We start from the raw sequence: 69,512 nt of genomic DNA, 5'->3' as shown, positions 1-69,512 counted from the left end.
CGTGGGCGTGCCTTCCCCTTCTGAGAAGACCCTGAGGCTCAGGAAGGGAGGAACAGCGATCCTGGCTCCCTGTGGCGAGGAAGGGAGAGAAGGTGGGGAACCTGGGCCCATAGGCCACTGCCCTTCCTCGTAAAGTGTCAGAAAGACCGATACATTCCGTAGGTCGGGAAGATGCTCTGGAGGAGGAAAGGGAGTCCCATGGACAGAGGAGCCAGGTGGGCTACAATCCACGGGGTCGCGCAGAGTCCACGGGGACACATCGGTCTGTCCTCGGATCGGAGGCTTGGCTGCTTCACATGAGGGGTCCCTTTCCTGGAAATAATCATCCAGGAGGTGGGTCCTCGAAGCTTGGAAACGCCAGTGCTTCCCGGTCCCCGGGGCTCAGCCACAGGGGGCTGTCTCCTCTGCCTTTTAAAGACCCCAGGTAGGCAGGTGCCCTTTGGAAAACCCACCTCCCCTCCCCAGGCTCTGCCCTCTGGCAGCCTCGGGGACATCTGGGCCGATTTCTCTCCCCATTTAGAGCTCAACCATTTACATCCCGAAAGGAGACCAGGCTCCAGGGCAGCTCATCCCCCTGATTTATAAAGTCAGCGATTCGAGGAGCTCGCCGGCCAGTGTTTATGTCGCCCTTTTATATGCGCAATCCATTTTATGACTGAAGGAGCAACAGGAACATTGGCAAGCCCAGCATCTCAGTCGATACAGTCCGATTCCGCTGACTTTGAGACCAGGCTGAAAGGTCATCTCGGGGTGTGCGCTCTGGCCGCGGGGAGCCGGGCGGGGCCGCCTGGAGCCGCGATGCTGATGTTGTGGGAAAACGGTCTGGCCCTGTACTCAAGCGGATGGTCCCAGGGTGCGGCCGTGCCTCTCGGAGGAGGCCCAGTGCCAGGGAACCAGCGCCACCCAGACGGGTGCTGCAGCCTGCAGGTTCCCCCTTAACAAACCGAGCGGTGAGGCTGCCAGAGACTCAGATTTACACCCTCGGGGGCTGGGAGGGAGGCAGAGGCCATTGCCTTTGCGCGTCTCCCTGACACCCGGCCTCTGCTTGCATGCTGCCAGCGCCGGGGAGCTCAGCACTGGGAAAACTCCTCTGACACCAGGTGACACCCACCCCCCAACCCCTCGCTGAGCCGCCCCCGGTGGCTCCACCTCTGAAGGCTGAAGCCTTCCACACTCAGAAGGGAGGAGGGTCCTGAGGCCGGAGGCGGCCAGCCCGGCCCCTGCCCGAGTCCCTGGGCCTGTCCGCTGTGTTTCTCAGCTGCCTCCTTCAGGTCCACACCCCTCTCTCCTCTCCCTGTCCTAGCTCTGGGCCTCGGACCCCTTCCGCACACCTGATGCGACCCTTTCCCCCACCGGAACCCTCCCTGGTCTCCACGATCCTGCAGTGAAGGCTTGAACCAGGGCTGGCCGGCTGCATCCCTGGGGAGAGCTGGTGCCCGAGGATGGAGCCCTGGAAGGGCTTGCCATCTTGGAGCTCAGAAAGGGAGTGAGGCTGACAGAGCCACGGCCTGGCCTGGGCCCAGCGACCCTGCTCGGGCTGGGGTGACCTGACCGTCAGCTCTGGGTCCCGGGCACAGCCGTGCCTCCACTGCCCAGGGCTTCAGTGCCCGCCCCACAGCTCTGCTGTCGGTTCCCACAGGCGATGCCCCGTCTTGGGGCAAACAGGGGCCCTAGCAGCTGAGCTGGAACGAGCCGTGGGTTGGGGTGGCTGTGCAGTGACGGGGGTCACGTGTTCCAAGGCCCCCGTCCCGCTGCCGGGGCGATTTGTCCAGAGGCATGTGGGTGAGGTCAGGACTGGGCTGCATGGGGGTGAGGGGAGGGGTCGGAGACACAGTCTGGGGTCAGGGTGGGTACGTGTCTGGGGGGCTCAGGAGAGCAAACTGGAAATCCAACTGGATCTATTCCACGCTGATCTCCTGGGCACCTGTGACGTGCCGGCCCTGAAGCCAGCCTCAGAGACGGGGTGGTGGGAGTGTCCGAAGGGCCTTTGTCCTCCTGGAGGTCAAATGGGGGCCTGGGAGGTGGGCGCCAGCCTGCAGAGCAGCGCAGGCTGAACCTGAGGAAACAGCTTATGAGACTTGTTTTCCAGACAACCGGTTGCTTCTGATCAAATAGTGTTCCCCCAGCTCACCGCTGAGCCTTCCCTGGTGGCTCAGCAGTAGAGAATCTGCCTGCAATGCAGGAGACGTGGGTTCGACCCCTGGGTCGGGAAGATCCCCTGGAGAAGGGAATGGCGACCCCCTCCAGTATTCTCGCCTGGAGAATCCCACGGACAGAGGAATCCGGCCGACTACAAACCATGGGGTGAAAAGAGAGTCGGGCACGACTGAGCGACTAAACGCCCAGTTACCGTCAACTTGGTCTCAGGATCAACCTTCAGAGTCTTTCCAAATCAGGATCTATTTTCTGCTTCTCTATCTGTACACGTTGCCTCGGTTGGTTCTTTGTTTCATTCTGCGGCTCCGAATAATTCACACCCTCCAAACTGCTTCTGGCTCTTACTGCTGGGCAGCTGCAGTGGGTGGGGGGTGAGGGGAGGTGGAGAGTGGGATGGAGCCCCCGCCTCCTCTCGAGGTCCCTGGGGCTCTGAGCGTTTACTGACCGAGCAGGACTGGAGGGGACGTGACATGCCTCCGCAGCCCCTGGAGGAACTCAGGGCATCCTGGGTCCGTCTCTTCCTTCCTGTGTCGTGGGGGCGTCCTGGGTCCGTCTGTATCTCTCCGTGTTGGAGCCCAGCTTGGAGATCTGAGAAGCAGAAAGAGGATGTGCAGAGACCCCTATCTGAGAGTCTCGAAGAATCATCGCTGGATGAACGTCCCCTGGTCCACGATCCCCTGTTCAACTGGATGGGCGTGCCCCGAGGGGCGTGCACCCCTCTCCTCATTCCCAGGGGTTCAGCACTCAGGGCACACCCCCTGGAGGTCTGGAAGGATTGGCTCTGTTGGAGTGGAGGAATGACTCCGCCCAGACCTTGGCTTGCGTTTGGGAAGCCCGTTGCCGAGGTGAGCAGCACGGTCCTGTCCCAGATCCTCACGTGTGCTCGGAGCACACAGATCAATCACTCAGCACCTACTGTGTGCAGGCCCAGCGCTCGGCCCTGAGGACGCGTGCAGGGGGACATCCCCACGCTCTCATCTGTGGAGGCAGGAGAGACAGACGGACACCACAGCCGGCGTCTGACACATACACCCCAGCAGTGGGCTGACCGGCGGGTGGAGAAGCCCTTGGCCAGGTGAACATCGGGGCCAGTGTCCAGGTGGAGGGAACAGTCAGCGGGAGGGCGTGAGGCTTCAGGTGCGTGCCCGGGAGACGGCCGCCTGCAGACCGCCACGGGCAGTGTCCGCTGGAACCTGTGCTCGGCCCACCGTCTGCGGTCTGGATGGCTGCGCCATGAGCACAGCGGGGGTCTACACGTAACGCCGCCTGCGGGAGCTGCCCTGGCTGCTCCCACCTGAGCCACCCGGCCTGGGCCACGGGGACTGCGGTGATGCCCAGCTCAGGTCACGAACTCAAGGGCCGGCCCGGAGCCCTGCACCTTGGGCTCTGAGGAGAGGTGGCCGGGCCAGCTGCCCCAGCGCCCTGCCCCCTTGTCCCCCCACTGCATGGTCCCAGCCCCGGCCCCAGCCTCCGTGTTCGGGGCCCTGCCTGCATGCATAGGCCTGGCGGCTCAGAGGTCCCTCAGGATGACCCAAGGGTGGGTCCTGTGGGGCCAGGGGTGTGGCTGCCCCTGCGCTGGAGCAGGGATTTGACTGGACCGCACGACCTCCAGCATCTACCGCCTGTTCACTGTCCCCGGCTTCTCCCTTGGTGGGGGTTCCATGATTGTTTGGTTCTTTTGTGCAGATGGCTCCTGCGAGAGCCTGTGCCGGCGGGAGAGCGGGGGCGCTGGGGCCTGGGAGCAGGACGCTTCTCACCCAGCAAGCCGCCTTCAGGCGACTCCAGCCGTGCACTTGTAGAGCCACCAAGGCCTGGAGAGTCTGCTTGAGTCTGCCACGGGTGGGCCCAGTGTCCAAGACTCGGAGCCTCCCGACGCCTTCCGCAGCTGTCTCCGTCTCCCCTCTGCTGGACCCAGAATGCCTTGAGTCCTGGGCGTCCGCATGGAGCTCCAGCAGCAACTGAATTAAGGGGTCATCACCCAGGGCGCTCATGCCAGCCTTCCGGGACTAGCTGGTGCCGATGGACGGCGGCCTCCTGGGAGCTAGCACCCGAGGAGCTTCTCCGCTGGGCATCACATCTGAAGCTCCTTGATTCACAGGCCTGGCCTGGAGCCACTGAGCTGCAGGAAGGCTTGAAAGGAGCGTCTCCTTTCTCGGCTCTTCCTGAGGCCGTCAGCTCCTCTGAGTGTCCCAACGTCTTCTCTCTCAGGACCTGCCGCTGCCAACATAGTGGCAACCCCGGCGCCCATGTAGGTGAGATGAGCCCCGAGAGGAGACCCCGTCCGGCTGTTTGCAGGAGGCAGTGGTGGGACCCTGGAGCTGGACTGCGCGGTGACGCAGCGGGAGGGTGGGCACCTTCCCGGTCCCTGGTCCTGGGGCAGCCTGGTGGCGGGCTGGGGCTGCTGCTGGCAAAGGCCTTGCTGTTCAGGAGGTCCTCGAGGGCCGCTGATGGGAGAAGGTGCTGGGGATGGGGGAGGCTGTGGGGGAGGGCAGGGAGGTCCTTCAGGAATAGCCTGAGGCTCAGTAAGCAAAAATGAAACAGAGAAAAACGCGCCCAGCAACATCATCCCGGCAACGTTATTTTCCAGCCCATACCGGGAAGGGAAAGACACGTAAGGAAATCGCTGTTTTTTCCGGAGTCGCTGCTGGAGCCGCCTCTGCTGTCACGGCCCTCTCTCCCCGGGGCCGGACTGAGGAAATAAGAACCAGCTCGGGGTAAGGGGGCAGCTTGCGTCCCCCAGCAATCCTGGGGACTCGGGCCCATTAGCAGAGAATGCGTGTGATCCCACTGACCTCGCGAGACACGGCTCTCCATTCGGCAGGAACCCGGGCCCCGATGCCCTCGCAGGTCAGCCACTGAGCTGTGCCCAGCTGTCCAGGCGTTCACTGGTCTGCATGAGCTCGATGCCTTCCAGGAGGGGCAAAGGGCTGAGCGGCCATCTGATGAGGACGCTGGCTTCCTGCAGAGGGGGGTGGGGTTAAGAGGGCTGCAGGCTCTTTGCCTCAAGGCTGGAGCCCCTGGTCTTCCCACGTGAAGCCTGGTGCTCCCGCCGGCCTTAGTGGAGCGTCACAGCCAGGGCCGCCGGCTTGGGAGCTGGGAGGTGCTTCCTCCACAACCCCCCATCCCGCCCCAGACTGCAGCCCAGGTCCTGTGACGTCACTGCCCAGCTGTGCCCTCCCTCCGAGCTGGAAGGCCTGGACCAGGGCAGGTGGGTTGCTGTCTCCGGTGGAAGCAGTAACGTGAAAGTGTTAGTCACTCAGTCGTGTCTGAGTCTTTGCGACCCCGTGGACTGTAGCCCTCCAGGCTCCTCTGTCCAGGGGATTCTCCAGGCAAGAATACTGGAGTGGGTTGCCATGCCCTTCTCTAGGGGGTTTTCCCAACCCAGGTATCGAACTCAGGTCTCCTGTGTCGCAGGCAGATTCTTTACCATCTGAGTCACCAAAGTGGAGACAGAACCTTGAAGGAGCCACCAAGGGGGCTCACAGGCTGGCCTGCTGACCTGCAGCTGCTCTGAGACCACTTGGAAGTAGCCGGTGCATGTAGGTGCGTGCAGATGTGCAGGTGCGTGCCAGTATGTGTAGGTGCGTGCAGGTGTGTGCAGGTGTGTGCATGTGTGTGTAAGTGCGTGCAGATGTGCAGGCGTGTGTAGGTGCGTGCAGATGTGCAGGTATGTGCCAGTGTGTGCAGGTGTGTGAAGGTGCGTGCAGGTGTGTGAAGGTGCGTGCAGGTGTGTGTAGGTGCGTGCAGGTGTGTGAAGGTGCGTGTAGGTGTGTGAAGGTACATGCATGCGTGTGTGAGTGCGTGCAGATGTGCAGGCATGTGTAGGTGCGTTCAGGTGTGTGTAGGTGTGTGCAGGTGCGTGCAGGTGTGTGCAGGTGGGAGGCAGTGGGATGCAGGGCACACCGAGGAAAGGCCCGGCACCCCGCCCCAGCCTCCCCTAGCGAGGAGGAGCAGAGATGATGCCAACCTCCACCTTCCTTGTCCAGGGCCCCGCCTCCCTCCGCTGCCTTGCTGGGTGCCTGCTGCACTGACTTACCAGCCCCGAGGGCTGGGCTGCGGGGCGAGCCCGGATCCTTGAGGGCGCACCGTTCTGGCACCTTTCGCTGCCTGCTGTGTGATGAATAAGCGTCTAGTGACTCACCAGCTGGAGGACAGGCTGTGTGTGCCAACGGCCAGCGAGGGCAGGGAGAGAAGCGGGCGGGACGCAGCGCCCTAGTTCCACCTCGGGTCAGCCCCTGGGGTGGGCAGCCAGACGGCTGAGCAGAGGCGCCACGTGGGGCGAGGGTTTCCCAGGGACCCTTCGGAGGGCTGGACCTCACCTTGTGCCCACGTCCTGGCAGCGTCTCCAGATAGAGAAGAAGAGCTTCACAGAGACGCAGCCTCCCCGAACCGCTTTAATCTTTGCTGATCTGACAAGATCAGTAAAGGCAGAAAGTCCCGCTCCGACTGGACAGTGGTCCCTGGGGCAAGCCTTCGCAAACATGGAGATTAGACGTCCTTGTACACAAACCTTCGGAAAAGCACTTTAAAAGGCAAGGGAATAAGCGTCCACGTCATAGAGCCCATGAATATTCACCTATAGGCAAATTTATGGAAATTTATGTAAATGGTCGAATTATCAGTGACAGGATCAAACACAGAAAGAGAAAAGCCAAGAAATGGGGTCTAAGTACACGGGGCCCTCAGCCTAGGGTTCAGCTGGGGGTTGGGGGAGAAGTTGGGCTATTTAATAACTTGTGTTGGGACAGCTGGGAAGGCTTTTGGAAAATGGTAAAAGTACGGGTGTGAGAGTTGGATCATAAAGAAAGCAGAGTGCTGAAGAATTGGTGCTTTTGAATGTGGTGCTGGGGAAGACTCTTGAGAGTTGCTTTGACTGCAAGGAAATCAAAGCAATCCATTCTAAAGGAAATAAACCCTGAATATTCATTGGAAGGACTGATGCTGAAGCTCCAATACTTGGGCCACCTGATGCAAAGAGCCCACTCATCGGAAAAGACCATGATGCTGGGAAAGATTGAAAGCGGGAGGAGAAGGGGAGGCAAAGGATGAGGTGGTTGGATGGCATCACTGATTCAGTGGACATGAATTTGAGCAAAGTGACATGGTGGAGGACAGAGGAGCCTGGCATGCTGCTGTCTATGGGGTGGACCCGGGGGGCTTCCCTGGAGGCTCAGATGGTAACGACTCCACCTGCAATGCAAGAGACCCAGATTAGATCCCTGGGTCGGGAAGAACTCCTGGAGAAGAGAATGGCTGCCCACTCCAGTATTCTTGCCTGGAGAATCCCATGGACAGAGAAGTCTGGTGGGTTACGGTCTGTGGGGTTGCAAAGAGTCAGACACAAGAGTGACTGAACATTTCGACTTCATTTTTTCAAAACTGGACCTGCCTTCACGCAAGCCCCGAAGGTACCCGCAGCAGAGGAAAGTGAGTCCATTTGTTACGATAGCCTTACTGTGACTCAGAGACACAGGCTTAAGAAGGGAAAGTGACAATTCCAACTACATTTACAAAAAGCCCACCGTAACCCAAATCAAGGCTGACAGACCATGTGATATTTGCAGCCCCCTGAAACACAAAGGCTGACTTCCCGCACAGATAAGGAGCTCCCAACATTCGTGTAGGAGAAAATTCTCAGCAGCTGAGTAGAAAAACAGTGGGCAAAAGATATGAACTGAGAGTTCCCAGACAAATTAAGAAAATATATTTATTTATCCGGCTGTGCCGGGTCTTAGTTGCGGCACATGGGATCCAGCTCCCCAACAGGGACGTAACCCGGGCCCCCTGCACTGAGCGCGTGGGGTCTCGGCCCCTGGACCCCCAGGTAAATGTTGCCAGTGGCCTTGAGACAAGTGAGAGATGCCACCCTGATTCTTCATAAGAGAAGCGAAAATTCAAAGCGCTCGGAGACACCACGTCTTACCTCCCAGGCTGAAAGTCTCCGAAAGGTTTCCCAAGCACCCCAGGAGGAAGCCTGCACTCTCGTGCTTTGCTAGGAGGAAGGCAAAGTGGCGCGGCCTCCGGGGAAGGGAAGTCACCAACATCGGGCAGAATAACAGAAGCGTTTGCCCTCAGATCCTTTATTCCAAAGACGCAGCACATACAATATGCGATGTGATTTTACACAAGGTCATTTGAAGCGAATGGTTCTTAAGAACAGACTCTAAGAAACAACCCACATACCCACCACGGGGTGCCAAGACACACACCTCGCGGCATCTGCATGACGGGATACACACGTCGGTGAAGACGAAGAGTCCACATCCCTAACGTCACCTCCAGGGGGACGTATGTGACAACAGCGAGAGGCAGAGTCTCACACCAGCGGGGCTTGCGCACCAACACTCGCCTCCCCTGGCTGTTGGGCTCGAAGGACTCGACCTCATTCTTACAGCCTGTGAACATAATCTCTAACAGTAGATTTATTAATGCCAAACCCTGCTTACAGGAGACCCTTTCAGAGACAGTACACCCCCAGGAAATGAAACGGCGACGGTTCCCATGAGAGCCGCTCCTCAGTACCGCAGACCCGGGCCACCGAGGAGGGGGCAGCTTACCTGCCGGTGAGCAGACCGCCTCCTTCACACCTGGAGGGTGCTGCTCGGCCTGGGCCTGCTGACACAGGGCCTCAGAGGGATCAAGCCGATTCAAGCTCCTGAGCCGGGGACGTCGCCTCGCTTCTCCCGGGCCGGCAGCTCCCAGATCACGCTTCTCTCAGGGAAAGGCCACACCAGCACAGGTGTTTGGATGAGGACTGGACCCCAGCCCCCTCTGTCCCATTCCAGCCTCTCGGGCCTGCTGCGGAGTAGCGGGGGGCGGTTCCTTTCCCTTGAGCCTGGAGAAACCACTCGCTGCCCACGGGCCGGGCCCAGCGGTGACCCAACCACTGCCCACCTTCTCCAGGGACCCCCAGGTCTTCTGACGTGTCCCGTGTTGGCCTGGACTGTACTGTGGCTGTGGGTGCCCTTCGTGGGTCAGAAGCTCAGTCCTGAGTGACTTTGTATCCGAGGATGGGGAACCTGGCGTCTCTCCTACACCTGGCATGAGGTGTCAGCCGCCAACTGGCACTGCCAGGAGCGTTGTCAGCGACTGGCCGACGGGGCGTCTGGCGTTTGCCTGGGCTGCTGCAGCTGCTGACCTTCGACACCTCCCTGAAGGGGGTTCAGGGCGGCAGGGGCGCTCTGTGCCCCAGGGACACTGGTGGAACAGGTCTGTAGACAGCTGGATATTTTCAGGAACTGATTTCATGACACCAGTCCTCACATCTCCTCATATCTGCTGCTGCTGCTAAGTCGCTTCAGTTGTGTCCGACTCTGTGTGACCCCATAGACGGCAGCCCACCAGGCTCCCCCGTCCCTGGGATGCTCCAGGCCAGAACACTGGAGTGGGTTGCCATTTCCTTCTCCACTGCACGAAAGTGAAAAGTGAAAGGGAAGTCGCTCAGTCGTGTCCGACTCTTAGTGACCCCACGGACTGCAGCCCACCAGGCTCCTCCGTCCATGGGATTCTCCAGGCAAGAGCACTGGAGTGGGGTGCCATCGCCTTCTCCTCATATCTAGAGAAGCGCTAAACCCCTTCCTGGTGACAACAGCTCCTCCTGACGAACAGAAAAGTTTTTGTAAAATAAGCGCTCGGCTGTGTGGAACTCCCTTCGTCACCCAAACCTTATCTGTTGGCCCCCCCACGGCCTCTGCGGAGCAGTCTCTCAGCGCTTGCCGAGCTCCGGCCCCCTGGGCTGCAGCCCCCACGTTGCCCCCATTGAGCCTGAGCTTCCACTCCCACGCTGCGCGTCTTCTTTAGTGGACAGAGGCCAAGAGGTGTGGGGAGCCAGTGTCAACATCGGCTTCTGAGTGGCATCGGGGCCCAGTCTTTACCACTTAATCTGGAAACAGGATTAGGTTAGATGTTCCAATTAAAAACAGTCACTACCCCCTAGCCCCGGCATGTTCAGCTACCTGAAGCAGCTTCACCTTCTTTCCCCTTCTCCCGGGTGGAGCTTGGCCTCGGTCTGGAGACCCCGAGCTTCCCCTCAAAAACCACGAGATGCCTTCTTCCTGGTCTCTTGTGAGAGCTTGGCCACCCTCATCTCTCGCCCCCTGGAAACTGCACGGGCATCAGAACTCCGGGAGCCAGAGGTGAATTCCATGGGCAGCTGTGTGGGGTTAGCCACCACAGGCCTCCTGCAGGAAGAACTCTGCAGAAACAGGGATATTCCAGGCCCCTCCAGCTGCACCCAGGCCTGGGCATCTCACGCTCTGGCCTCCGGTCCCTCCTGAGGAACTGCTGGGTTTTGATTCTGGGCCAAACTTTTAATAAAGAGAATTCATCTACAGGTGTTCTGCCACCAGCCAATATGCTCAGTCGTTGGAAGCCGGGAGATTTAGCGGCAAGCCGGTTGTTTTATTTGCTCTCTGGATGAAACCATTTTTCTTGCGTATTTAATATCCTGGAGGAATATTTTCCCCGGCAAACGCTCAGAGGGAGACAGCAGATCCATTCTGAAGACACAGGGTCGTTATTCTGCCTCCTGGTGACTCGGAGCAGGCATTTGAGCGTTTGCTGTCTCCTGCGTCATTAAGGAGAAATTAGGATGAGATCGGCCTGTAATTGCAGCTGTAATCACCTAACAATCCTGGCCTGATTGTCCCCGCGCAGACTCCCGCCGAGGAATACAGTCGGTGGCTGCTTAGACTGTCTCACTGAAGCTGGGGCTTTTCTATGACGAGCCAGCCCCAGGCTCTCTTGCAGAGGACTCTGCGTGGCTCCCCCAGAGGTAACTTGCAAGCATGAATGGAGAAGGGCCTCCCACTTCTGAACGTTCTAATTGCAGCTCGTCCTGCGGTGGTGGAGGACTTCCAGCCGATGAGACTCTAATTAAGCTCAGGCATCTCCTACCCTCCCCACCTCGTCAGGGGTCAGGGCATCTGGTGAAGGAAACCCAGTCACATCAACGAGAGAGCAAGAAAGGATTTTGGGGATTATTTTGTCTTGGGCTTGATGAATAAAAATGCCCAAATCTCACAAACGTCAGATTTCATTTTCTTGGGCTCCAAAATCAAAGCAGACAGACTGCAGCCTCAAAATTAAAAGACGCTTGCTCCTTGGAAGGAAAAATATGGCAAAACTAGACAGCAGATTAAAAAAGCAGAGACTTCACTTTGCCAGCAAAGGTCCACGTAGTCAAGGCTGTGGTTTTTCCAGTATCATGTACGAATGTGAGAGCTGGACTATGAAGAGAGCTGAGCGCCCAAGAATTGATGCTTTCCAGCCGTGGTGCTGGAGAAGACTCTTGAGAGTCCCTTCGACTGCAAGGAGATCCAACCAGTCCATCCTAAAGGAGATCAGTCCTAAATACTCATTGGAAGGACTGATGCTGAAGCTGAAGCTCCAATACTTTGGCCACCTGATTCGAAGAGCTGACTCACTGGAAAAGACCCTGATGCTGGGAAAGATTGAGGGCAGGAGGAGAAGGGGACAACAGAGGATGAGATGGTTGGATGGCATCACCGACTCAATGGACATGAGTTTGAGCAAGCTCCAGGGGATAGTGAAAGGCAGGACAGCCTGGCGTGTGGGGTCCATGGGGTCCACAGTCCATGGGGTTGTGGGGAGTCAGATGCAACTTCATAACTAAACAACAACAAGCCTCCCAGAATGTGTTAGGTGTAAGAGACTCACAGACTGGGAGGAAGGGCAGCCGGAGCCCGGGACGAAGGAAGGGCGCAAAGGAACACAGAGAAGCAATACCCCGTCTGGGGATGGGGAGTGAGAAGCTTCTGGAAGGCGGAACCCTGAGCTGGGGAGGGGAGGACGGATGTTGGGGGCGCAGGCAAAGGTGTTGAGGTTAGCCTGGAGGTGGCCTGCTTCGTGGGTCTCACGGGTGGGCAGAGGGGGAGGCTGCGGGGCGCTGGGCTCAGAGGAGACCTGAGCCAGGAGGAGCAGGCCTGTCCACCCACAGTGCAGTGTGTGGTTGTGAGCTGAGGGCCCAGTGCGCGTGGAGACGTGGTCCTGGGGCGGGGAGGGTGAAGCGGCCCCCGACCATTTGAGGCTTCACCTCTCCTGCAGGCTGCCCTACTGGCCAGCACCCCCACCCCGCACTTTTCTTGGGTCCTCTGACTCCGTCTCTCCCCTCCCCGTGGTCCAGGGCCCACCCGATTTCTCATGGGGGCGCTGACTGCGATCCAGGGAAATGCCCAGGAGACCCCACCAGCAGGTGAGCCCTGGCCGGGGGTCATGCCTTTCCTCCTTGGCGTGTCCCTCACCAGCAGGCTCAGGGGTTGAGCAGTGCGCCTCTGCCCTCCGCCTCATCTCACATTCTCCTGACCACGGGCCAGAGCCCAGGGGCATCTCTGTGACCGGCAGGACCTGGCCCCACACCTCCGCGGTCTCCTTGCCCAACTGGCTCCCCGTCTCATCTTGGCGGCTCCAGACTCTGAGGGGGCCTGCGGACGGAGCTGGATGTTCCTGGACGCCCTTGTGCCGACTCCAAGGGCGCGTTGGCTGGGCCCAGCTCGCGGGGGGCACACACCAGGCCCACACCACTGGCCTGCCGTCCACCCTGCCAAGGAGGCCAGTGGCCTCAAGCAGAGCAGAGGGTGGGGGCCGGGATGGAAGGCCACCCCCTGCCTTGACCGCTAGTGCTGAGGCCGGCCCTGAACTCTGACCCGTCTTCTGTGGGCCCTTCAGGTGGCGTTGGTTGTCGAGAACCCGCCTGCCAGTGCAGGAGACGTCAGAGACCTGGGTTCGATCCCTGGGTCAGGAAGATCCCCTGGAGGAGGGCATGGCAACCCCCTCCAGTGTTTTTGCCTGGAGCATCCCAGGGACGGAGGAGCCACAGTCCGCGGGGTCGCACAGAGTCAGACGCGCCTGAAGCGGCTTGGCATGCACGCAGCACGTGCCTCCTCTGGCCACACGAACCCCCAGGGCACTGCAGAACAGCCCTGTCCTGTGCAGACCTCAGGTCCCCTCAGAAATGGGGCCCGGCTTGGCAGCTACAGGCCTGGCCACGTGACCTGGGCTCCCCCGACGCGTGAGGGTCTCTGTCTCAAGGGAGCCCAGGTGGGGCTGGCCACTTGTCTCCTGGACCCCCTGTCCTCCTAGTGAGCCAACTGGCTGGAGGGGGCCTGGCTTCACCTTCACCCACTTCTCAGCAGGATCTTTGCAGACGCCCCCTGCCATGTTGGAAGTGGGTGCTTGCCCCAAGTTTCTTCCCAAGGCAACTTGGAAGAGCCTGTCTGGATGGAGTGGGTGGGACTCCCAGTGGGGCTATCCTTGGACTGAGACTCACCCTAGGGGTAGGGACCTCCAGGGCGATTCTCGAATTCTGACTTTTGCGGGGGGGCCGGATGCCGAGGGACCCCGTGGGCCTTGTGTCCCAACCACGCCCCAACCTCCTCCCCCAAGAGGGATGCTCATACTGGAACCCAGCCTCAAGAATCCGGAAGCCTTGGTCATTTTCAAAACCTTCCGAGATGACAAACGAAGCAAAAAGGTCTCCTGATACTTTTATTGTTCCTTAATCGGATAGCACAAAGTTTCCCTCTTTTTTACTTAAAAAATGCACTTTCCACACACTGCTGCCCACAGGAGCATTTCTTTCCCTTTGGAAACCAGAGTTTCCTGAGAGGAGCCCTTCTCCGTGGTTACACTATTTAAGGTAATTTAACGAGAAGAGGGTATTTCCTTTAATGATTATCAACCTTGATCATCTCTACTAGGGCGAACACTGATGTGTGTGTGTTTTTTTCTTTTGAGAAACAAAAACCATCCACTTATTAATCCAAACTACGGCACTGCACTTACAACACCCACGGCATCAACTAAAGAGATAGGTCACCACCTCAAGGGAGCAACAGACGGACACTGCACAATGGAGCTACGGGGTACGGGGTCTGGACGGCGGGGCCCTGCGCCTGTCCACGCACGCTGGCCGCCGCTCTGGGGCACAGACGTGGGCCCACGGGCTTCTCGGAGTCTCGGCTCGGTTCATCTAAGACACAACACACGGTTGAGGACGGCGGTGGTGATGAGATGCAGCTACAGAGCCTATGTCGCCCCTCCATCGCCGAGCACAGCCCGGGCGGGGGTGGGGGGGCGCTTCAATGAGACACGACACTCACGTCCATCGAGCTGACCACGATCTACGGACAAGTCCATGCGATCCTAACAGCAGGTTGTTCTCGGTGAGAGCTGGCCAACAGTCATCGCCTTATATCTTGAGTATATTGACCAGAAAGGGGGACCGGGTGGGGGGACCGGGGAGCCCCGGGGCTGTGGTTCCAGCTGTCAATACGGGGAACGTCAATTCTGTCCACGGCGGGCGCCCTCCGGCTGGAGCTGCAGAAACGTGGGGGCAACGCCTCCCCGCCCCCTCCCCGCCCCCGAGACGCCGGAGCCCACGTTGCTGATGAGTTTTCAGAACGAGCCTTGTTCGTCGCCCCCACGTCACCTCGCAGCTGTCCCACAGGCGCTTCCGGGCGGGTGAGGACGCGGGGCCGCGGCCCCCGGGGGCCGGGGCAGGGACTACAGCTCGTCGGAGCGGATGACGTGGAAGAGGGTGACGTTGTAGAGGACCTGGTGGCCGTTGTTCCAGGCGTACAGGGCGCGGTCCTTGGGGTTGTAGTCCAGCATGGAGATGTGGGAGTACTTGTTCTGGAAGGGGATGTCGATGTACTCGTAGGCGGAAGCGTTGGTCTGGTAGGCGTAGTGGACCTTGGTGCCGCCCGAGTAGCCGTTGGTGACGTACAGCGTGCCGCAGATGATGAAGGCCTCGCCCGCGCTGCGCTTCGGGTAGCTGGTGTTCCAGGTCTGCAGCGCCTGCAGGGACACGGGGTCCAGCCTGCTGATGACGATGTTGCCGGCGTTCTGGTTGGTGGCGTAGACGGCCCACAGCCCGTTCTCGTCCACCATGAGGTCGATGTCCGAGTGGCCGCCCCAGGCGTAGTGGTACATGTTGTTGTAGCCCGCGTAGTCCAGGCTGCGCGTCTTGAGGATCGTCTCCGTCTTCAGGTCGAAGCGGATGATGATGTGGCTCTGGAACTTGTTGAAGTAGATGGAGCCGTTGTACACCACCTGCCCTGTGCCGGACCAGGGGTGTGGGAGGCGGTGGGACGTGAAATTGTCCGTGGTCATGAAGTCCAGCATGGATTTGTACTCGCGGACGAAGCGGTTGTTGTGGTAGCCGTCCATGTACCAGACCTGCGGGGACAGTGGACCCGTCAGTGGTGCTGAAGGAGGGGGACCCCCCACCCCGGGAAGGCACCACCTCCCGGACTGGGGATCTGGAGACTTGGTGCCCCAGGGAGAGAGCAGACGAAATGAGGTCACGCCCCTCCTCCACACCCACAGGGTGCTTCCGCAGGGGCCACCTCCCCATCGGGAAGGGAGCGTCCAGTCTGGGGAAGGACACCATGTGCATGGACGTGGGACACAGCCTGGCTGTGGGCACGGCCGGCAGGCGCCCTCTGCTGTTCCCGCCAGGCGGGTGGTGGCAGAACCCACTAGAGGTCCCCGAGAGCGTCCGTCTGGGCACCCCTGGGCTGTGGGCCCTCTGACTGCTCCCTGCTCTCCCGGGCGAGGGTGCACGGCAGGTGGTCCATCTCGTCTGGGAAGGCTGGCCCCCATCAGCACGGGACATCGCCCTCCACAGGACACTGGGCCGTGGGCACGGCCGCCTGGCCCACATGAGGACGCGTGCCCACAGCGCCAGCCAGTCGGTGAGGCTGATTACTCTTGAGATCACCAGGAAGGGCGACACCGGGCGCCCTGGGGGCACGTGCGTCAGGCCTCTCCTTCCGTGCCGGCCTCACAGCGGGCCGGACTGACTCACCGGCCGGTGGGGGGACGTCATTAGTTTGGCAGAAGGGACGCTGTGTGTACAGTCACGCCCAGTCCCAGGCAAGCGCCTCTCCCTGAGGAACCCGGCTCCCCAGGCTCTGAGCGCAGTCCAACCACGGCAGCAAGCCCAGCGAGGCCCGAGTCAGGGGTACGGAGGAAGAGCCTCCCATGATCGCTTAAACGCCGGTTGACTCGAAAACTGTCTAGACTTTGTACAAAACGCTTTAGTCATTTTCAACCAGTCTGGGAGCAAATTAGAAAGTGATGCAGTTAGTCAGAGGAAAATCTGCCAGGCTAATGCCATTCCCGGTGCATCTGTCTGGCAATAAGACAGCTGCTTTATCCGTCAAGGGCTCCGCTGGCTGCAGGAGAGATTAAGGATGTGGGAGCTTTCAGACGTGGTTTTACACATGCGTTAAAAATTTAAAAAAACAATCAAAATATGCACCCTTGCTCCTGAGACACCCATTCAATGCTTAGAGACAGATGTGCTTTCGTTTTTAACAAGATTCAAATAAACCAAGAGCTGGGTCTCATCTGAGGCTATTCATTGCCTTTGGTCTGTAGGAGCAGCCCTCAGTGCTGCAGGTTAGAGGGGCGCGGGGCTGGGTGGGGGTCAGTGCTGTGGGCTGTGGGTTAGAGGGGGTGCGGGGCTGGGTGGGGGTCAGTGCTGTGGGCTGTGGGTTAGAGGGGGTGCGGGGCTGGGTGGGGGTCAGTGCTGTGGGCTATGGGTTAGAGGGGGTGCGGGGCTGGGTGGGGTCCGTGCTGTAGGCTGTGGGATAGAGGGGGCGCAGGGCGGGGTGGGGGTCAGTGCTGTGGGCTGTGGGTTAGAGGGGCACGCGGGGCGGGGTGGGGTCCGTGCTGTGGGTTAGAGGGGGTGCAGTGCTGGGTGGGGGGTCAGTGCTGTGGGCTGTGGGTTAGAGGGGCACCCGGGGCTGGGTGGGGGTCAGGGAGGGGGCCAGAAGTGCACAGGTGATGGGCGGGCACTCCTCTCACACTGCGCCTCCTCTTGGTTGCCTCCTGGATGGGGAGCTCACTGCTTCTCTCAAGACTGAGCTCAAGGGACAGCCCCTCTGCACCTTCTCCTGAGCCCCCGTCACAGCTCTTTGAATATGCTCCCTTCTCTGCTGCCCCCATGAGCGGTGCAGGACTTGGTTGGGTTCATGCGTCCCTGGACCTCCATCCTGTGGGCAGAGCTGGGTGAAGTCGGCATCCAAGTTTTAAGGACTTTTAAACTATAAAGAAAGCTGAGTGCCAAAGAATTGATGCTTTTGAGCTGTGGTGCTGGAGAAGACTCTTGAGAGTCCCTTGGACTGCAAGGAGATCCAACTGGTCCATCCTAAAGGAGATCAGTCCTGGGTGTTCATTGGAAGGACTGGTGCTGAAGGTGAAACTCCAATACTTTGGCCACCTGATGGGAAGAACTGACTTGTTTGAAAAGACCCTGATGCTGGGAAAGATTGAGGGCGGAAGAAGGGGACGACAGACGATGAGATGGTTGGATGGCATCACCGACTCAATGGACATGAGTCTGAGTGAACTCCAGGAGATGGTGATGGACAGGGAGGCCTGGTGTGCTGCAGTCCATGGGGTCACAAAGAGTCGGACAGGACTGAGGACTGAGCTGACTGAACAGCCCTTTCCTCCGATCAGCTGGCCCAGCACTGGGCGGCGGCAGTGGAGGGCGGGAGGGCGAGCGAGCACAGGCGCCAGACGTTTGCCAGCCAGCTCTCAGCCTGGAGGCCGAAGCCACCGTGAGCCCCTCTGTGCAGAAAGAGAAGCTCATCACAGCCCCCAAAGGCCCTGATGGCAGCAGGCGCCCCCCTCCAGTCCTCTGCGTTCACTGCGGTCTCACCTCAGACGCCTTGTCCTTCTCCACCCGTCCTGCGTCCCTGCCTGTCCCGCCCCCTCTGGGATGCTGCCCAGAACTGCTGAGGCCTGGAACCAGCATCCTCCACCTGGCTGTGGCCCCTGGGAGCTTTCACACCCGGAACAACCACACAGACCTTGGGGGTGGAGCCGGGCACGGGCTGGTTACAGCCTCCAGGTGATTCTAACATTTGGCAGGGTCCCCGAGACCACCCCTCCCAAACGCCCAGTATGGAGAGGCCCAGAGGGGAGGGTCTCACCCAGGGTCAGTGGTCAGTCCACCACACCCGCTGCCCGCCTTCGCTGGGCCACTTCCTCCCAGACCCCGGAGGCCACCCTCTGACGTGCCCATGCGACCCCACAAATCAGGTCCCGTTTGCAGGCTCCGATGCGGGTAGACAGCGACCTTCCACCAGCTTGCTCCCAGGTGTGACCACAGCGCCCACAGGGTGAACCATCACCGCCCGGTAGGACGGCTCAGGCTGGCCTGGGGGCTGAGAGCCTCCAGTTCTCCGGGCACTGGTGACCTCAGGGCCACCCTCCACACAGGCGGAAGCTCCCTGTGTGCGCTGTTTTGCAGGAAGGACAGCGGGGCCCGGGCTGAGGAGGCAAGAGCTGAGGGCACACGGGGGTGAGCAGCCAGGGCAACCCCAGGCAGGGGGCACCCATGGCGGGACTGCCAGCAGAAGAGAGGTCCTGGGCGAGTGGGGGGAGGACCCCCTGCAGGTCTGAGGCCCGCGTGCCCCCCCCAGAAGCACCCCCACCCACAAGGGCCTTCTCATCAGAAAAAACAAAGCAACCTGCGGGTTATTCCCTGGTAAAGACCACGCCTAGAGCAGAGATGCCACACCTAGAGAGGAGGTGGCGACCAGCCCACATAAAAGATGCTTACTCCTTGGAAGGAAAGCTATGACCAACCTAGACAGCACATTAAAAACCAGAGTCGTCACTTTGCCTGGGAAGGTCCGTCTAATCAAAGCTATGGCTTTTCCAGTAGTCATGTATGGATATGAGAGTTGGGCCATAAAGAAAGCTGAACGCTGAATAATTGATGCTTTTGAACTGTAGTTCTAGAGAAGACTCTGGAGAGTCCCTTGGTTCTGCAAGGAGATCAAACCAGTCCATCCTAAAGGAAATCAACATTGAGTATTCATTGGAAGGACTGATACTGAAAGAGAAGCTCCAAATACTTTGGCCACCTGATGTGAAGAGCTGACTCATTGGAAAAGACTCTGATGCTGGGAAAGATTGAAGGCGGGAAGAGAAGGGGTTGACAGAGGACGCGATGGTTGGATGGCATCACCGACTCAATGGACATGAATTTGAGCAAGCTCCGGGAGCTGGTGAAGGACAGGGAAGCCTGGCGTGCTGCAGTCCATGGGGTCACAAAGAGTCGGACACGACTGAGTGACCGAACAACAACTCTTTTAGTTTTGGTACTTAATTCCCAGCAGACTAGTTGGTGTATAATTGTTTCGGTAATTAATGATAAGCAGAATATCTTTTGACATGTTAAACTGTTTTGAATTATTTCTACAACATTAACTTTTCAAGTAATTGTTTTGTTTCCGTATCTTAATTTTAAATATTTTGAGATCAAGAATGATGTCTATTTTCTTTCAGTTTCACTGATTGTGATTAACAAATTGACAACTTATATATATTCCTAAAATGTATAAAGGTAGTATTCAGATGGAAGGCAAGAGATCACATGAAAAGTTTATAGGATGATTCTAACCTATTTGCATTTTTCTTTACATTTAGAACCACAGAAAATTAAAGGTCATGAAACGTACTGCCTGTGACCATAGCTGAAAAAATAAAAAGAAGTATACGGGCCGGTCACTGCTGAGAAAATGGCTGCTTCTGGGCTGGGTGGAGGACCTCGGGAGCCCGGCATCCGACTGGCGCTTAGCACACGCGCTAACCTGCTTCTAACAGCTCAGCACAAAGGCAGGGGGACAGGAAAGCCCCCTCGAGGGCTCCTGGACAGGGGTCCCAAGGCAATTCCCCCCCCCCACTGTCAGCCGCAGTCCCTCTTATCTCACCCCTGTGGCCTGCACTGAAGCTGACATTGATCTGTTTTTTGGAGCGAGTCACTGGTCTCCTGTGTGTGTGTGTGTGTGTGTGTGTGTGTGTGATCAAAATCAGACAGAGAAGGAAAAGGTCAAAACACAACACAGCAGTGTCCTCCGGGTCACTGGCCAGGCCTGGGGACGCATCGCTGTGAGCTGGCGGCTGTGCTGAACTTACGGCTTGAGGCAGGGCTGCCAACTGCCCAGCATCACGGAGGGGCCCCAGGGCGCCCTGCCAGGAGCCGGTGCCCTCCCCAAGGAGCCGGCTCCCACCAAGGCCTCTTCCCGCCTTCCCGCCTGCCCTCCGTCCATCACCAGGGCCCCCTTCCTGGAGGGTAATCAAAGTCATCAAGCAGAAAAGAGATATCTAATTTCCAAAAGCCTCCCTCACTACACTGATGGCTTTGTGAACCGATGTCTTCATGATAAGGGGGCTTCTAGGAGCCCGGATACTTGGTACCTGAGACAAGATAATTTGACAAGTGCTCACTACAAAAAAGCCAACTTATGGGAAAAGATCTTGATTGCTGGGAAAGATTGAAGGCAGGAGGAGAAGGGGATGACAGAGGGTGAGACGGCTGGGTGGCATCACTGTCTCGATGGACATGAATTTGAACAAACTCCGGGAGACAGTGGAGGACAGAGAAGCCTGGCCTGCTGCAGTCCATGGGGTTGAAAGAGTCAGACACCACTGAGCAACGGAACACCACCGCACAAAATAAAACTGACATTGACCTGGGGACCAAGAGGAGCAACACCTGTGGTGTCAGTTGGGGTAGAATCCTCCAGACTGGGGTTCGTCCTCTGCAGCACCAAAGGCATTGGTTCTGGCTCACGGATCCCAATAGGTCTGCTGGGTCACAGGGTGTGTGTGACCCAGCAGGAGGTGGGGAGAGGGCATTGGAGGGGAGGGTGAGTTGGGAGACAGCCTGAACCTCAGAGGTTAATAAACGGTTGATAAAATCACTAACCAGCCTTTTTTGAGACCTTGGGCAGCTCACGTGAGGCTTCTGGCCCTGGTTTTCCCATCAGCATAGGGGAGACAGATGATCTCTGGCTGGAGGGCAGCTGCGGGACTCAGCGAGGCCGGGGAAACCACTGCTTCCTCTCGTATTCCAACATGTGCACACGACGCGCTCTGCCGGCCCCTGGCACACAGGGCCCGCCCTCGGGGTCCGCCGCCATCACCTTGTTTTCACGTCGGCATTACTGATATTTCCACCCACGTCTGTGACAAGGGCACACTCCTAACCGAATTCAGAACCAAGGCGGCATTTTCAGGCAGGCGGGGGAGGGGCAGAGGATGAAATTGAAGGATAGGGTAACATTCGGCCAATTAAACCGTTCACTGGTGATTGACTGGTAATTCATTGGCCAATTAAGCTGTTAGAAAACGTCCAAGCACCAGCTCCCTGTCACGACTCAGAAAATAAAATGAAAACGAACATCGCCCCCAGAATCCCGACTCGGTCGTTTCCCAGGTTTGCAGCCTGTAGCCGGCCCCGCCCCCCCAGAGCCCCGCGCCTTTGCCCCCAGGGATGAGGTGTGGGAAGGGGCTGCTGGGGAGGTGGTGGGGAAGGTGGAGGTTGTTGCATAGAGAAGATGTACAGGCCGCTAGGAACCCGGAAATGGTCCCTCAGGCGTCTCCCCCAGAAGGAGGACTCTGCCAGAGGCACCGTGCAGATTCCAGACTGAAACAGAAGCCGGCATGCCCTCTAAAGGGGCGGGGCCGTACAGAATCTAAAGGGGCGGGGCCGGGGAGGTGTAGCGTCTAAAGGGGCGGGGCCGGGGAGGTGCAGCATCTAAAGGGGCGGGGCCGGGGAGGTGCAGCGTCTAAAGGGGGCGGGGCCGGGGAGGTGCAGCGTCTAAAGGGGCGGGGCCTGAAAGGTACAGCGTCTAAAGGGGCGGGGCCTGAAAGGTACAGCGTCTAAAGGGGCGGGGCCGGGGAGGTGCAGCGTCTAAAGGGGCGGGACCTGGAAAGTATAGCGTCTAAAGGGGCGGGGCCTGGAAGGTACAGCATCTAAAGGGGCGGGGCCTGGAAGGTACAGCATCTACAGGGGGCGGGGCCTGGGCGGTACAGGGTCTAAAGGGGGCGGGGTCTGGGAGGTACAGGGTCTAAAGGGGCGGGGCCGGGGAGGTATAGGGTCTAAAGGGGCGGGGCCGGGGAGGTACAAAGATCGAGTCTCAAGATTCCTTCCCTTTAAAAATCCTCCAGACCAAGCTTAGAGGAGCTCACATTTCTAACCTCCTTTCTCAGTCTGCCTGCGAAGACTTGAGTTTTTTTTAAGTGCTTCCTTTCTAAACGTCTTGTAGGCAAGGGGCTAGATAAGAAAGGCCCCGGGCTGCTGGATGGTTCACTCTGGGTGTCAGCGGTTAGGCTGGTGGGCCACCAAAGGACAGGGAAGCCACAGCGCCTCCCCTGCCCAGAGAACCAGAGCCCGGGACGTGCGGGAACTCCCTGCGGTGGAAGGCTCCCCCACGCTGCGGTTAGGGTCGCCGTCCGGGCTGAGCCAGCCCTCTGCTCCCCACACCCCGAAGGGACTCCAAACACAGAACTCGGCTGCCCCCTCCCCGCACCCCCGCATCCCCATCAAGACAAATGTGGCGCTTGCTCGCCTCTCTGCTTTTATGAGGTTTTTACCCAGGGGGAACATTCTAGAAAAAAAAGAGCAGGCTTTTTTCCTAAATCAAAAGAGGACATGAGTTTCTATCAGCCATGAAAGGAATGGCAAATGAAACACAAATGAGGAGTCATTAAAACAAGAAGGCCCGACCACGCTCTTCTCGAGGGGAGTGGGGGCAGGGCTGAGGCTGTGGGAGGTTTCAGCCCAGAGGGCCCCCCTCGGCTCCCAGGGGCACAGCCGTGGGACCCCACGCTGTGGGGTCGCAGGCCTCCCCACCCCACACTGTCCCTGCCACGGTCATCCTCACATAAGACCCGCCCTGCAGTCTTTGACTCGGGGTTAGCACAGGGCCCTCAGCAAGGGACCCGGGCCGCTCCCCCAAGCCCCTGGAACCCCCGCCCCCTTACTAAGGAGCACCAAACTTCATTCATCCACAGACTCCACAGACCCAGGCCCGACGGAGGAGTCACTTACCCTGTTATCACCTTCTGGGGCCAGGGGGTCGGTCATCCAGGAACCAAACCTGGAGCCGGAGGTCTTGACGGTCACAGGGTCACTTATGCCAGTCAGCTTGCCACACGCTGGAAGAGAGGGCCCGGTGCAGGAGGGTGAGTGCCTCGCCCGACCCCCACACCACCCCGCCCTCGGCTGTGACCAGGCGCGCCGGCCCTGCTCTTCCTGGGACAACCCCAGCCCCAAAGGGCAGAGAGCAACTGAGGCCAGGGCGGGTGGGGAGAGGGGGGCGCAGCCCTCCAGATCTCGGGCAGGGGTGGGATGCCAGAACTACATCTCTGGGGTGGGGGTGGGGGCTGGCCTTGCTCAGGCGCCGTCTTCTCCTCCGGGAAGTGGGGGCAGCAGCAGCTGCACCTCCCAAGGCTGTTGGAGAAAGTCTACCTGAGCCCGAGTGCCAAAAGGAAGGTGCCGGACAGTCAGAACCAGACCGGGAGAAGGCTGGCTGCTCCTTCCCGCTGGAGGGCCTGCGAGCTTCCCCACAGGGTGACGGCTCCTTACTGCCTGGAGGAGGCGCCCAGGGCCAGGGGGCTGGAGTGTGGAGACACTGACATGACACACGGGGGTGACTGCGCCCTGGGCATGCCCTCAGCGCCCTCCGGTCACACAGATGGAGGCTGGAGGCTGACCGACCGGCTGGGATGTCCTCGGGGTCACCCTGCCGCTCGGGCAGGGCTGAGCTGAAAGCCCGCACTCCTAGGCATCCAGCAGAAATCCCCCTCCTGCCCCCTGGACGCCAACCTGCGCACATGGCCCTGAAGTCTTCAGGAAAAAGTGAACTCAGCTGGCTCACAAGGACAGAAGGTTTCTGAGCCACCGAAGCCCAGGGGCCCCTGGGCGCAGGCACGTGGGGCCCTTGCCACCTGCAATGGCCTCCTTTTCCTCCAGGCCTGGCCTGCATGAGGCCCACTCAGCTACACTGCCGCCGTATTAGCAGTCGCACAGGTCAGTCTGCCAAGCTCAGAGAACACCCGCGTGTTTTCAGAAGATCGCCTGTGACTTAACCCGGGGGACTGTGGTGTAGCTGGGAGTCGTCCCACCAGGCGAGGTGGGCCCAGCCTCGGGAGCTGGGGGAAGCCCACGCCCACCACTGCAGTGTCTGGGGGGCCTCCCACTTTCTCCCTAAAATAAAGCGGGGTGAGTACATCCATAAACATCACTGAACGAGACTGGAGAGATGGGCCCCCCCACCGCCAACATCCCGTCTCGGTGTCCTGACAGCTTGCATCCGGGCGCTGCAGAGGCTCTGGGCAGGGATCAGGGGCCGACTGCAAGCAGAAGAAATGCAGCTTTACCCCCAAATTCCGTCAAGTCACGCGGCCCTGCTCCCCAGGCTGCTGCCTCTGGCCCAGATTTGAGAAAGAAACTCAACTATTTTTACTTGTCCATCTCTTCCCAGGATCTGTTTCGCCTGTTCCCCTTTCAGGAGTAATTCTGAATTTGCCTTTTTAAATACTGTCCCCTCAGGGCCCTGGCCCTCGCTGGCCTGGCAGGGAGGTGAGTCTGCAGACAGGCCGAGGTCACTGCAGAGAGCAAGTCAGCCCAGCCCTATCCACACCCCCATCTGTGGAGGACAGACGGACGTTACATCCAGTTTAGCCTGCGTCTACAGCGCCCAGAAGTGAGGAGAAAGTAAGTGGGTCCTTGGAAGTCTCGAGAGAGAGTGCGCTCTTCCCTGAGAGCCGCAAAGGTCTGGAGTCCTCCCCACTGCTGAGCCGGGACAGTGGTCCCATCGGCCCCTGGAAGGAGAAGTCTCAAGGCACTATGACCAACCCCAGGGCACCACGGTTCTGCCCCGGGGGGATGCCCGCTGGCACTCATCACAGCACGCCTCCCAGCGAGATGTCCCTCTCACCAATGCTCTGCCCCACCTTCACTGGCCACACCCGGCCTGGGACGCGCTCCCCCAAAGGGGCGCACTCCCCGGAAGGGGACAGACTCCCCCGAAGGGGACGGGCAGCCATCCTCTACAGCACAGAGGGTGAGCACGGCGGGTGGACCCCCAACACAGCCCGTTGCTGGCCCAGTTCTTGGCTCCCCTGCGGCTGTGCCTGGGCCAAGCCCCCAGCGGGACAGTCAGACCACCCCCCTTCTTCCCTGGCCACCTACACTGATGCCGCTGCAGGGCCCACCTCCTTCTGACCGTACCCACCCTGCCTCCCGACCCAGGTGGGGCCCACACACCCCTGGACGTAGACCTGGGCGTCTGGGTCTCACCGGCCCGAGAGGACACCCCGGGATGCCCGTCCCCCACAAGGCTCAGCCTGGAGCTGTCCAAACTGAATGGATGAATGACTGACTCGCCTCTCAGGAGCTGAGAGGGATAACTGCGCGCCTGCCAGAGCCCCCCTCCTCCCCCGGCAGAGGGACCATAAAAGTGGGCCACTTCTGAGTGCGCCCTTCTTATCTGTCAGGAGGACACCCTCCTCAGAGGCGGGCGTGGGATGAGCCCAGAAACCAGCCGTCATGAGTCATGTGCCAGGGAAGGCCGTGGGCACAGGCTCACACTGAGATGGCGGCCAAGTCCAGGCAGGGCTGCCCTAGGTGGTCCCACTGGTCTGGCCCCCCATGGCTGCAGAGAGGGGGAGCCAGCGGTGGGGGGATCCGCGGCGGTGCAAGCCCTGCCCCACCCTGGGTGAGGTCTCCTCTGGCCCCTCGGAGGGAGCCTTACAGTCACGGGGGAGGATGGGCGGAGCAGGGCCCCACCGGCCAGGGGGCCCGCTTGCCCAGCTCCTGGTTACAGGCTGGCTCTGCTCTCCTCCGGGGCTGCAGGCCGCCTGCCCTGCTTGAGTCACGGAGTTATTTTTGGTTCTCCATCCAGACTGGTTCTGCCAAGACCTGGGGAACTGATAGGATCTAAAAAAGCCCCACGGCAGAGCCGAGAGGCCGAGTCTTGGCACATTCAGTTCACGGAAGTGTCCCTCACCTGTCAGGAGCGTTCGGGCTTCGGGCAGGGGGTGGGGGGTTGGGAAGGGGGCAGGCTTGGAAAGCCAGGCAGGGTCAGCAGCTGCATCTCAGAGGAGGCTGGTGCAGGGGCACAGCACCCCCAGATGGGGCCCCTGAGAGCCAGGACGGTCTCGGGGGGGTGCCTGACCCCAGCAGCCCCTCTGCTGAAACCCTCGGCCGCCTGCTCGTCCTAGAAGGACGTCACTTCTGAACATGCGCGTGGTCTCCGAGGGGCGCCTGAGCAGGCCCACGGTGCCGTGCCCACCCAGGAATCGGGCCAGAGGCCAGACTGAGGGGCTGATGGCCGAGCGGCAGGCGGACAGGTCCCCAGACGGCCCATCGGGTCCGTCTCCCGCAGTCCCAGCTTTTATCCCGTGCAGACTGGGAAGAGTGGAGCTGGCAGAGCTGGCCACGCTGGGCCCTCAGACAGACAGGTCCCTGCAGACAGACCACCTGGGCGGGGCCGCCTCCCTGCACATGAGCCCCGAGGGGCCGCCTGTCTCTCCTCCGCACCCAGCAGGGCTGGAGTGCCGGGAGACCTCTCACCACGGGAATCCGGAGCTCCCCTGGAAGGAACCCAGTTGGGGGGGGACACCGGCCTGCATGGACCCCACTGAGGTCACTGCCCTGAGCAGCACTTGAACTTGGGTTCCCTCGTCCTCGCCATTCTAGTCAGTCCCCGGCACAGTGAGACACCCTGAACTCCCCTCTCAAAGCGGCATGTAAATCCTCGTGTGCTCATTTATCCACTGTCCCTGGCTCTGTCCAGGCCCCTGGGGAGGAGGTAAGGGCCCCTCTCTCCGTCTCCTTGACCTTTGACTCAGGACAGATGGTCTGACTGGGGGCAGCCCTGAAATTAGCTAGCTCCTCTCTTATTTTGGGCTTCCCAGGTGGTGCTAGTGGTAAAGAGCCCACCTGCCGATTCAGGAGACGTAAGAAACTCAGGTTCGATCCCTGGGTCGGGAAGATTCCCTGGAGAAGGGCATGGCAGCCCACTCCAGTATTCTTGCCTGGAGAGTCCCCATGGGCAGAGGAGCCTGGCAGGCCACAGCCCAAGGGGTCACAGACAGTTGGACATGACTGAGAGCACACACGCACCTCTTGTCTTACAGACAGGAGAATCCTGGCGCTAACGGGACACGGGGACGAGTGGCGTTCTGTGCTGGATCTCGAGTCTCTGGCTGCAGCTGGTTTAGCCGCTGTGGTGTCTGACTGCAGGCCGTCTGGGGCCGGGGCGGGGGTGGGTGGGTGGGTATGCGGTGAAAGCTTGGGGGCAGGGCTGCCAGGCAGTCCTGCCTGGGAACCAAATGACTCCTGAGAGACGCTGAGCCCAGGGTCCAGTTCCCGAAATCAGAGTTTCAGATTCAAGTTCTGGCTGGGCCATTAGGAAAAACACACAATCCCATTGAGAGAAGGATTTAAAAATGGAAACAGAAAACCAATGGGACCAGCAGCCCTGGTCTTTTTTTTTTTTTCCTCCCCTGTGCATGTTCTGGGCTCAGGAATTGTCAGCAACACTGATGTGGAAAGGAGAGACCTAATTAAGAGGACTTTGGGAAACTGCAGGGAGACCCTCATCCCCAGCCTCACAGCACGAGGGTCACCGAGATGCTCTTCACTAGAGCAAGAGGCTTGCAGGCAGAATGAGACCCGGGGCCAAAGGGCGAGGTGGAGGGGGGCAGGGTGTGGCGTGGGCAGGGGGCCGGGGGAGAACTGCTGGCCCCTGAGACGCTGTGCCTCCAGGAGTCCTGCCCACCCAAGATGGCACTGTGTGGGCAGCTGGCTTACTTGTGCTATGCTCACAGGCTGCCTCCCAGCAAGGCAAACAGCCTGCTAACAGGGCACCTACTTGTACCTCAAATAAAGACGAAATGTAGTGGCCACAGGATAGTAGCTGGGGTTTAAGCCGCTGAGCTTGAGTGAAGGCTAGGGTGTGGGTGAGGCTGCAGCTGAACCTACAGCCTGTGGTCTGCCCTCTGCCTGCCTCCCTGCCGGCCGTCTGTCTCATACTCTGTCTACCTGCCGACCACACTATCCCTTACGACCTCCTCACCTGCCCTCGTGTGCTTCCACCATCTCCTCCGTGCCGGGCTCGCTGCACAATCCGTGCCGTGAACTCACACACAGCGACCCCAGGGCACAGGGACTCCTCTGCCTTCGTTGTATAGATGGAGGGGAGGTTGGAACCGGAAGTGGTCAGTGCCCCTGGTTGAGCCACACGGCCACCGAGTGGCACTTCCTGCCTCAGGACGCCAACAGGCGGGGCCCTCGGCTGCTGCCCTCCTGAATCGCCTGCCAAGCGCTGGTTAGAGGCAGATCCCCACCCCCGCCCCCGCTGCCACTGGCTCAGCACGTCCGTCTCCGGGCCAAGGTCTTTCTGAAGAAGGAATTAAGCACAGAAGCGGCTGCACTCCACAGTGGAGAGCCGGGCTCCGGGGGCCTCGTTGTCCTCTCTCCTCACTCCCGAGAGGGCCATTTCAGCGGCCCGAGGGCAGCCACGTGAAAGCCCCAAGATCGCTAGCCTGAAAAATGAATTCAGCCGGCTTCTAAAAATAGGCCGAGTTTGGAGGGGAAGGCCACCCGCCTGGGACAGGCAGCCTTCTCCTGGAAAGGCGCCTAGCGTCTCATCAGCGCTAACTTCTCTCTCTGAATTTCCACCTTACTGCTTGGTCTGTTAATCAGAAAATGTGGAGGGTTAATCTTGGTTTCTCACTGGTCTACGTGGTCTGTCTACCAGGGAATAAAAACAGTGCTGTGCGGAAATGAGTAACAAGAGAGAAGTGCCAGGGAAGTGTCTGGAGGGTCTGGAGAGTGGAATGGGAGCGTAGCGCCTTCACAGGCAGGAGCCAAAGACAGTGCCCGCCAGAGGTCACCACACAGCCCGTAACCACTGAGAAGCCCGACACCCAGCAATACGCCAAACATTCCTGCCGCCTCCTGGACGCTGACACGGGAAGGGCGGGTAGAGACCGTCCAGCCCAGACCCGTCCTGAAACTGTCCCAGGTCACCCGGCCCCGGACACCCCAGGACTTGGGCACCAGGCACCACATGTGAGAAACAGTAGCACAGAATCCCTCACAAGACGCGGACGAGCGCACACACCACAGCGGACTCCTTCCAAGCCTCCAGCATCGCTCACCACCCTCGCTGGGCCTGGGGGACTTTCCTAGGGCACCTAGAACAGCATTAAAAATAACCCAGACATAGGAACCTGTTCACACAAAAGGTTGGCTGACTCTGTCTCCTTGCCCTTTGAACATTTTCTGTCTCCCACCTAATAGCACTTTTTTTTTTTTTTAAAGTACTTGTTCTTTTGGGATGTTTTAAGTTTAAAATAAGGCATTTGTAGTGTGCAGGGGGCGGGGGGTAGGGGATGAAAAGAGAATCAAGTGAAAGCACCAGATAAAACCTAAAGGAAACTCGTGCATAAAGCAGAATTATGCTGTTACTCTAAAAAGTAAACAATAAGAAAATGAACAACCTTTGCGTTAGAAAACAGTGAGTGAGAAGGGCCAGCCAATCTTTCCTAAGAAAACCTAAAATGGAATTGGGATTTAACATGTGCTATTTCAAAATGGACTCCGACGTGGACATGTTAAGATTTGCTAAATTAACCAGAAAGTTGATAAGGTGATGGGTATCCACCACAGACAAGACTCGGAAGGAGCCTCGGGGCCACCGGCTCCCAGCCCCGCCCCCTCCAGGTGCCAGAGGGATTCCCTCGCTTGTTAGGAATGGCGAGCCTTCCACCTCGATGCGATGGAATTTTCTGCATGGTTCGGTTTCTCAGGGAGCTGTGTCAGCCCTCTCCTGAAAGCTGGAGCGGATGAGATGTGCTTCCAGCTCTATGAAACTCATGTCCTAAAAAGCCACCCAACACACAGGGACACAAGCGCGCACACACACTCTCTTCAGATGCTATGGAACATCTGACATCAATTTTCCAGATGTGCAGCTCAGTGGGGCCTGCGAGCTGGCCTCTGCACGGGACTGGACAAGGCCTTAGGACAGGCGCGGCCTACACTCCTCAGCTACCTGTCCAGGCAACCCTACCCAGGAGCCCTAACCCAGCCATCGCTGGGGAAGCCAGGCGGGCGCTGTCCAGTTCAGCACCACTCCCTGAGCCTGAGTGGGCCAGCGGCAGGTGGGCGTGCAGCGCCCCGCCGCAGGGTTCTGGGCCTACCTAGTTTTTGCATGCATGCACGGAGCCTCTCTTCAAGATTGGACACTCTGCTCTGCAGTCATCGTAGTCATAGGCGCCAATTTCCTCTTGCAGCTCGTTAAGCACTGCCGTCAGATTCTGGACCTCCTCCTTAAACTGCAATACCAATTTGGCATCGGCCTTGTACTCCTCCAACACAGGTATCAAAGGCCTAAGTTCATCCATTTTCGCTTTTATCGCCTGCAAGGTTAAATAAGCTGGGTTCAGTGCGATGCGTGCAAAAACTTCTAACACCCTGCCTTGGCCTGGCTTCTCCCTAGGTGAGGGAAAATGTCCACACTCCCACTTTCTTTATGGATTGATTTATTCTGGTCCACAGGAGTTAGAAGAGTATATTAAACAGTCTTCAGAACACCAACATATTTGGGAAAGGTCTTTATTGTCAGTTTAGAATGCAACATCTTAAGGTTACATGCTTTAAGTCACATACACAAAGTATCTCTTTTTTTGTTTGTTTTTGTTTTTTCAAAAAATGCATTGACAAGGGTTCAAACTTTTCATGAAATGCATCTACGGCCACATGCAAAAGAGATCCTGGTTGTGCTCAAGGCTCCTTAGGGGCAGGCGCTAAGTAACGGGAAATAACAGTAAAAATGCAGGCTGCAAAAAAGCTCTCTGGGTCTCTGTCATGGTTACATGGGAGTGGACTGCTTCTTCAGTCTGCAGCATTGAAAAAACTCTTTTAAGTTAGCCCTGCAAGCAAGAAAATGAAAACTGTTGAAGAGCTAGCTTACTAGCCTGCCTGAAACAGACAGCCATTAACAGACAAATATTCTCACAGTCCCTTAAAAAAAATCACGCTTCAACGCTAGAGTCAGTCCAGACAAACTGCTTTCACAGTCATTTAGGTGCCCTCACAGCAACTGCTGCTGCAAGTGTTCAAGGCAGTTAAAGTGTGGTCAGAAGCAAGGCTAGCCTGTCTTCCCCCCGCCGCCCCCCCAGAGCCATAGCATTCAAGATCTGAAGACTAGGAGAGCATGCTTGCAAAGAGGAGCTAGCCCATGATGCTGGGACATCCCTAGAGCAGCCTGAGTCTACCCCCGGGAGAGAGTGCTCGCTGATGAGGAGAGACACAGGCTCTTAAGGGTCAGGCAGGTCAAAACCTCTTTCTGAGATAATTCATGGTGACATGTCAGAAGCAAGGACTGGTCCACCTGAGTCCAGCAAGAGAGACTCCTCAACAGGATCAAGCTGCTATTATTTTATTTACCATATAGATTTATAACTTCATTAGCTTGCCATTCGTCTATATAATGTATGGCTTTTACAAGCGAATTAGTTCTTGCGGCACGCAGGGAGAGCATCAAAGGAAAACATTAGCATAAAAAGGCTGGAAGACCCAGAGCATCAGCAGTTTGCAGTCCAGCGGGGCTGTGTAATTTGACCGTTCATTTACATCTGGGCTTGGTTTCTAATTAACATGCATGTATGCCTTAATTAAGGTGCATATCATTTGTCAATTAATGATTTTGAAGCTGAGTAAACTCTAGGTGTATATATACATATTTGTACATATGTATATATAATTTTAGGTCAAACCAACTCTGGCTCTAACAGGGGAGTTATGTGGAGGAAACAAGAGTAACTGGGAGGTGAGAAAGATGCTGGTGTCTCTCTGCCTTCCCTGCAAATCTACAGCGAGCCTTGTTGCCGCTAAATTAGGTCAGATGTGAAGAAGTGCCCTGAGCGATCCCTGCTCAGAAATGGCTCTAATCAATTAAGCTAATCCTTGGCTAATGTGATTCACCTGCAGCAGCTGTGGGTCGGGAAGGACCAATCATGTCCCTTCCCAGCTAATCTGTGACTTGGCTGGAGAAGCTGGGGCCTGGGGTCCTGGCCTGGGAAGCTAATGGGTGTGAAAACCGCATCTCAACTCTGTCCCTTTCAAGGTGAATTTCCTCCAAACCAGGGCAAGGGTAGGTGGCCTCTCTACTTCCAAGGAAGGCTGCCATTGGCAAGAAAAAGAGCAATCCTTGCTGGGGTCCTCCCTGGGTTCAAACTGCTATTCTGGAGGGAAAGTGGGAGCAGGAGAGGGAATCACAGTCTCAGAGGAGGGGAGGGGGCAAGGAGGAGGGGAGGGGAGATAGGGGAGGGGAGAAAAGGGGGGAGGGGAGAGATGGGGGAGGGAGAGATGGGGGAGGGAGAGATGGGGGAGGAGAGAAAAGGGGGGGAGGTGAGAAAGGGGAGAGGAGAAAAGGGGGGAGGGGAGAGATGGGGGAGGGAGAGATGGGGGAGGGGAGAAAAGGGGAGGGGAGAGATGGGGGAGGGAGAGATGGGGGAGGGAGAGATGGGGGAGGGAGAGATGGGGGAGGGAGAGATGGGGGAGGAGAGAAAAGGGGGGAGGTGAGAAAGGGGAGAGGAGAAAAGGGGGGAGGGGAGAGATGGGGAGGGAGAGATGGGAGGGGAGAGATGGGAGGGGAGAGATGGAGGTAGGGGAGAAAGGGGGAGAGGAGAAAAGGGGGGAGGGGAGAAATGGGGGAGGGGAGAAAGGGGAGGGGAGAGTGGGGAGGGAAGAAAGGGGGGAAGGGAGAGATGGGGAGGGAGAGATGGAGGTAGGGGAGAAAGGGGGAGGGAGAAAGGGGGAGGGGAGAGATGGGGAGGGGAGAAAGGGGGAGGGGAAAAATAGGGGGGGAGGAGGAGAGGTGGAAGAGGGAAGGGGAGAGGGAAGGAAGGAGAGAGGAGGGGGAGGGGGAGGGGGAGGGGAGGGAGAGATGGGGAGGGAGAGGAGGGGAGGGGAGGGGAGGGGAGGGAGGGGGAGGGGGAGGGGGAGGGAGGGGAGGGGAGGGAGGGGAGGGGAGGGGTGGGGGGAGAGATGGGGAGGGGAGGGGAGGGGAGAGAGGGGGAGGGAGAGATGGGGAGGGGAGAGAAGGGGAGGGGAGGGAGGGGAGGGGAGAAAGGGGGAGGGGAGGGGAGGGAGGGGAGGGGAGGGAGGGGAGAAAGGGGGAGGGGGAGGAGGAGGGGAGGGGAGGGGAGGGAGGGGAGGGGAGGGGAGAGAGGGGGAGGGGAGGGAGGGGAGGGAGGGGAGGGAGGGGGAGGGGGAGGGGGGAGGGGAGGGGAGGGGAGGGAGGGGAGGGGTGGGGTGGGGGAGGGGAGGGGAGGGGAGAGAGGGGGGAGGGAGAGATGGGGAGGGGAGGGAGGGGAGGGGAGGGGAGGGGAGAGAGGGGGAGGGAGAGATGGGGAGGGGAGGGAGGGGAGGGGGAGAAAGGGGGAGGGGAGGGAGGGGAGGGGAGGGGAGGGGGAGGGGAGGGAGGGGGAGAGATGGGGGAGGGCAGGGAGGCAGGGGGAGGGCGGCCGCAGGGGCCGCACGGTACCTTGAACTGCCTGGCAGGTGCTGCCTGTGGCTCTCCTCCACCTGCCTGAACTTGGACTCCAGCCCCTTCATCTGGCTCTCCATCTTCTCCACGTACTGCAAGTCTCTCTGGGTCCGCCGGTCCAGGACCTCTATGGACTGTGACATGTTCTGCACCTGCCAAAAGGCAACGAAGAGGTTCAAGCAAGGCGCGTGCGGCGGGTGCCCGAGATGGCACTTGCCAGCGCCGGGAGCCAGAGGCGGCCCGGGCCTGCCTGAACTCGTCTATCAGCAGTATCGGGCTGTTATGAGCAAGAAGCCCGGAACAGAGCAGACACTCTGGTCCACGCTTCCTCTGCCGTCTTCCAGGATGTGTCCTTACAACCAGGGTGCAGGGGTCTCTGGCTCCCTGTTGGTCAAAGCTCCAGGCTTACGGCTTTGGGTGGCTTTTTCCTTCGGGGGGAAAGGCGTCTATTCTGCGGGGGATGAAATCCATCAGGCACAGTCGCCAGCAAACGTGAACAGCAGGCGGGGCTCCTCTGCCTCCAGGCACAGCTCTCCCCCCTGCATCCCACTGGGTGTCCCGCTGAGAGGGCTGAGGGCACAGCGCAGTGCTCGGGAGCGGGGGACGGGCTCCCTGCTCCTGAACCTCACACACCATCCGTCACACCCCACGGTATCATAGGCAGACGACTGCTCTGCAAACATGCACATTCAGAACAGAGTCAGGAGTCAATCACTCAGCAAAGGAAGAATCGCTGTTCCACATCTTTACAGGCAGATCTGAATTGAGTCTAGCCTCAGGATGAAACTTTAATATTCAACAGGGTTCCAGAGAGCTTAAAAGAAAAGCTACTGCCAGAGCATTCTATTTTCAGGAAACTGGCTTGCCCTTCTGCGCCCATGCATTCAGGGTGGCGGGGAGGAGGAAAGCGGCGCACAGTTGCCGTCTGGGTCACTTTCTCAGAACTGAATCCAATCACTAGCGGGAAGATAACTCCATAATCGCAAATCTTCATTTCTGATTTTATTTTTTTTCCTGAATTTGCAGATACCCTCCCTTTTCGGAACAAAATCGTTTGGGGTGTGAGGCTCAGCTTTGCCTGGTCAGTAAAAGAAGTCCCCCCACCAAATAAAAGACCAAGAGGCTTCTCAGTGGGAAGAACTGATGCCGCTCAACTTGGCACTGAAGAATGCCTGGGGCTCTATGGCTTGTTACTTGAGAGTGATACACAAGAATTCGGTTTAAAATTTCAGGTTTATAACGTACAGCACGTAGATGACTATGACGCCCTCTGACCCCTTTCTCTTTAGATGCTTCAGGGGAAACTGAAATATATTTGCTCTACTGCCTCAGGTCTTCCTGTCCCCCATCTCCCCCGACCCCAGTGGTTTGTTCTGTCTCTTTGAGTAACTGTGGACTTCTGAGGAAACTTGTTATTTCCTTTATTCTTCCAGGCCCAGCCCAACTGCCACCTCCTCCAGGGAGGCTTCCTTGATGGGCCAAGCCAGAAGTGGCCACACACCACTTGGAAACACTGTCACCTTGTTGGCACCAGGCCTGCACAGCAGCCACTCACATCCCTGTCTAGGCCACCAGGAGGGAGGTGCAAGGGCCTCGTTCACACCTGTAACCAGCACACAGGGTCCAGCCTCTAAGGCGCGGCCACAGCGGGAGGAAGGAACAGAAACGGCAGCTGCAGTCAAGACCGCTGCTCCCCTCCCTCTCCTGGGTGGACTCTTGAAGCCACAGCAGAACCCACAAGGCTGCTGACTAGACTCTGCTGCGCAGAAATGGCTAGGCCCCTCGCTGGCTTCAGCCTGGCCTTCTCAGGCCACACATAGCCCTCCCGGCTGTTCAAATGCCAGAGAAGGATGCTGTTAACGTATCTGTGTGTGTGTTAGTCGGTCAGTCAAGTCTGACTCTTTGCGACCCCAGGGACTGCAGCCTGCCAGGCTCCTCTGTCCATGGAATTCCCCAGGCAAGAACACTGGAGTGGATTGCCATTCCCTTCTCCAGAGGAACTTCCCGACCCAGGGATGGAACCTGGGTCTCCTACATCACAGGCAGTTCTTTACTGTCTGAGCTACGGGGAAGTCCTGTCTTAATGAATTTAAATGGTTTTAAATCAAATTTTAAATTTGGGAAACACATTTTAAAGATGCCAAGCTATTCATCTGCCTGATAGAGCCCTCCTGCCCGCTGCCAGTCCTTCCCAGGCTGGGCGAGCGCCTCCCTTTCCCTCCAATCAGGCACATGATCCAGCCCCAGGTGGCCGTCAGGCCCCTGGGCCTCAGACCCGCAGTCTGGAGGCCCTCCACTGAGCGCGCCCATCCCTCCGTCGTAGGACGTGTCCCCAGAAGCCAACTGAGGAGCTCAGGGTCACACGGCTGCCAACGGCACAGGGTACCCCTTCCCCATCCCGCCTAAGGTGGCCACAGGGGCTGAGACGGGCAGGGCAGCAGCAACCTGAGGGGCAGACACCCCTGGCCTGGAGGGACCCTGCCCACTAGTGTTAATGGGACATTTCTTGGTTTCAGGCACTGGGCTATGGATCTCATCTGATCTTTACAAAACCCTGGGAGGCAGGCGCTATTTCAAGTCTCATCACAGAGGAGAACAAGGCTCAGAGAAGTTAAGTGACTTGGCAACTGCCGCACAGCAGACAGCCACCAGGCAGGGCCTGGACCGGCTCCAGAGCCCACTCTCTCAAATTCTGGGCCTTGAGCTTCTTCACAGACAACAGAGCCTGAGGCTCTAATGCAGGGGGGTGGGCAGGGGGGCTGCGATCAGGGGACACTGGGGTCAGGCTCCTCCGAGACTGCAGGCCTCAGCAAAGCAGCAGCAAGGCTCCCCTTTTGGAAGATCCTGGGTGGATTTTAACAGGACCCAGTCCCAGGGAGAGAACAGACGCTCAGAAGGAAAGAGGAGGAGGGGTGGGAGGCCCCCCACACACTGAGGACGGCTTTCTGCTTCAGAGCACAGTGCCTGCCAGAACACTGCACCATCGGGCTCTAAATTTTTCAGCAGCTGTGCTGGGCAGACACGGGCAGGAGGCGCCTCTGAGGCCAGGGTTCCCAGCAGGGCTCGAGCGGCCGCCCGCCAGCCCCCACGACCCTCAGAGCTCCACTCCCTCTTCCACAATCATGAATAACTAAAGGCCCAGTTAGGCTCTGGTCTAGTTTGCTGGTAATAAATGTGTGTGAAACCTGTTACATGCATTTTTGTTTAATTCTTTTACCGTGACTTACTGGGGTGGCTGAAGATGGTGGAGCAAAGCGCACGGGGTCTTCGAGGGCAGCCAGCCTCCTGCCCCAGGGCGGGGCGCCGAGGCCCCTCCCCAGCCCCTTCCAGAGGGCAGAGCTCCAGAGGGCAGAGCTCCAGGAAGCCCCCACCCTGCCCTCCTGATTTCCAGAGAGGGCCTGCTTTGCCAGAACCTGTGTGAGGGGCTGTAGATGCGCTGAGCCTGCACTGAACTGGACAGATTGGGCAGGCTGCCGGGCCTCCAGTGCCCCCAAGGAAGGCTCGCCCCCCCAAGGAAGGCCCCCCCCCAAGGAAGGCCCGCCCCCAGGGCAGGCCCCCACACCCCTCAGGGCAGGCCCCCACGCCCCCAGGGCAGGCCCCCGCGCCCCCCAGGGCAGGCCTCCACGCCCTCAGGGCAGGCCCCCGCGCCCCCAGGGCAGGCCCCCGCGCCCCAGGGCAGGCCCCCACGCCCCCAGGGCAGGCCCCCACGCCCCCAGGGCAGGCCCCCGCACCCCTCAGGGCAGGCCCCCGCGCCCCCCAGGGCAGGCCCCCACACCCCTCCTCCACAGCTTGTGCTGCTCAGCTGATGGGGGAGTCACGGCTTTCCTGGGGTGTGTGGTGTATGTGTGTGTATAAGTGAGCACTCGTATGTGATGTGTGTATGATGTGTGTATACGTGTGTGTCTCTGAGGTGCACGTGTGTGTGTTTACATGTGACGTGTGTGGTGTGTGTGTGTCCTTGTGAGGTGTGCATGTGACCGTGTGTATACGTATGTGTGTATGTGTGTGGGGTATGTGCATATGAGTGTTTGTGTGTGTATGTGTACAGCCGCATGTGGTGTCCGTGTATCTGTGTGTACAGCTGCATGTGGTGTCCGTGTGTGTGTGTGTGAAGCTGCATGTGGTGTCCGTGTATCTGTGTGTGTACAGCTGCGTGTGGTATCCGTGTGTATCTGTGTGTACAGCTGCATGTGGTGTCCGTGTGTCTGTGTGAAGCTGCATGTGGTGTCCGTGTATCTGTGTGTGTACAGCTGCGTGTGGTATCCGTGTGTGTGTGTGTACAGCTGCATCTGGTGTCCGTGTGTGTGTGAAGCTGCATGTGGTGTCCGTGTATCTGTGTGTGTACAGCTGCGTGTGGTATCCGTGTGTGTGTGTGTAGAGCTGCATGTGGTGTCTGTGTGTATCTGTGTGTACAGCTGCGTGTAGTGTTCGTGTGTGTGTGTAGAGCTGCATGTGGTGTCCGTGTGTGTGTGAAGCTGCATGTGGTGTCCGTGTATCTGTGTGTGTGAAGCTGCATGTAGTGTCCATGTGTATGTGTGTGTACAGCTGCGTGTAGTGTTCGTGTGTATTTGTGTGTACAGCTGCGTGTGGTATCCATGTGTGTGTGCAGCCGCATGTGGTGTCCGTGTGTGCCTGTGTGCAGTTGTACACGTATGTATATGTGTGCTGTATGCGTTTGGTGAGCGAGGGGTCCCGAGGCGCCACACGCCGTCTCTCTGGGGAGGGTGGTGATGGAGCAGAAGGGCGGTCCTCTGCCCCCGCCCCCAGGAGCTCCCGGGAAACCTGGCACTCAGGTTCTGACCCCAGGACTCCCATGTGGACTGTCCTGGGAGGCAGGATGGCCGTGATCCAGGGCACCGGCCTCCGTGGGGGGCAGGGGGCGCCGGGGCGGGCTCACAGCTGGCACCCCTGCTCGCCGGCTGTCTACCTTGGGGTAGTCAGCCCACCACCCTGCACCCAGATTCCACGTCTTGAAATGGGGAAACGGTGAAGCTCTCACCAGCTTCACCCGGCTCTTGTGAGGAGCAGCCGAAACAGCAGGTCAGACCTGCACGTGCTGCTCCCAGGCGGGTCACAAAGGCGGTGATTTAACCCGCTTTTGCAGCAGGAGGTGTCCACAGGAGTGACCACCTCCTGGCCATCTCTCAGTCCAACCACCCAGAAGCAGGGAAAAGCCCCCCACCGCGGCCCTGCTCCCAGGAGCACGGGAGTGCTCCAGGTGTGGCTCGGGGACAGCTCTGGCCCTCTGGACCCCAGGCTGTGGGCGTGAGCCCCAGATGGTGGTGTGGGAGAGAGGCCCGCACACCCCCTCGCTCCGCCCGTGTGGCTCTGGGCGGAGATACGCCCCCGACTCGGGGCAGCCCGGGGGAGTCTCCTCCATCCCTCCCTCCCTCCATTTCGTCCATTCACCAATATTCCCAGCGGGCCGTGCGGGGGGAGAGCCAGGCCTGGGAGCTGGGAGGCACTCTGCAGGCTTGCCACGCCTTGCTGCCAGCGCGGGGGCACACGCAGACACAGACACACACAGAGCCACGCGCCCCACAGACTCACCTTCTCCAGTAGCTGCCTCAGCTGTTTCGTGCGGGCATCCCGTGAGCACATGGTCTGCTGGGGGGCGACCACTGTGCAAATACACCTGCCCTCACTGTCCTGGGCAGAGCTGTACACCTGCCAGCTCTCCTCAGGGTTGGTGGGCAGCACCTGGGGGGCAGGGGGCGAGGGAGAGGGAGGGAGAGAAAGTGAGACCAGAGAACATCGCGCCGGGCATGACCGTCCACGCCCAGCCCCCCCGGGAAAGGGCAGAAAAAAAGCGGTCCAAAGACAGCTGCTGACCGTAGGGGGGGGGGAGCGCGCGGGGCGGGGAGCAACCCAGACGGTCTTCCATCAGGATCCCCAGGGCTGGAAGGGAGTCTAACAGGCACGGCTCTTTCAAACATATTTTTTAATTCAAGGGATTTTTAAACTTAGGGGATGTTTGGAGTTTTGGCGTTTGACCCAGCTGACAGGTTCGGTGGAAGGGAGGGGTGAGCAGAGGCTGCGAGCTGGGTGAGGAGCGAGGCAGGGAAGCAAGGGAAGCAAGCGGCTGGTTGAGTCACAGCCGCACGTAATTCAGAAATAAGATCTCCTCCCGTAAGGCCAGCAGGGGCGGCTGGCGCAGTCGCGCTCGGCTGCTCCCCGAAGCTGGAGAGGAACAGCCAGGATCCAGCTGCCTGTTAGCTGGGAGCTGGGATGACCCCAGGCCCCAGCCGTGTCCGCCGCCCAGCTGGCGAAGGCCCCCGAGGGGATGCTGGGCTTCCACCCCACGCAGGCTGCCGCCCACGAGCCATCGCCAAGTTGCTGGTGACACGCTGTGCAGGGGTCACACCCAGCCTCAGCCCCGAGGTGCGCCCCAGCACCCTCACAACCCCCGAGCTGCACGCGGCCGCTGACACGCGGACATAGCTGGTGTCACCTCGCAGCCCAGCTCAGGGGGTCCCGACTGCCAGGTACCCGGGGCGGACACTACCGTCTGAAAACTCACCCCTGAGCACAGATCCTGCGGCCTGCCGGGTGGCCGCAGGTCACCTCCCTGCTATTTTTAGCGTGGGGATGGGGAGAAGTTGGGTGGACGGAGTCCAGGGTACAAACATTGCCATTTCATTCATTTCCAGCCCCAGGGGCACAGGACCTCGGGGCAGGAACAAAGTCATCAGGAAGGAGACGGCTGCATGCAGGCCTCAGAAGGGCAGATGAGGTGAACGGGTGCCGGCGTCAGAAGGGGTCACCGGGAGACCCCCTCAGAGCACGGCGCCCTTCACTGCCCAAGGAACGGAGCGGGAGAGGAGCGCGTGTCCTTCACCTCTCCTTTCCGCCGAGAGAGCCGGCCTGGGGCGCGCCCTCTCCTCCGCCCGCCCCGCTCCCGCCACCACCGGAGTCCGCCGAGCCCAGGGGCGGCCCGCCGCTCGCCCCCTCCCCCAGGGCACCGAGAAGGGACGAGAAGCGCCTGGGGAGGCCGGGCGGGAGGGGACGCGGAGGGCGAGGTGCGAGTCCCGCGGCCGCGCTCCCCCCACGCCCGGGCCCCGACCGGCCCCTTCGCACCCTCCGCCGCGGGGACCCGGGGACCTCCGCCTGGGCTGGGGAGAAAGGCGCCTCGGGACTCCGAGAGCTGGCGCTCCTAGCCCGCCCGCCCGCCGCCCGGGCCCCACTCCGCCGGTCCAGTCCGGCTTTTGCCAAGTGGGGCGGGCTCAGCTCCGAGCCTAGACTGGACCCGGCAGGACGGGGGCCACCGCGTCTCCCCCTGACTTGCTGAGTGACCTTGGACAAGTCCTCAAGACCCCTGCCTCAGTTTCCAAACCTTGTCAGCAAGGGACGTATTAGTTGAATGCGGACTCCCAGCCTCTTGAGTCCCTGGCAGGCTCCCGGGAGGCCCCCGCGAGGGGACCGGACCGAGGCGGGAAGCGCCACACAGAGGGGCCCGCGACCGGCAGAGTGGCCGAGGCTGCGGGCGCGGGGGGCAGGGTCGCCACCGCGGCGCGCGGGAGCCGCGCGGGCCCCGCGCGTGCCCTCGCCCCTGCGCCCTGCTCCCCGCGCGGCGCCCGCTCGCCCGGGGCTGCGGAGCGGGAGGGAGCGGGGAGGAGGCCCGGCAGGGCGGGCGGCGGGCGCACTTACGCCGGTGCTGCGATCGAGCGTCCCGCCGCTGGCCGCCGAGAGCTTGGTGGTGTTGAGGCCCACCAGCGAGGGCAGCGTCTGGGACATCCAGTTGGTGATCATAGCCATGGTGCTGAGCACAACCCCGATCTTGAGCAGCGGCACCGACATCGCGCCGGGAACGCCTCCCGCGCCCGCGCCGCGCTGGCGCCGGCTCCGCGCCCCGGGCAGCCTTCAGGCGGCGGGCACCGCGGCGGGCAGGGGCGCCCGGCCGTGTCCCCGCGCCCCCTCCGCCCGCCGCCGCCCGCCCGCCGCCGCCGCCGCCGCCGCCCCGCGCGCCCCGGCCATGGCCGCGCCGCCCCGGGCGCCCGGGAGAGTGGCCGCCTCGCCGCTGCCCGCCGTCCGCTGCCGCCCGCCCGCCGCCGGGAAGGGCCGCCGGCTCGGGCTCCGGCTCCGGCTCTGAGTGCCGCGCGGGCTGCGCGCGGGGGCCGCGGCCAGGAGGCGGGGACACGGCCGGGCGGCGGCCGACGCAATCTGCCCAGGAAATGGGTGGATTTTTCCTCTCCACTCCGGCTCCCCGCCGCCCCCTGGCTGCTGGCAGCGAGGTCTGCAGAGCCCCGTCGACCGCGAGGAAAGACAGACCACCGCCCCGCAAGTCATCAAAATCCGCCCTCAAACACGGCGGCCTTGGCGCACGGGCTGGGCGGGCCTCCGCTCTTCCACCCTCAAGGCCGCCGGCCAGCTAGGCCCGGGCACCGTTCTGAGACCCCACCCGCCCACCCACCCAGCCAGGTCGCTCTTAGCCCGGCTGCTGGAGGCCTGCTAGGTGGTGGCTCCAGGCCCCCTCCAGCCCCGCAGCCCCCCGAAGCCCAGCAGAAACCCAGACAGTCAGACACTTGGCTCCAAACGCAGCTCGTGGTGGGGGTCTCCAGCTCTGGTGCTGGCAGAGGGGCCGAGGGAAGCAGAGAGGCCCCTCTGGGAGTCCTGGGCAGCTGGGACCCCGAAGGCCTTTGCTGGCAGCCCCGGCTCTGCCCGGTGCGGGCTCCCGGGTCAGGTTGTGAAGGGTGTGGGCATGCGGTGGCAGGGCAGGAGCTGGGCGTGGGTTAGGGGCTCAGGCCTCCGAGCGGGGTTGCTAACGCGGCTCCACCCGGGGTGAGTGTGGTCCAGGTGGTGGGGACCTGGTGGTCAAAGGCCTGGGGGCCAGGGGCGCCTTTTCTCACTGGTTCCTCCTCGGGGTTGTGGGGTGGGGGGAGCTGGTGCCCAGGCAGAGGGGCAGGGGGGCAGGGCAGGCTGGCACAACTCCCCAGCCCTTGGCAGCATCCGTGCCGGGACATGTGAAGGCCCCTCCGCAGCACAAGCGTGAGTGGGTCATACACCTTAACAGAGCTTCAGAGTTTGCAGGCGGCTTCCGACGGAGAAGAAAGGCGCTCCTCCAGGCCACCCAGCTAAGCCTGCCTGCCGTGTGGGGAGGACAGCGCCCCGCGCCACTCTCTGTCTGCGTGGAAATCGATCTCCCTTCCGGGCGGGCCAGATGGGCAGACAAAGGCGGGAAGGGGCTGGCTTCCCGGGCCACCGAAGAGGGACGCTGCCTTCCCGGGCTCCACTCTCTGCTCCCAGGGACAGAGGACTCTAAGCCAGGGCGGCCTTGGCCTGAGCGCGGTGCTCAAGCCGAAGGGGCGCCTTGGGCTTGTTTTTCTGCTTAGAGCAGGGATCTGAGGCAGCCTTCGGGCGGCAGGCAGAGAATTTCAAGAGTTAGGGAAGGGCGCCATCTCCCAGTGCCGGCGGGTACTGCAGGCTCTGCGGGCGTCCAGGCCGCCAGTGCGGCCCGCAAGGTGAGGGGGCGGCCGTCCTCCACGCCTGCCTCCTTTCTCCTTCAGTGAACGTTCAACGCCGATTTAGGGCCGCGAGCTGTGCCGACCCAAATCATTCACACCCCTCTTCCCGCTGCAGAAGGACACGCACCCCTGCTTTGTTGGGACCCTGCAGATCCCGCCCGACGCTGGTGTCTGCAAAACCCTGACAGTCGGGAGGCAGCAGGCTCTTATCACCTCCTGTGTGCACGACGCGGTGCAGACCCCAATCACGGCCGCGATGCGCGGTGCAGCCGCTGTAAACCCCAGCTCAGAAACAACACCAGCGCGGCGGAGCAGACTCCCAGCAGCGTGCAGGAACAAAAACCTCCCAACAACCGGCCAACTGACCGAGACAGGTGGCTCAGAGTGGTCTCTCTGTGTTCAGATTCTGTGGCCAGACAGCCTGGGTGTGGGCAGCCTGGGTTCTCTGCCTCTGACTGGTTGTGAGACCTCAGCCAAGGTAATTAGCCCTCCCGTGCCTCAGTTTCCCCATCTGTAAAGGGCGTAACAGCAGGGTGTGCAAGGCTTCAGTGAGTCAGCGCAAGAGCAGACATGGCGGCCAGGAGGGGTGCCCGCCCTCGTCACGCCCGCTTTGCAGAAGACCCAGCGCTCGGAGGGGACCCTCAGTGGGGCAACTGACGCGTGGGCATGGGACCGAGCTGGGATTTGACGCCCCCAGACACCCCCGGCGCCTCTCCTTAGAGCTGCTTTTCGCTAAAGACCACCCACGAGAGACGCCGTTGGTACAGACATACGAACACGGAGGAAGCGCTGCTGGAAGTGAAACAACTCGCAACACCCAGAGCTGTTCTGGGAAGGTGAGCGCCAAACGTGCAGACGCAGAGAGTGAAAAGAAAAAAAACCTCTTCTGATCTTGAAGAACTTCTGATCTGATTTCATGACAGTAGTGTCCCAGGGGATTTACAATGGGTACTCTAAATTAGAAGAGAGCCAGCCTGGCTGGGCTGTTCAGCGGAGGAAATGAAATCCAGGTCATTTGCACCAATGGAGCCAAGTCCTGCTCCCAAGACCTGCTGGGACTAGACACCCCCCCCGCCCCCAACAAGGTTGAGGGGCCAGCCCACCCCTGTTCTCCGGGCCCTGGGCCCTCCCAGATGCACCAGAGGGCAGTCAGTTAGGGTCAGCCTGGAGACTTGAAACCCCCTTATCATATTTCTCCTGAGCCTGCAGTCCTGAAGGGGAGCCTGAAGGTGTTCATGGCATCCCCATAAGACATGGCTGACAAGAGTCCTTTAAAAAGCTTTGGGTTACTCACACCTGCTTGTCAAATGCGGGCTCCACCTTGGAATTCCTACAGCTCCCTGGGAACTAAGCTGATCCCCCGGAGCTCAGAGCATTGAGAGGGACGGGAGGAAAGCTGACTCACACCCACCGGACGCCCTTAAATCCTAGCCATCATCTCATCACCGGTCAGCTCACTACATAGAATCGGATAGACGCACTGCTCCCGCCTCCCCTCCCAGAGTGTGTGGACGGCACTGGGCTGTGCGGTGGAAGCAGCCGGCTCCCCCGCGGGGACCCTGGACCCCTGCTGCTCTGAGCCACACCTGTGCTTCTGTAGCCGACAACGTGCGGCTCTCACCACTGGGAGGGTCAAGGCAGGTCACTCCCATCTAATCCCCCACCCGGGTCCTCTCCAGTGTCCGGGATCTGTGATTCGGTAGGAGAGACGACTGCTTTTAATGCATTTGGAAAGGGTCACGTGAGAAGCCTCAGCAAGTGTAATTTGATTTAGAAGCTACACAGCATTTCCAAAAGCACACTGTGGCTTGTTGAAGGGTGGAGGCCTATGGATTAAAGGCTCCGTGGCGCTGGCCAACACCGAGTGTTCCTTACAAGGGACCGGAACCCCAGCTCCTACACGGCCCTCCTTGAGCCAGGGCTCACTCACACTCGCAGCCCTGAATAGCCGTCTTTGGACTAATGGAGCAGGTACTGCGCCCCAGACACCCTTACACGAAGCAAGCGGCTCACAGAATCCTTACGGATGCCCTCGGGATGGTGCCAGGGTGGCTTGGCTTTACAGGGAAGGCGTTTGGGGCTTAGAAAGATGACAAGACCTGCTCAAGGTCACATGAGGAGCCCCTCTCCCAGGGTCAGGCTCAAAGACACGGTCCACCTCCACCCCTCGGATGTCACGGTGTTTGGGGCCGTCTGAGACCAGCAGCGGGGTGGCTGATGAACAGCGGATGTTTCCTGCTTACAGTCCTGGAGCCGGGTGTCCGAAATCAAAGCGCCATGTGGGCACGGCCCAGTGCGGGCCCGCCTCCCTGCGTCCTCACGTGGCGGGAGGGGTGCGGGGCTCTCGAGCTTTGTCAGGAGGGGCCGATCCCGTTCAGGAGGGCAGAGCAACTCCTGAAGCCCCCATCTCCTTGTGCCCTCACTTCTGGGGGTGAGGATCTCAACATATGCAATTTGGTGGGCGGTGGGGGGTGGGGGACGCAAGTATTCAGACCGCAGCCTGAGCCAGGTGAGAGCTCTCGAGGCGCAGGAGCACCGTGTCTTCATGGCCACAGACACCTGCCCAGTGCACCGTTCCGCGGGCACAACGCCCCGCTGCTCCTGCCAGAGCATGGCTGGGCTCCGGTCAGCTAAGCCCGGGGGAAGGCGGGGAGCTCTGCCTGCTCCCTGATCCCTGCAGGGCCTGCAGGCTAGGTCATCTGTCCTCACGCCAGCCCGTCCCAGCCTTGACCTTGGTGGGCTCCTTGCAAAGGCACCGGCAGATGGGAAGCAAGGATCCCCGGGCCTCCTGGCTTTGCAGGCGGGACCGGCGTTACATAACCCTGGAAGCGCCCTCCCGCCTCTAAGCCTGTCCTCCTTACGAGGGGCATTCGCAGGCGGGTCTGGGTTGCAGACAGAGTCCCCCCACGGCCGTGGGGCAAGGGAGCGTGTTGGGCAGGCGCCTCTGATCACCTCCCTTCCATGGACAGGAAACAGGCCCATGGGGCTCGCGGGGACTTACAGGGCCAGGGGCCAGCCTGCTCCAAGGCAGGCCCCAGAGGAAAGTGTGGAGGCCTTTCTGCTGTTTAAGAACATCCGTACTTCCCTCAGGTATATGCGTGTGGCTGGAGAAGGAAGGGGAGACAGAGGGAGAAGGCGAGGGGAGGCAGGGGATAGCGGGGGCGCGGAGCCTCTCTGCTCCATCCCCCCTGCCTTCCTCCTGCTCTCCTGGGAGCTCTGGGGGCAGCAGGACCTGGCCTTCCGCTGCTGGAGGAGGCCGCCCTCCCAGCGGCCGGGGGGGCCCACTGCAGGGGTCCACCACGGACCGCCCTTCCTCTACCGCCTGCTCGAGCCCGCACTCCCGCTCTACCGTCAGGACACACAGCCTTCAGACCCCAAGCCAGGGCGCCTCCCCGAGGGCGAGCGGGGCTGTCGCTGCCTGCAGAGCCGGCCGCCCCAGGCCCACCTTGGGCCGCCCACACTTTCTCTGCTCCCACTCGAGAAAGTCCCACGCTCCTTACAGACCCGTCGCCTCAGACCGTTGGCCCAGTCGGGGACGGAAGCCACGGCCCCACCTTGTCTGAGGCCCCCCAGTAGAAGTGGCGTCCGGTCCCGGGAGAGGCCTCTGAGGGGCGGGGGGGTTCAGAGGGCGCCGGGGTCGGGGCTGGGCTCCGGGGCTGCGGACGCCTCCAGGTCCCCGTTCCTGGGCAGAGCCCCGTCACACCTAGTGGACAACAGCCTGGCTTCTGCTGAGTAAGTAACTGACCCTGGCCTGAATTGGAGGGTGATGTCGTGGTGAGGACATCTAAGAGGCAACTCTGGGGTCTGCCTGGGAACGCAGGAAACACCCCAGGATGTAACACTCGCTCAGAGCAGAGGCCTCCCCGCAGGTGGATTCTAGAGGCTTCCGCGCGCGGCCACTCCGGGGAGCACACGCTCCGCTCTGCACTCCTCACCAGCATCTCAGCCCGACCACAGCCCCTGCCTGTGGAGCCTGGACTTGGCCTCAGAAACCGCAGCCCCGCTGCTGACGAGTGGAGCTGGCCTGAGAAATCCCTCGAGCTGTTTACGGGGTGCACTCAGCCAGTGCCCTCTCCCCAGGGGCCACGCGCCACTGACTCCAGCCGTGCAGAGTCACCCGGCGAGATTCAGGGGCTGCCCAGGGCGCGGGGCGCACACCCACCCGTCACAGAGCGGAAGCGTTCTCAGCCCTTTCTCGGGGTCCTGCCGTGCTGCCAGTGCACGGAGTGAAGAGCCAAGTCATCGATAATAGTTACGGACACACCTCTGTTCTTTCTTTGACCTTCAGTCCCTCAAAGCATCCTGTGAAGCTGGGGCCCCCTGTGAGGGCCGGGTGCGCCTGGGGACGCCTGGGCTGGGAGGGTTAAGCTCCCGGAGGGCGTGCTCACCATGCTGCGTGCACTGAACACCCTAGACGAGCATCGCCGGGGTGAAAGCTCCCCCGAGACAGAGCCTGGGGCTTTGGCAGCTTCCCTCCTCTGCCCTGGACTCCTCGGTTGAGACGCTTCTTACTCACCCCCGCTTACTGAGGATCTGCTTCTAGATGCCGTGACCTGAACGTCAGGAACACGCAGGGCGAGCGCCTGAGACCTGGGCAAGGAGATGGGGTCGCCCACGTCTTCTAAACGTCGCCATGGCCCACTGTCAGCTGGCGTTTGTCCTGGGGTTTAACTGGGTGCAGGAGGGGGGCCCTGCTAGTGAGGAGGAACCCCCTTCCTGCAGCTGTGCTGTGAAAGTGAAAAGTGAAGGTCGCTCAGCCGTGTCTGACTCTTTGCAACTCCATGGACCACACAGTCCATGGAATTCTCCAGGCCAGAATACTGGAGTGGGTAGCCTTTCCCTTCTCCAGGGGATCTTCCCAACCGAGGGATCGAACCCAGGTCTCCCGCGCCGCAGGCGGATTCTTTACCAGCTGAGCCACCGGAGAAGTGCTGTCTTCCCCCCAAATTACAGATCCCACCAAACGCAACAAACAGTGTAACCGGGTGTCGGGGGTGGTTCGGAGATTCAGAGGGGACATGGACCAAGAAGGGCCGTGTCCTGTTTCTCACTTCCCGGAGCTCAGTCCCTGAGCAGATGCTTGCAGAGCTGGGCAGTGCACAGCTCCCTGAGTGAAGCCTCCCTTTAGGCGGGAGAGAGCTGAGGTGAAGCCCAGTGCTCCCTCGAAGGCGCCCTCCCCCTCCCGGGATGAAGGGCTTGCCGGCTCCCTCCAGCTCAGGGGCGGGAGGCAGCTGACCCCCGAGGGCCCCCCTTCACAAAGCTCCAGGTCCAGAGCGGGCCGAGCGCTGGGCCACACAGTTAGAGACCCGGCTTTCAAGCCCTCTTCCAAAGGCCACGCGAGCCGGCGTGACGGTGCCCCTTCCTTACTGGTTCTCAGCGATGCCATTCTCTGCGCTTTGTGTTTCTCTCTCTTTCGTAACGAGAACACAAACTCGGGTGTCCGGCAGACCTGGGCTGCATCCGGGGCCTGCTACCTAATCGCTGGGCCACCGGGCAGGTGACTCAGCACCCGCCGCCGCGCCTCGGCCTCCTCGTCTGGAGACGGGACAGTGGCCCAGGGTGCTGAGGTGTAGGGTTAGGGTTAGCGGTGGGGAGGGGCCGGCGCTCAGCGACGCACAGGGATATTAACCCTCACGACTGGTTTCCCCCCTAGTGCCTTCAGCTCCTGGCCAAGCTTCTGACGTGTAACAGTCTGAAAACATGAAGACGGTGCATTTCCCCCTGCGGTTTCTCCCCCTTATCTGAGCCGCCGTGGGAGGGACCTCAGGCTGCTGCCCGGGGGTGAAGAGTGTCCGCGGGGCACCCCCCAAAGCTGAGAACAGCTCCTGTCCCCACTGCCCCGCCCGCAGTGGCGTGCATCTAATTCAGTTCAGCCGGGTATTAGTTTTGCACGACTTTACACTGGGTGTGAATACTGATTATGGGGCCCGGTAACTCTTGTAATAAATACAACCCAAGGCAGAACATCACCTTTCTTTCCACTGGGGAAGGCTGGAGTCGGTGGGACGAGGGACACACTGCTTTCACAGAGGAAGCAGCTGCCCCACAACAGGGATTTACAGCCCTGCCCCTGGGTGTCACAGAGGGTGTCCCGGGGCCTTCCCGCCCAGAAACGGGGGCACCTCCTGGGCAGCCTCTGGCCAGCCCCCGAGGCAGTGGCCAAGCTCACTGCAGAGACGGAGTCAACTCCACGCATTCTGAACTGCCTGGTAGAGGGAACGAGCCCAGCCGTCTTGAACCCCCCACTCCCTGGACCACTAACACCCCAGCACAGGTGCACCAAAGAGCTGGGGGAAGTGAGGGCCTGGGGCAGATCGACAGGACGCCAGTGGGATCGCCGAGCCCCAGCTCCCATTCAAGCAGGTGACAGAATCCATGCTTCTGTCTGAACGGACAGCTTTATTCTTGTTTGCTTTGTTCGGGGCGCTGGGTTGGGGTCTTCACTCTGGCTGGATGTGAGGAGGTGAGAACAGGTTTGAAGAGAGAGGGTCCTGATAGTCAGCTCCATGCCAGCCCCGCTGCGACACCTGCCTGTCGGCTCACAGAACCCACCCCCACCCCACTGCCGGGGGCCACTCAGACCTCTTCTCGGACGCTGAGACCTGCACGCAACTCCCCAAGCTCCGGGCAAGCGTCACCAGTCACCCCATAAAGCCTGGGGGCCCCCGAGGGCCCAGGGACAGCTGACGCTCCGAGGCGCCCTGTGCTCCTTTCACAGATGGAACCCCCACCCCAAGGGGTCCAAAAGGCCACGCCCGGCCTGGGGACTAATGAAAAAGGCTCCACTTCGCCCCTGAGATAAAGCTAACCCCTCAGCGCTCCTTCGCTGTGCGCCGAGGTTCTGGGCCCGTCTGCGTGATGTGGCCTCTGTGTGCAGCAGCCCTGCCCACCTGTTCCTCCCCATCTTCCTGCCTGGGCTCGGCAGGTGCAAATGGCACCCCTTCTCCAAAGCACTCTCAGCTCCCTCCACTCCGATCCCAGAGTCCTTGGGCCTCTCGAACAAGCCGGCTTGGCAGTGTCTCAGTCCCCCCACTAAGCACCGTGGCCCGTGTGCCAGACGGCCAGGCCTGGACTCAGCATCGCCAGCCCAGGCGTGCCGGAGTCAAGCCTGAGCAGCTGGTATCAGAGAGGGGCACTGGCAGGAAAGGAGGACAGGCCGGAGCAGGGTGGCAGCGGGGGCGTCCTCGAGTCGCTCTTCTTTCAAAAGGGTAGACGTTCAGGCTGAAGCTCAGAGCCCTTCTCAAAATCACCAGAGAGTGGCTGGTGGGGCCGGGAGGGGAGGGGCAGCTGGGCCCAGGGTCACTGTCAAGAGCTGCCCTCCCCTTCCGGGCCATCTCTCATGGCGGGCCATGTGCTTCTTGCAAGGGAAGGTGAGCTGGGCTGGGGTGGGCAGGGCGCCTCCACCAAGACGCAGGTCCGGCTCTGCATTCTGCCGGGAAGCTTTGGTGGTGCTCCTCAAGGAGCTGGGAACGCCAGCCTCTTCCTAAAAACTACAGCACAAGGCCCAGTCAAGCGTCTTTCCTTCTGGGGACGGAGTTCATCTGGGCCCACGAGCCTGGCGCTTAGTAGGCCATCGATCACTAGCTGGCGTTTGACTGAGTGGCTCATCGTAAGCGCGCTGTTGGGAGAACAGATGGCCCGGCCATGTGCGCTCCTCCCGCCCCCCGCCCGTCTGCCTGAATCCTTCAAGCAGCGCAGGTGACACCCACACGGTTCCGACTTGCTCGCATTCGGACGGGCCCTAATCCACAAACACAGCGGCCCTGGAACCTTGTGTCCACGTTCTTCGGAAGGGCCCTGAGACGGAGGGTGCGGGCGTGGGGGCAGCTTACTTGAAGCGGGAGAGGAAGTGGGTGGGGGCCGACGGAGCCCACCCAGGCCGGTCAACACTGCCCTGCCCTCCTTGTCCTGAAGCCCAGAGGGGATTCACCCATCACACATGCAGGGACCATCGCTCCTGACGCCAGGCAGTGTGGCTCCCCAGAGTCGGATCCCTTTGGGATCAAGAAAGCAAGGGTCTTGGGTAGGGGTGTCCCTGGGGAGCTCTCAGATTCACAGCAGCCCTGTACCTACACCCACCTCCAAACCCAGTCCCCGCCTTAGAGGTCTGACAAAGGAGAGAGGCGCCTGGCCTGACCCCAAAGAAGCCCACCTGGGTGGGGCCAGGGCAGCCGGGGTCTCTGGAGACGGGGGCCAAGCCAGCCACCCTCTGACCGCTTCACAGACGTGGACCGGTTAAAGCAATCTCTGCCAGCTGGGCCTCGGCTCTAAAATCCCATTACCATTAGGAATACTAGGCTTCTGACGGAAGATTCTCACAGCACAGACTCAGAGGCAGGCCGGGAGGGTAGGGCCCTGCCCCTCAGCTGTGTTGAGGGAGGCATTCCCTTGAGGGATCCTACAGCTCCGCTTCACAAACAGGAAGCTTCCAAAGAAAACAACATCATTTCCCTTCCTGGCCCAGCGGCCTCGGGGAGCTGACCAGGGTCCTGAAGGGATGGTGTGGCTGCAGGTGTGTGTGCAGGGGCTGGCCACACTCGGATGTCCAGCGCCGACAGCGTGGATGGGCAAGGGCTCTCGCCACCCAGACAAAGCTTCCAACCCAAGCTAGACCAAAAGTTTCTTCCAAGGACAGGGGATCTTTAAAAAGACTGAGGAGTGAAGCCCTGGAGGAGGGCTGGAAATGGAGACTCAGGGAGCCTGGAGGTGAGGAGGCCAGTAGGGCTTGGAGGGCCCGAGGGTGGTCACTTCCAGGGCACCCAGTCCAGCCGTCTCCTCCCCGCGATGTCTGAAGTAGGCACATGCCTCCTGGCTCCCTTCTGCTGTGTGTGCTCGTGTGCGTGGAGTGGGAGCGTGTGTGAGTGTGGGCACGTGCATTCATACAGTGTCCACTCACAGAGCCCGAGTCTGCCCCTCGGCCAGGCCTTCCCCACAGCCAAGAAAACTCTCCCGGAGACTGGGTGGACCCTCTTCAGGGGGCCTGGCTGATTTCCTGTGTGGCACCAGCAGGGTCTCCTAGCGAAGACAGACCCTCCCACGGCTGGGGCTGGGGCCGCACGCACTTCCCGCAGAGCCAGGGAACCGGCAAGCGCTTCCCTGCGAAAACAAGGGCCGCTTATTCCAGAGCCTTCTCTCCTGTGATCCACCTCTCACCCTCTCTTCTCTCTTTTGTTTCCTCTTTTATTCTGGGAGGGAGGGAGGTGCAGAGGCAAGAGGGAAGAGAGGAGGGTTGGGGGCAGCTGGTGCCTGGGGCCAAGCTCCTGGCAGCACCCTCAGCACCTCCCGGACTCGCAGCTGCAAAGGGCATCTCCCGGCTCAGATCGTGGCACAGTGGCACCGTGGAAAGGGCATTTTAATGTCACTCTGAGCGGCCTGGCTCCCGAAGCTGGCAGCCTCTTGCCAACACCCCGGTGCCAAAGCAACACCCAGCCCGCCGCCCCAGACCTGCCAGCTGCCAAAGTGACACCCCGCCCGGCGCCCCAGACCCACCAGCTCTCAGATGCATTTGAAAATGGAGAATGCCAGCCCGAGACAGGCTCTCTATTGATACATTGTTCAGGGATGGCTGGTCCACTTAAAATGCCCAGTGGTGCCCACACACGCTCGCCACTCACTTCATGCCACGCATGTGGCCACAACCTCCCCCCCAAACCTCCACATGGAGCCCACAATGCACCCAAGCCTCAGACACGGCGGCTTGCCCTCCCCGGTCCGGTCTCCCGGCACCATGCCCACCGCCAGCTCGGGAGCCCCAAGGGCAGCAACTGTAGCCAGGGACAGGGATGCAGGGGCGGGAGTTGGGCCACATCCGCCTCCGAGCACGCCAGCGGCTCCGACCGCCCGCTCGGTCTTCCTCCCCGATGACAATAGCTGCCCAAAGGCCCCCTCCACTGCCCCTTGAACTTCTCAGCAGGGAGTGGGCAGCCAGGGCGTCCAGGAGGAAGGGGTCAGGGCTGAGGGTCCCGGGGGACACAGCAGCAGTCTGGGGTCAGCCTGCACCCCTCTCTGCATCCCAGGTGCAGCTGGTCCCCTCCCCAATCCCGCGGCCGCGCCCGGGCTGGGGCGCGGGTGGGAGGCGCCGAGCTGTGCGGAGCGGCTCCCCGACTTTGCCGGCCCCGGGCCGGGCGGGCGCCTCGCAGGCAGGGAGGAAAATGGCGTTGGATGCACGTACTTGGGTGAGTTCGGTGCCCATCAGGATGAGGAACAGGAGGCTGAGGAGCTTCCGGGCCGGTCGCATGTCTCGCGGCCGCCTCCGACGTCCTGGCGTGCGGGGAGCCCTGGGTGCTCGGCGGCCGGCGGCTGCGTGGACGCGGACGCGCTCCCGGTCTGCGGGCTCCGCGGCGGCGCCCGGCCGTGCCCCCGCGCCTTCAGCACCCGGAGCAGGCGGCGCGCGGGGTCTGCTGCGCGGAGCCTCGGCTCTGCACCCTCCTGCGAGCCGAGCGGCTCCGCGGCCGCCGGGCGGGGCGGGCCGCCCCTGCGCCCCTCCTCGGCCCCTCCTCCTGACGGCCCCGCGCGCGCAGCGCTCGGGCGCGCGGCTGGGCGGCCCGGGTGCCAGAAGTTTGCGGGGAAGGGGCGGGGGCGCGGAGGCGCAGGGGGGCCCGCGCGCCACGCTCACGCGCGGGGGTGGGGAGGGCGGCGGCGGGGAAGCCGGGACAGGATGTGACATCAAGCAGGCGGGGGAAATTTAACTGGGAGGGAAAACTCCACCCTGGCTGGCCGGGCGGCGTGGCTCCAGGCCCCTGGCCTCTGGGATCCGGGCCCCCCTGGACTCAAAGAGTGGACGCAGAGCAGGGAGGGGCGCAGGCCGAGGATGGAAAGGCTGGCCATCTCCCGGAGGTGTCCTTGGAGGCCACGCCTCAGTGAGATAAGCTGAGGAGCCGGGAGGGGTGATGGGGGAGAGTTGAAGGGGGATGGACGCAGAGCTCGAGAGCGGGCCCTCACGGGTCTCCTTCCTGTCCTTCCGGGCTGCCTAGCAAGAGAGCAAAGAGGGAACAGGTGTCGCCTGCAGGTGCTTCTGTCCCAGGCGGGCCTCTTGGCTGAGGGTCTGTCCTTGTGTTCGTGGTTCATTTGGACACATGGGGGCAGGTGTGCACGGGCGTGTGCGTCTGCACTGGGTGTGTGCACGTGTGTTCAGATGGAACCAGACCCAACTCTGCCCACCCAGGATGCCTTCGCTGAACTGGGAGCCTAGGAGAGTTCGGTGGGCTCCAGACCCCTGAGCCCGGCCTGCTGTCTTACCCAGAGGCGTGGACTCCACCCTTCAGCTGTGAGGAGACGTGCTTTCTTCCTTGCCCCTCTCTGTGTCGGCACTCCCAGCCCAGATCCGAGTCTTAGACCCCATAGTCTCCATTATATGCCCATTCGAGGGGAGAAATCCCGAAGCACCACTGTTCTCTGAGAAGCTACACTGGTACTAGGTGTTAGGAAACCTCCCTCGCACCTCTTCCTCAGTGTTTAGTCTTCGGAAAGTAAACTCCGTGAAGGAAATGTCTAACAGCCGACAGTCGCAGAACGGAGAGTCTACGGGTGGAGTGGCCCAGGCCTCTTACACCACAGGTGGCGAAGCTGGAGCCTGGGGTGTAACTCACACGGGTCACCAGAGCGGGAAGTCCCGGAGCGAGGCTGTCGCTGTTCTTCAGCCGCTCAGTCGTGTCCTCTTTGCAACCCCATGCGCTGCAACAACAGGCTTCCCTGACCTTCACTGTCTCTCAAGTTGGCTCAGACTCATGTCCATTGAGTCAGCGATGCTAACATCTCGTCCTCTGTCGCCCCCTTCTCCTTTTGCCTTCAGTCTTTGCCAGCATCAGGGTCTTCTCCAATGAGTTGACTCTTCACATCAAGTGGCCAAAGTATTGGAGCTTGAGCTTCAGCATCAGTCCTTCCAATGAGTATTCAGTGTTGATTTCCTTTAGGATTGACTGGTTTGATCTTGCAGTCCACGGGACTCTTTAAGAGTCTTCTCCAGCACCACAATTTGAAAGTATCCATTCTTTGGTGCTCAGCCTCTTTATGGTCCAACTTTCACATCTGTACCCGACTCCTGGAAAAACCACAGCTTTGACTACACAGACCTCTGTCGGCAAGGTGATGTTGCAAATCAAGGCATCCGTGCATGCTAAGTTACTTCGCTTAAGTCTGACTCTTTGTGACTCCACGGATGTAGCCCACCAGGCTCCTCTGTCCGTGGAATTCTCTAAGCAAGAATACTGGAGTGGAAATATATATTTTACTATATTCAGTTTTTACAGGTAAAATGATAATGTGATATACCAAAACCATCGGATTGTATACTCTAAGTGGGTGAACTGTATGGTTTGTGAATTATATCTTAAGAAAGTTGTGTTGTTTTGTTTCACTTCATTTTACTTTACAATACTGTGTGGGTTTTGCCATACATTGACATGAATCCACCACGGGGGTACATGAGTAAGAAAGTTGTTTTAAAGAGTTACCCAGACTCATTATTTTTATTGCTTGAAAAGTTAACATACAAAGAAGAATGTAGCAGGAGAGACAGAAGCCGATGCCCAGGACAGGGGGTGCTGGGGCCAGCTCGGGGTGATGCAGACGTTTCCTGTGCGTGCAGACGAAGTACTGGGAAGAAGTATTGGGTCTTGTCCCCTAAAACCAAATCTGACTTCTGGCCGTGGGGGTCACCCTTCCGTGCCCACACGTTCTGTGGGGGCGTCAGTGAGGCGGCCCCTACCTGCCAGCTGTGAACAGGGAGGGAGCTGCGGCCTCAGGAAGCGCCCAGGACGTGCCAGGGCCACAGACCAAAGGCAGGGGACAGGTGAGCAGAGCTGATGTCACTCCCATGCGCTTTGCAACTTGGAAATCCTAGCTTGTCCTTGAACCTGACAGAGGCTGGGAAGACGAAGTCAAACTGAGATGTTGCTGACTGAAAGCTCGTTTGTCTTTGCGGCACGAGCTAGGCTCTCCCGAAAGAGCCCTGTGATATGGAGAAAGGAAGCGTCTCTGCGTTTCAGGGCTTGGTTCGCATCATCAGGGTGTATATCCTTATTCCCTCCTGCAAACCGAGTCCTCTTATAGTCGGGCCTTGTTCTTCTCCAGCGCCCACCCCGGCGCCCCCAGCAGCCCCTCCTTAGCTCTCTGCTCTCGACCACTGCTTTGGGGCTGGCCAAAGCTGGGGTGCGAGGTGGCCACACCTCTCTGCTGACCAGCTTAGATTCCAGTCTCCTCACCCAGCGACTTTCCCGCCTGGCAGACCATGAAGCCCCCAGAGCAGTGGCTGCAGGTAGAATCAGGCTGGGGGCTGTGTCTGTGTGTCTGGCAGCCGGAGCAGCCTCTTGCCCCCTTGTGCCAGCCCTGAGCCCCTTCAGCTGGTGCAACAGGTCCTGGGCACCCCCTCTCCTGCCATCCGTCCGTCTGGAACTCGGGCCTGAGCTCGGAAGGAACCGACTTCCTGCCGAGACTCCTTAGGACGCCGCCAAATCAATGGGGCTCGTGCTCCTTTAAGACAGGCCTCCTCCTCCCTCTGCCAGGCTCCTTAGAAGGTGACAGAGCGGTTGCCTAGGCAACGGAACTGCCTCTCCCCCCTCCTCCCTGCAAATTTCCTAGCAAGTGGGGCCCAGCCCACGCGAGCGGCCCGGCCTCGGTGCTCAGAGCTGTGGGCTGCCCGCTGCCCGTTCGTCCCCCTCACCAGACCTCCACCCTCCCTTCTCAGCCTCCCTGGTGCCCACTGTTCTTGTTGGACTGACCCTCACGGATGGCAGCTGTTGACCGAGACCTACTGTGTGACAGGCCTGGACAGATAGGGTTGGTCTCCGGCTGCAGGCACCAGCGGGCACTCACTGGTCAGCCCTTGGACCAGGCGGCCGGCTTCTAATCTTGGGAAGTTGTCTGGGCAGAAGCGGTGGCCGGTCCTGGATGCGGGGCAGTGTCAGGGCGGAAGTGAGGAGCACGCAGATGGCCCCTTTCTCATCCCTGCAGTGTGCCCAGCTGTCCCGGGGCTTATACAGCTTCTCAGGGAGCCCCAGGCCTTGTGGGAGGTGACGGTCACTCTGCCGCTGACCATCCAGGAGCCGGTGGCACTAAGACCCCCACTCCCCGGGCTGCAGCCCCAGCTACGCCCCCCACCCCTGCCTCCCCTCCCCTCTGCCCAGCTGGGCTTCCAGGAACTATCCTTGGAGGCACTCTCGGCCTCCAGCCCCCTGGCGGTCCCCATCCTGCCTGCTCCGGGACGGCTCCTGTGACCGTTCGGATAGTTCTTGTGAACTCGTGACCTGCCCGCCAGGGTGCCCGGCGCTCCCAGGGGTCCTGCCTCAGCCCCTCTGCAGCTCAGACTCTCCCAGCTGCTCTCACGGGCGTGGCCCCTCCTCACATGGCCTGCACTGTGCGTGGGGCTCCCACCTGGAGGTCCACGTCCGGGCTGAGGCCTGCTCTGTCCCGGGATGGTCTGCCTCCAGCCCTGCCCTTCCCCCGCCATTCCCACAGGCACCGAAGGGCGGCCGTGTGACCCCGCTTACTGAGGGCGCCCTTTCTCTTTCTTCCCTCCCGCATCGGGCCCTCTCTCGGTCCCCTTCACAGAAACAGGCTCTTCACTCCCCGTGTCCACGGCTCTCCTGATCTCTCCTGGCCCCCAGCTCAGGCCACCAAACCCAGCTGCTGAACGAGGGCCTTCATCTCACATGGAGACGTCAGTGGCACCCCGCTGTGGTTGGTGCCCCCGCCTCCCCTGGAGCCCGCCCTCCCTCCGGGCCTGCCGCCCACTCCCCGTGGCCGTCACCGGGCCCTGTGGTCCTCCCCGTCTTCCTGCCTCCCGAAGGTCTCCGCTGGGTGCTTGCTCCAGGCCACAGCAGCAACCACACGTCTGTGACGCCCTCAGACTCTTCCCGGAACCCCAGACTGGGAGCCGGCTCCCAGCCTGACAGCTCCCCGGCTGCTTAGTGAGAGGGGCCGTGACTCAGCTCCTGGGGCCCTGAGCATCCCAGCCCACAGTCTCCCTGTTCCCGGGGGCAGCACCCGTGCCCTGTTTCCACCGCTCAGACTAACTCGCCAGGAGCGATGCTGGCTCCCCCCGGGGGCTCCAGGGTCCTTCCTGGCTTTCGGTTGCTGGCGGTCGGCCGCCTGAGCTCCTCGGCCTGTAGCCGCATCGTCTCCGAGGCCCGCGTCCTCACGCTGTCTGCTCCGTCTTCACCTCCCCTTCCCCTCTGTGGCTGCGCATCTCCCCTGGGTCCCTCCTTCAGGGACACTTGAGATTGCATCAGGGGCCACCTGGATAGTCCAGAATGGTCTCCCCACGGCAAGATCCTTACCTTGATCCCAGTTCCAAAGACACCTTTTCCATATGAAGTAACGCTGGCAGGGACGGTTAGGGCGTGGACGTCTTTTGGACCATTGTTGTTCAGCGGAGAGCAGGGACAGAAAAAAAGCGAATGAAAAGCTGGGGTGGGTGCTGGGGGGGTAAGGGCCAGGATGCTCTGGGGAGGGCCTTTGGGAGGAGGCGGCCAGGAAAGCCCTCTGAGGGGCCTTTGGGGTGGGAAACAGCATCCGGTGGTGACTTTGTGCGGGGTGGGGGTGGGGGGTAGACGTTGGGCGCGGGCAGAGAGAGCGGGGACTGGAGATGGACCGCAGGGGTGGGAGCTGGCAGGACCGTGCCTGCCGCGGAGGTGCGTTTAGAGTCTGTTCTTGTGATGGGGCCGCCAGGCTTGGGGGACGGGAGGTGACCTGGTCTGGGTGCATTTGGAGAGCTCTGCCTCCCTGTGGAAAAGGGAGGTGGGCGGGGGTCGAAGTGGGACCCCCGAGGCTGTTTCCCTGGGCTTGGCTGAAGGGGACGTGTAAGGCATGGATGGAGGCATGGATGGACAGGACCTGCTGACCGCTGGGTGTGGGGCTGGGGAGCCAAGGGCGGTTTGGAAGCCAGCTCGGGGCTCTGGGCGGCGAGTGGGCTCTCCCTGCAGGGGAGATGTGGAGAGAGCAGATAGCGGAGCCAGGGGCTCTGGGTGAGAGCCTGGGAGGAGGCGCTGGGTGTGGGGCGCCGAGTCGGAGGCTGGGGTGGGCTGCCTCGGGGTCCGACGGGCAGAGGAGACAGGGTTGCCAGGACAGGCAGAGGGAACCCGGGTGAAGCCAGATGGGCGGTCCCCTCCCCGAGGCCAGGACGCGCCGCGCTGCCGCTGTGGGGTTGGGTCCAGCCCAGCGCCCCTGCTTCTCACCTGACTGTCCTGCCCAGGCCCCCAGCCGGGGCCTGGCTGGCTCCCATGAGGGGTTCCCACCCTGGTAGCCCACCCAGCTCCCAGCTTTCCTCCTGGTTAGAGAAGAGCGGGGGACGGTGCAGGTGCTAAAGCTGCTGTGCTTCACCGTCCTGGGGCCACGTGCAGTGAAGTGCGTTTTCACTGTGTCTGTATCAGTACTGAATATTCATTGGAAGGACTGATGCTGATGGGGAGACAGTGGAAACAGTGTCAGACTATTTTTGGGGGCTCCAAAATCACTGCAGATGGTGACTGCAGCCATGAAATTAAAAGACACTTACTCCTTGGAAGGAAAGTGATGGCCAACCTAGATAGCATATTCAAAAGCAGAGACATTACTTTGCCAACAAAGGTCCGTCTAGTCAAGGCTATGGTTTTTCCTGTGGTCATTTATGGATGTTGAGAGTTGGACTGTGAAGAAGGCTGAGCATCGAAGAATTGATGCTTTTGAACTGTGGTGTTGGAGAAGACTCTTGAGAGTCCCTTGGACTGCAAGGAGATCCAACCAGTCCATTCTAAAGGAGATCAGCCCTGGGTGTTCTTTGGAGGGACTGATGTTGAAGCTGAAACTCCAGTACTTTGGCCACCTGATGCGAGGAGCTGACTCATTTGAAAAGACACTGACACTGGGAAAGATTGAAGGTGGGAGGAGAAGGGGATGACAGAGGATGAGATGGCTGGATGGCATCACCGACTCGATGCACATGAGTTTGGGTGACTCCGGGAGTTGGTGATGGACAGGGAGGCCTGGTGTGCTGCAGTCCATGGGGTCGAAAAGAGTCGGACCCGAATGAGCGAGTGAACTGAGCTGGCCTGACGTTTAAGCCGCGCTCCTTCCACCTTTTCAGCAGGAGGAAACCGAGTCCGCAGACGCCCAGCACGGCCCGGGGTGCCTGCAGAGCTGCCCGGAGCGGCTCGGCCTCCTGACCCTCTCGTCCCCCACACTGCCCTGCTGGGATCCGGTCAGCACTTTCCTGCACCCCGTCCGAGCACTGGCGAGCTCCTTCCCAACTCCACCCTTGCGTCTGGGAGCCATCGGGACACTGGGAGGCCTGAGAGCTGCCGCTGCCGAGCCACTAGCCCAGGCCAGCCCGGACGACGCGCCGTGTTTGTCTGCTGCTGTGGCCTCATTTCACACGTGGGGAGACTGAGGCAGGAAATGGGGGATCCCTGCCTCAAAGCCAGGACCCTCAGGATCCAGTTTGCCCCCCAGCCCGGCTGCCCCGCGTCCACGCCTGTAGAGACACACTCAGACACACTCTCGAATCTGCAGCTTCACCTGATTGTCTGGCTCCCTGGGTGCAATTTGAGAACGAAGACAGCAAAGGAAGCAAACAGGCCCGCGAAGCTCGCGGTTTAGAGAAGAGGCGAAACGAAATAAGGCGCACCTGCGTCCGCGGGCTCTCCCACTCGCGTTTTGTCAGCAACGACAACCGAACTGGAGGCAGTCTGAACCTGCTGTTTAGGGAAGACGTCCACAAGGGGACTTCTGGGCCATGGCGATGCGTGGAGACCAAGCGGGTAAGTAACTGCTTGACCTCTGGGACCGCTTCCAAAAGCCTTTGTTTCTCGTAAGAAAGCAGGGCTGCCAGAAGTTGTGGTGGGGACTGAGACAGAACTGGGGTCCTTTTGGGGCTTGCGAGGTGCTGGCCCCAGTGTGGGGCTCCTCGGGGCTTCCAGGGGCTGTCTGTCTCCTGAGTGATGGATCCACGGCACCAGCATCGCCTTTCCTCCTGGGGCTTGCGCGGAGGGCACAGGCTTGGAGAAGTGGGGGACAGGGCGCACACCCTGAGCCCCAAGGTGAGGGTCCCTGGTCTGTGCCCCTGTGCAGACAGTGCAAGCAACTGTCTCACCCCCAAGGAGAGACTGGATCGCTTCTTTCCAGGTCTGCAGGCGCTGACTTCGCTCTTTCCATCTGCAATGACTAGACCCTCCAAGAAACGGTGCAGCATGGCCTTGAGAGCAGGAATCCTCGCCTCATTCCCAACTTAGGGGAAACCTTCACCACCATTGAGTACGACGTTAGCTCAGGTTTCACGTACCCACCCTGTATGGCTCTATCTGAGGTCCCTGAGAGTTTCATTCTGATTGGATCTTCAATTTTGTCAACTGCGTTTTTCCTGTATCTGTTACGATGATCCTGTGGGTGTTGTTCTTTATTCTGTTAATATGGTAGATTACATTGATTGATTTTTGAGTGCTAAACCATCCTTGTATTTTGAGATAAACCCTACTTAATTGTAATGTGTTGTCCTTTTTAAATGTTGCTAGACTTTCCGAGTTGCTTAAGGACTTTCCTGTCCACAATCATGAGAAATATTGGTTCACAGATTCTTTTTTTTTTTTTTTACAATGCCATTGTCTGTTTTTATTTCAGAGTTATGCTGGCCCCGTAAAGCAAGTTGAAAAGTTTTCCCTCTTCTTGCGTTATCTGAAAGGACTAGTGTAAATCTGATGTTACGTCTTTTTGAAAGTTTGATAGAATTCACCAGGGAAACCTTCTGGGCCTGGAATTTTCCTGGTGGGAAGGTTTGTTTGCTTTTATTAAAAAAAAAAAACTAAAAAGATAACAATAGCAATTGTCACATTCTCCCCTTGGTTGAGTATGACTCTGGGTAAGCGGTATTTCTGGGGGAATTTGTCCTTTTAACTAAAGCTGTTGGATTCGCCAGCATAAATTCCCTCCTGACATCCCTTTCTTTGCAACCTTCATTCATTCTACTCGTTTATTTGGCTGCACCTGCCCTCGGTGGAACGCGGGGCTCCGTCGCACCATTGCAGCATGTGAGCTCTTAGCTGGGGCATGCGGGGTCTAGTTCCCCGACAGGGACCAAACCTGGGCCCCCGGAACTGGGGGTGTGGAGTGTTAGCCACTGGACCACCAGGGAATTCCCGTGGTATGCTTTCATTAATTTTCAATGTTATTTAATTTATTAGCATGAAGTTACTCATCCTGTCGTCTTATCCTTGTAAGACCTGAAATAGCACCTGCTCTTTTAACCCTGAGATTGATGATTTGCGCTTTTATTCTCATTTTAAGGGGTTAGTCTTACTAGGGTTTCGTCAGCTGTTTGATCTTCTTGAAGAATCAGCTTTCGGTTCTGTTAACTGCCCCTGGTTTGTTGGTTTCTTGTTTCTCTGGTTTCTTTCCTCATCTTTGCCTTTTCTCCCTTTTGTTTACTCCGGGTTGGTTTTGCTCTTCTTTTAGTTTGAGGTAGGCCCTTAGGGCACTGACTGTAGTCTTAGGTCACCTCTGTTACAAGCCCTTTAAAGGCATCCATTCTCCTCAAAGCACTGCTTTAACTGCAGCCCACAAACCGCCACAAGCTGTCTTTTCATCTTCGTTCAGTGTGAAGTAGTTTCCACTTCTCATTGTGATTTCTTCCCTGAGCATGGATTACTTAGATGTTGCTGGTATCCGTATGTTTGGGAGTTCCTTAGGTATCTCACTATTTCTTGATCAGGACGGGATTCCCTGGCAACTGAACGGTGAAGAATCTGCCTGCCAGTGCAGGAGACGTGGGTTTGATCCCTGGGCCGAAAAGACTCCCTGGAGAAGGGAATGGATATCCACTCCAGTGTTCTTGCCTGGGAGAGCCCATGGACAGAGGAGCCTGGTGGGTACAGTCCATGGGGTCGCCAAATTCTCCGACTGACATCGGGGCTCCGACTGACATCAGGGCTCCGACTGGCATCGGTTCTCTGACTGACATCGGTGCTCCGACTGACATAGATTCTCCGACTGGCATCAGTTCTCCGACTGACATCGGTGCTCCGGCTGACATCGGGGCTCCGACTGACATCGGTGCTCCGACTGGCATCGGTTCTCTGACTGACATAGATTCTCCGACTGGCATCGGTGCTCCGGCTGACATCGGTTCTCTGACTGACATCGGTGCTCCGACTGACATAGATTCTCCGACTGGCATCGGTGCTCCGACTGACATAGATTCTCTGACTGGCATCGATTCTCTGACTCGGTGTGTGGCTCAGAATATTGTCTGTCTTGGTACGCAGACCGTGTGCCCTTAGGAAAGAAACATGTATTTTTCTTTGTTGGGCAAAGTGTTTGATACACATCAGCTGTGCCACGGTGATAGATAGTGTTGTTCAGGGCGTCCAAGTTTTTATTGATTTTCCCCCCAGCTCTTCTCTCCGTCGCTGGCAGAGGAGCATTGAGACATTTTACTACAGTCGTGGGATTGCAGTTTCCTTCAGTTCTGTAGGTGTTGGCTTCATGCATCTCGAGGCTGCTATTAGGGGGACACACATTCGCGATTGTTCTGTCTTCCTGATGATCTGGCCTTTTCATCTTTATAATAAAGATATCTGTCCTTCCCTTGTGCCAGCAGTCTTTGTCTTGGTGCCTGTTTTACCTGATGTTAACGAAGCTGCTGCGGCTTCTTACTTGTATTCTATGTGGGATATATGTTTCATCCATTTACTTTCAACCCGTTTTTGTCTTTTTTAAAGTACTTCTCTTGTCAACAATATAGAGTTGGGTGGGTCTTGTTTTTCAAAAAAACCCATTCTGATACTTCTAATTAGAGCACTTACTCTATTAATATTCACATGTATTGTTCTATATTTCCCTGTTTTTCCTCGTGTTTCTTATTATTGTTCCTTTCTTTTGGATTATTTGAGCATTTAAAAAATAATTCCATTATAATTAACCTTTGGGCTTTTGAGTTGCACATCTTTGCACTGTTATTTTAGTGACTGTTTGGGGATTATGATATGAATGCCCTAATGTCTCACTGTCTATGTGGGTTAATCTCGTGCCGCTTTACAACACTATAGATCCGTCCACACTCTCATCCTCTGTGGCATTGCTGTCAAGAGCATTGCTTCACATGCTCTATAAACCCCAAAGACCGTGTCTGTTTTTCCTTTAACCAGTCACGTGTATTTTAAAGAAATTAAGGGGGAAATGGTCACTTGTGAGAGTTGGACCATAAAGAAGGCAGGGCACTAAAGAGTTGATGCCTTCGAATTGTGGAGCTGGAGGAGACCCTTGAGAGTCCCTTAGACAGTAAGGAGATCGAACCAGTCAGTCTTAAAGGAAATCAGCCCTTAGTACTCATTGGAAGGACTGATGCTGAAGCTCCAGTATTTTGGTCATCTGATGTGAACACCCAACTCGTTGGAAAAGTCTCTGATGCTGGGAAAGATTGAGGGCAGAAGTGGATGAGGGCATTGGAGGATGAGATGGCTGGACGGCATCACCAACGCAATGGACGTGAACGTGGGCCAACTCCGGGAGACGGAGAGGGACAGGGAGGCCTAGCGTGCTGCAGTCCATGGGGTCGAGAGAGTCGGACACGACCTGGCAGCTGAACAGCAACAGTCACTTTCCACTGACTGGTCTGATACTTGCCATTTCTGATGGGCGTCATCCATTCCCAAAGGTTCACATTTTCCCCCGGTATCGTTACAATCTACCTGAGGAACTCCCTCAGCATTCCTTGTGGTTTGGCATCTGAAAAAGGGTGTTCTTCGTTGTCTCGCAACAAACCATGTCTTTATTCTTCACTGTTGCAGCCTCCCTGGTCGGATGTAAACATCTTGGCTGAGAGGGTTTTCTTTAGGGATGCCTTCTAAGATGCCATCTATTTTCTTAGTGGTTTTTCTCTCTCTCCTTGGTGTTGGAGGATTTCTATCATTCCATATTCAGATTTGCTGATTCTTTCCTCTGCTACCTCCAAGCTGTTAATTAAGCCCATCTGGAAAAATTTTAAAGTCTGATGCTTCATTTTTCAGCTCTAAACTTTCCACTTGGATGTGTTTGCATTTTCTGTTTCTCTGTCCGGGGTCCTCTCTCAGTTTCTTGTGGTGGCATTTCTCTTCCCCCATGGACATAGGTAACAAAGATTGCCCTTGCCCACTGGTGCCGCGTTTGGTCCGTCTCTGGATCTTTTCCTTGTAAATATATAAAATTTTCCTGATTTTTCATCGCTGAATGCCTTTGGAAGCTACTATTGCTTTGTTCTGAGACTTTGGATTCTGTTGTGCGGCTCTGAAGGGGTGATATTTTTAAGGCAATTTACTTGGTTAGACCCAAACTATGAACTCTGCCATGCCTGTGGATGACTAGGCCTAAGTTCCAGGTCACCCGCTGTTTTCTGCTCCATTGGTGTGTGTTTCAGGGTCCAGCCAGGGTCCCAGGTGGAGCCTTGGTCCAGGATATGGGCTCCCCTCCCTGGATGTTCGTTTCTGGGTTACTCTCCGTTGCCTGGGCTCCTTCCCGAGGCTCCTCCCAGGAGGACAGCAGATCTTCCCATCAGAGCGCCAGTTGCTCGGCCCTGCCCTGTGGTCACAGCTGCGGAGACCCAGGACTTGGCCGCCACGCTCGCTGCCTCCTGCTCTTATTTCTAGCCGCATCCTATATTTGCCTGCTTATGTCCGTTCCTCAGAGCTTTCAGCGAATTGTTTTCTATTTTGTCCGCCATTTACAGTTGCTTTTTGCTAGAGGGCTGCTTTATCAGGAGCGTCTCTCTCCCGGGAATGAAACCCTGGAAGTCATTTCTTACTTTTAGAATCATTTACCAACCAGAGAACCAAAGAAAGAGAGCCTGTTTTATTTTCAAATGCAGCTGATCCCTTTACAGCTACCAGGCCAAACTTTATCTTCTCTTTCACCTCTGGCATTTTATTGCGGGCCTCCAAAAGAAGCCAGGTGGTGCTCTGAATATTCTGTCTGGAGACGCCTCAGGTAACTCACTGAGATCAGCAAGCTTAATTCTGATTTTCTGGGCAACAGAGGTGCCAAGCTTTCTGTCCAGCATAACAAGGCTCCAAGCCCCCGAGGGCAGTCACTGACTTTCCCGAAACTCTCACTGTCAGCCTCCTCCTGGCCCTTTAGATGCCCACTAATGCTACCATGCGCCTTCTGTCTTGACCAAAAGTCTCCTCCGAGCTTTTCTAGCTTCTTGCCACCTGGAGTCTAAGCCGGCGGCATATGTTATGGGTTTTGGTCATAGCTGTAGGTTTTGGTGATGGAAGCCCCCCTCCTCTGCTCCACCACCCCACTGCCTGTCATGCTTCATAACTCTCTCCAAACCTAGTGCTTAAGCAATGACAGTTATTTGCTTTGCTTACAAGTCTGCCCTTTCCACAGGGCTCAGAAGGGACAGCTCTCTTCTGCTCTGGACAGCCTCAGCTTCGGTGGCTTGAAGGCTGGAGATGACTTGAGTGCTGGGGGCTGGACTCACCTGCAGCCTTGTCACTGGCTGTCAGCTGGGGCCACAGCTGGGGCTGCTGGCCGGAGAGTCTGCACGTGGCCAGTCCAGGGGCTGTCCGGCCTCCTCCCAATACGGCGGTTGGGCCGAAGGAGGCCGTGCGTGAGGACAGCGTGGAAGGAAGTGTGTGGCCTCTCTGTGGCCGGGCGTCACTTCCTCTGCTGCTGGAGGCACCACGAAGTGGGCCCAGGTTCAAGGAGAGGGGACACGAGCTTGGCCCCGAGATGAGAGGAGGGCCGCCATCACGGTGTGGAAAGAGTGTGGGAGACGGATGCCGAGGACCAGCTGCATTCGGAAAAATGCAGCCTGCTGTGGGGAGTGTCTGGTGAATGAGTGAATGTAAACACTTATCAGTGAAGAAGAGGCGACCCTGTCTTCTGCTCTTAAGGGCTCTGAATGGACGAAACCGTTCATTTTCTAAGCACCTATTCCGTTGGCTGCGTTGTGTTGGGAACCGTTTAAGGTTCCTGGTCGGTAAGTAACAATAATAGCCGTTGTTAGGATATAAAACAGGGTTTACTTAGTAATGATCACGTGCCAGGCCCTCTCAAGGGCTCTGTGGGTATTAATCCATCTAGTCTCCCATCTGACAAAGACAAGCATGCGTCCCAGGATAAGCTCTGAAGATCGTGCCCAGATGAGAGGGAACCGCGTGGGCCGGGATGCTGTTTCTCCCGTCGTGGTCTGGCCCTCCAGCTCCTCCCTCCTCACCACCTGATGGCTGCGCCCCTGGGTGATCTGCGGACCCTGGCCATGATGGGGTCCCGCGTTGCAGCGGGAGCTGGTGCTGGGGAAGAGGTGTCAGGGGGCCAGGACCACCCCAGAGGCGAGCGGCACAGGACAGGCGAGCAGGGGTCAGACGGCAGCAGAGCCAGGGCCCTGGACGGTCACCTGGCTGACTATCCGGGGAGTCCCTCCAGCTCTGGACTCTGCTGTGGTTCAGGACGACAGAGCCCGGCTCTTTGCACGTCCACTATGAGTCAAGGGTCAGCCTCCACGTCCAGCCCCCGGCCCCTGAGTCTCCTGCCTTGGAACGAATGGAAGGTGGCCCTGTCCTCTATGAGCATTGGCCTCTGGGGGCTGGGCGCCCCCCGCCTGGCAGATCTTGCCCGTGTCCTGCCCAGCCCTGCGGCCGCTGCGCCCCGGGGAGGGTTTCTGGCTTCCTGCTCACAGGCAGTTTCCACCTGGCTGTCTCACCCTGGCCCACACACCAGTGGTGAAGGTGGCCATGGGTGGTGGGGCAGCATGGGGGCGTGCCTCCTGGGCTGGCAGTGCCCGCCACAGGCCACGGGGGCCCAGGAGGACTCTTCTTCCCGCTGGGCTGCCACGGACAGCATGCAGAGGGGACGTTTTTGGACAGAACTGACGTTCCTGGAAGTGAATGAATGAGCACCACATCCCCCCGTGGCCCCTCACAAGGGGAGGGTGAGCTGCGCCAAGATGGAGATGGAGACAGAGGTGGGGATGGCGCTGGGGGAGGCACAGCTCTCCTGTCTGCAGACAGAGCTGCCAACCGGCGTTCGGACGCACGCCTCCCCAGCACGCAGGGTCCAAGGCCTTACTCAGGGCGGGGCGGTGGGTTCGCGTAACACTGTACTCTTGCAGAGGAAAAGGGTCGATTGAACTGCTCAATTCTCTCAGCGGGGGCTGGGCCATTGGCCCGCATTTGCTGAACAGGGAGGATTTATTCTTTAAACAGACGGCGCTCTGCCCGGGGCCCTCCCCGCCGGCCAGGGGCTGCTGGAGGAGACACGGGCGTCCTGCGTCTCGAGGTCGGCGGGCTCCCCTCCCCGTCCTTTCCTGGGGCACCGTTCTCCTCCAGCAGCCTCCAGCCCTCCAAGCAGCAGAAGAAAACAGGCCCATCAGTTACCCATCCAGGCAAATTGGGGAGTGTGACAAGAGGTGAAACAAGAACATCCCATACTTCGTCCAGTTCCCGGTGAAGCTGGTTTTCAGGGCTCAGCGCGGGGTCCAGGGCTGTGGAGACGCGAGACGGCCGTTCCTCGGGAGGAGCATGAAGTCGGTGACGCAGGCTCAGGCTGGCTCATTGGCCTCTGCGTCCCTCAGGGTGGGTCTGCCTCTGGGTCTGGGACCGGGAGTCCAGACAGCAGGGCGGAGTGACCTCCCTCCAGGCCCAGAGGCGCTCCTGGCCCAGGAGGACCCTGCTGTGCCTTTCATGGAGCTGTTGGGTCACATGGGGGCCTGGAGTGGGGCAGGCAGGCTGCAAGGGGAGCTGGCCTCCAGGGTCGTGCAGGAGCCCACCTGGCCAGGGAGCCCGGGGGGCCCTCGGGGTGGAGAAGCTCAGTGTCCCCCCCTCTCCCCTGACCTCTGAAGCCTCCTCTGAAGCCAGATGCAGGGGAAGCTCTTTGGGCGGGGCGCACCCTTGTCTCCGACTCCCGCTTGTCCTTTTGGCCAGCCCAGTGCACAGGGGGGTGGGTCTCACCTGAGAAGCAATAGGGATGGTCCCTCACGCCACCCTTTCCCCCGGGGTCCAGGTGACCGTGACCCCAGGATGCTGGTGGCGGAAGCCCAGCCCAGCAGAAGCTCTGGGAAAGCCCAGGGACCCAGAGTTCAAAAAGCAGCTCTGTGTTTACACAGCACAGGGCGTTCAGCTCGTTGTGGCCGCCCTGGATGGCAGCTGGCAGATGCTGAATGGCACTTGTATCCTTGGCTCTCAGCTTAGCAGGCAGGCGGCAGCCATCAGCATACAGCCCCAGGCCCTCGTCCCCTCTCACCTGCCCTCCTCAGGGCCTGGGGCCTGGGCCGCCTCCGTGCCTGCAGGCCTGACCCCGGTGCCACCTGCTCCCCACCACACACGGCGAAGCCTGTGTCTCTGCCATGCGTACGCGCCCCAGCGGTGAGAAGCCGAAGCGGACACTGTCTAGTCCCCGGGCCCTGCTGACCCCACTCCATTCCTCTGCCCCTTTTATCCCCAACCAATTGCAAAGAGCGTTCCACTCCAGTTCCCTCCCTGCCTCCCCCGCCTGCACCCAGCAGGCCCCACCCCTACGGTCAGTTCCCACTGGCATCTTACTCCATCTGGTGGCA

General features: G+C 59.5%; 1 protein-coding gene across 1 annotated transcript; it reads right to left on the bottom strand.

Moving 5' to 3' along the window:
• Positions 1-13,656: 13,656 nt before the first annotated feature.
• On the bottom strand, positions 13,657-41,351 carry OLFM1 (olfactomedin 1). Its single transcript, XM_052648536.1, is given in 8 exon segments — positions 13,657-15,354; positions 23,036-23,142; positions 30,202-30,261; positions 30,264-30,420; positions 33,552-33,568; positions 33,571-33,706; positions 39,105-39,254; positions 41,202-41,351. Coding segments are annotated over 8 exon segments (1,452 nt in total). The 3' UTR covers positions 13,657-14,679.
• Positions 41,352-69,512: the final 28,161 nt, after the last annotated feature.

This window comes from Budorcas taxicolor, chromosome 11, assembly GCF_023091745.1.
Source record: "Budorcas taxicolor isolate Tak-1 chromosome 11, Takin1.1, whole genome shotgun sequence".
Taxonomy (NCBI): domain Eukaryota; kingdom Metazoa; phylum Chordata; class Mammalia; order Artiodactyla; family Bovidae; genus Budorcas; species Budorcas taxicolor.
The sequence above is the reverse complement of the archived record's forward strand: the minus strand, read 5'-3'. Positions and strand labels throughout refer to the sequence as shown.